This window comes from Schistocerca cancellata, chromosome 6 (genome assembly GCF_023864275.1).
Source record: "Schistocerca cancellata isolate TAMUIC-IGC-003103 chromosome 6, iqSchCanc2.1, whole genome shotgun sequence".
Lineage (NCBI taxonomy): Eukaryota > Metazoa > Arthropoda > Insecta > Orthoptera > Acrididae > Schistocerca > Schistocerca cancellata.
Genome location: NC_064631.1, coordinates 219,419,061 through 219,491,149, shown reverse-complemented (window position 1 = coordinate 219,491,149; position 72,089 = coordinate 219,419,061).

Here is a 72,089-nt window from a genome sequence, read left to right as displayed (position 1 = left end):
GTGCAGTTCCTATTTATTTCATTCCTAAGTGACATGTATTTCTGAATTCCAGAATTTCTCTGGACATATTTGTACTTCCTTGTTTCATCCAACAAATGAAATATTTCTTTTGTTACCCATGGTTTCCCTGCAGTAACCTTATTTTTCCAGTTTCTGTGACTGCCCTTTTCAGAGAAGTCCATACATCTTCAACAGAACTGCCTACTGAGCTATTCTTTATCGCAGTATCTATAGCCTCATAAAATTCCGTAGTATTTCTGCATCCCACTTCTTTGTGCATTTGTTCTTCCTGACTAGTCTCTTAAACTTCAGCCTACCTTCGTCATTATTAAATTGTGATACGAGTCTATATCTGCTCCTGCGTACTCCTTGCAATCTAATATCTGATTTCGGAATCTCTGCTTGACAATTATGTAATCTAGTTGATTTCTTTCCGTATCTCCCAGCGTTTTCCAAGTATACCACCTCTTCTTTTGATTCTTGATCAGAGCATTCAGTATTACTAACTGAAATTTAATGCAAAACTCAATAAGTCCTTCTCCTCTCCCATTACTAATACCAAGCCCATATTCTCCCGTAACTCTTTCTTCTACTCCTTCCCTACAACAGCATTCCAACTATAAGATTTTCGTGTCCCTTTACTTACTGAATTAACTGCTCAATATCTTCATATACTTTCTCTCTCTCTTCATCTTCTGCTTGTGACGTCCTGACGACCTGATGAGAACAACTCTATCGCTGAACTGTTCACAGTAAATCGCTCTCTGCCCTACCTCAACGATACAGATAGCCATATATAAGTGCAAATGCAGCAGACTGATATCTATTGAGAGACCAGACACTGGTCGCTGAAGAGGGGCAGCAGCCTTTTAAGTTGTTGCAGGGACCATAGACTGGACGAATGACGGATACGGCCTTGTAATTTCAACATATGGCGGTACTGTGAGCGGCTGAAAGCAGGGGAAAATTACAGCCGCTACTTCTCTCGATGGCATGCTGCACTGTTATATGGTTAAACGGTGGTGGCATCCTCTTGGGTAAAATATTCCGAAGGGAAAGTAGTCTCACATTCGGATCTCCGGGTGGGAACTACTCAAGAGGAGGTTGTCATCAGGCAATACAAAACTGAAATTCTACGGGTAGAAGAGTGGAATGTTAGGTTCCTTAACCGACCTAGTAGGTTAGAGAATTTAACAAAGGAAACAGGTAGATTGAAGTTAGATACAGTATGAGTTAGTGATGTTCGTTGACATTAGGAACAGGACTTGTTGCCAGATAATTACAGTGTTACAAATACCATATCAAATAGGGGTAATTGGGAGTAGGTCTAGTAATGAATTAGATAATAGGAATGCAGATATCCTATTGTGTAGAGCGTAGTGAATTCACTATCGTATCGAAGACAGATGCGAAACTTATAACCAACAAAGCTGTATTAGTTTATAATCCAACTAGCTCTGCAAATGATAAAGACGTTGAAACAAATGTATGATGACACAAAACAAATTATTCAGATACCGAAGGGAGAGGAAAATTTGTGATGGAGACGAGAATTCGATAGTAGGAAAAGGAAGACAAGGAAAAGTAGAAGGTGAATGTGGGCCTAAGATAAGGAATAAAAGAGGAAGATACCTAGTAGAAATTTCACAGAACATAATTTAACCGTTGCTAACAGCTGGTTGAGGAATACTGGAAGAAGCTTGTATACGCGGACGAGGCCTGGAGACTCCGGATGGTTTCATATTGATTATATAATGGTAAGACAAAAATTACGAAACGACATTATACTGTAAGACAGATGTGGGCCCGAATCACAATTTATTGTTTATGAACTGTAGATTAAAAATAAGGGCATTAAATGAGGAATGGGGTCTTAGTAAGTTGAAAGAACCAGTCTTTGAGAGATTCAGAGGGAGCATTAGGCAACGATTGACCTAAACAGGGTAAACGAACATAGCAGAAGACGAAAGGGTAGGTTTGAGAGATAAAATAGTGAAAGAAACAAAAGATCAAATAGATAAAGAGGAAAGGCCTACTAGAAATACTTTGATATCATAAGCGACGTTAAATTTAATTGATAAAAGGAGAAAAAATAAAAGTGAAGCAAATAAAGCAGAGGATAGGGAACACAAACGTCTAAAAAATGATAGTTACAGGAAGAGAAAACGGCTAAGCAGGAATGGATAGAGGACAAATGTCAGGATTTGGAAGCATATGTGGCTAAGGGAAATATAAATACCACCTACACGAAAATTACAGAGGCCTTTGAGGAAAAGAGAATCAGCTGTGAGAATATCACGAGTTCAGATAGAGACCAATCTTAAGCAAAGAAGAGAAAACTGAAAGGTGAGAGGAATGTACAGAGGGACTAGACACGCGAGATAAACTTCACGGCAATATTATAGAAAGGGAAGAGGCTGTAGTTGGAGATGAGATAGGAGATACGATGCTGCGAAATGAATTTGATTCTGTTACCGTTGGAGAAACAGCCATGACAAAAGCATGCCACCTGGTGTGCAAGATGTGTGGGACAGGCGAAGTACCTTTAACTTCAAGGAGAATGTAGTAATACCAATCCCAAAGGAAGCAGGTTCTTACAGATATGAATGTTAATGAGTCATTGTTGCAGAATACTAAGACGAATTATTTACATAAGGATGGCAGAACTGGTAGAAACCGACCTCGAGGAAAATCACTTTACATTCCGGAGAAATGTAGGTACACACGATACAACACTGACCTTTCGCCTTACCGTAGAAGAGAGGTTAAGGAAATGAAAATCTATATTTATCCCGTAGACGTAAAGAAAGCTTTTGATAATGTTGACTGAAATACGCTTGAAACTCTGAAGGTGACAGGGGTAAAATGCAAGGAGTGAATCGTTAGTTACATATTTTACAGAAACGAGTCGAGGAGAATGAAAGAGTAGCAATGGTTGAGAAGGGAGTGAGACAGGGTTCTAGTCAATTCATGATGTTATTCAATTTGTACAGTGAGAAAGCAGTAAAGGAAGTCGAAACAGTTTGGAGAAGGAAGTAAGGTTTGACGAGAAGAAACAAAAACCTGGGGTTTGCCGATGACATTGTGATTGCGCCTGCTGTAGCAGAGGGCTTGGAAGAACAGTTGAACGGAATGGACGGTGTCTTGAAAGAAGGATAGAAATGGGATATTAACGAAAGCAAAACGAAGGTAGTGGAATTTAGTGGAATTGTATCAGGTGATTCTGTGAGAATTAAAATAGGTAACGAGTAGATGAGTTTTGCTGTTTGGGCGTAAAATAAAAGGTAATGCCTTAAGTAGAGAGGACATAAAATGAAGACGGCCTAGGAAGTCTTTTCTGATGATATTTGTCTGTAGTGTAATCTCAAACAGTTCGGAGTAGAAGCATTTGAAATGTGGTGCTACAGAATAATTCTGATGATAATATGGGTAGATCATGTTACTGCTGATGAGGTTCTGAAGAGAACTGGGGAGAAAAGAAATTAATGAAGAAAAGGGATCTCTTGATAGGACACATTCTGAAACATTAAGGGATCACCAGTTTAGTCCTGGATGAAGTATGGGGGCGGGGGGTTGAAATTGTAAATGTAGATCAAGTGATGAATACAGTAAGCAGATTCAAGAGCATGCGGGTGGTAGTAGGTTTTCGTAGATAAAGATTCTTTCACAGGGTACAACAGCGTTGATGACTGCATGAAACCATTCTTCGTACTTCACAACAACAACAAGAGGAAGAACAACAACACACAAACCTCTACGTATCCTATACTTCCACATGCGTTCCTTGAAGAGCCACGTTCCCGAAACATGTTACACTCGTTTTAATTGTTGCAATTTTGTCATATATAGATATGGCTGGAGACCTTGGCTGTTATATAAAAAACTGTTATATAAAAAACTATTGATAGTGAACAGCAAACAACCACAAGTTGGCTTTACGTTACTTTATTAAAAAAGTACCGTTACCGGTTTCGAATTTTTTACAGTTAATCATCAGACTGTTTTTTTCATGCCTCCATCAATACAGATCATACATCGGTTTCCTGTGAGTTGCTTTACAATAAACTATAATTTACAAACTGTCCTAAGGGAACTCACAGGAAACCAACGTATAATATGCATTAAGAAAAGCATGAAAAAACTGTCAGATGATGAATTGTGAAAAATTCGAAACCGGAAACGGTACTTTTTGAATTAATTGACGTAAAAGTAATTTGTGGCTGGTTGCTGTATACCATCAACAATTTATTTTGATTGTATTTAAATCTGTGGTAAAATGTCCTGCGTTAAGCAGAGATTGGGGTTCTATTATGTAAAATTTTCAGCTATGTGGGTAAGCTTCTGCTGCTTTTAATCATCGAGATAATTTCTATTTTTACTACGTCATGTATGGCACAGATTGCAAAACCGTTTGTATTGCACGAAATGCACCTAATACATGCAGTTCCTTTGCATACATAGTAACCCTATGAAGTCTATAATAAGTATTCTAATTTCAGTTGTCTTAGTTAGCTCTGGTTAAACAACCTTTATCATTATTCCATTGTGCCTCGTCAAAATCAATGCCTCTACGATAAATAAAAAATTTCAGTCAGATTTTGTTTGTTAACATACGGGTCAGATGCACCTGAAGAGATAACATGTAACATTTCACGGTATAAAAACGGAACCACTGTCTCCAATGAACTCCCAGATTTAACATTTGAGAAATAGGGCAAGCTTTAAAACTTCAGAAATGAATAGGACAATTTAATGTAGCAAGTATATACATATACCGGGTGTAGAAGTATGAAACCGGAATTTGGTTGTTGTTTGAAACTGATTAACGATATTTTATACAAAATAACGTCTATTGCCATTTATACATTTTTCCGACCTCTCCAGCAGGCTATGAACGCTGCGCCAAGAAAAAAATAGTTCTTATTTTGAAGCGAACCAGTCAGTTTTCATATGAACTGAAGCGTTGTTCAGCGAGAGCATGTCCCATTGATGCAAATAGATGATGATCGGACAACGTCAAGTCTTTAAAATAAGCCGCATGCCTTAGTATTTCCCAAGTGAACGCGTCGATCGTTTGACTGGTCCGTTTTTCTATGTGTGATGAGGAGTTATCACGGAGCAATGTGACTTTGTGTTCCATTTTTCCATATTCCGGTCGTTTTAACGTACACTACTGGCCATTAATATTGCTACATCACCAAGATGACGTGCTACAGACGAGAAATTTAACCGACAGGAAGAAGATGCTGTTTTATGCAAATGATTAGCTTTTCAGAGCATTCACACAAGGTCGGCGCCGGTGGAGACACCTACACAGTGCTGGCATGAGGAAAGTTTCCAACCGATTTCTCATACACAAACAGCAGTTGACCGGCGTTGCCTGGTGAAACGATGTTGTGATGCCTCGTGTAAGGAGAAGAAATGCGTACCATCACGTTTCCGACTTTGATAAAGGTCGGATTGCAGCCTATCGCGATTGCGGTTTATCGTATCGCGACAATGCTGCTCGCGTTGGTCGAGATCCAATGCCTGTTAGCAGAATATGGAATCGGTGGCTTCAGGAGGGTAATACGGAACGCCGTGCTGGATCCCAAGGGCCTCTTTTCCCTAGCAGTCGGTATGACAGGCATCTTACCAGCATGGCTGTAAAGGATCGTGCAGCCACGTCTCGATCCCTGAGTCAACAGATAGGGACGTTTGCAAGACAACAACCATCTCAATGAACAGTTCGATGACGTTTGCAGCAGCATGGACTATCAACTCGGAGACCATGGCTGCGGTTACCCTTGATGCTGCATCACAGACAGGAGTTCCTGCGATGGTGTACTCAACGACGAACCTGGGTGCACGAATGGTAAAACGTCATTTTTTCGGATGAATCCAGGTTCTGTTTACAGCACCATGGTGGTCGCACCCGTGTTTGGTGACATCGCGGTGAACGCACATTGGAAGCGTGTATTCGTCATCGCCATACTGGCGTATCACCCGGCGTGATACGCCAGCACATTCTCCAGATCTCTCACCATTTGAAAATGTCTGGTCAATGGTGTCCGAGCAACTGGGTCGTCACAATGCGCCAGTCACTACTCTTGATGAACTGTGGTATCGTGTTGAAGCTGCATGGGCAGCTGTACCTGTACACGTCATCCAAGCTCTGTTTGAGTCAATGCCCTGGGGGCATGCCATAGGTGGTTGTTCTGGGTACTGATTTCTCAGGAATTGCGTGAAAATGTAATCACATGTCAGTTCTAGTATAATATATTTGTCCAATGAATAACCGTTTATCATCTGCATTTCTTCTCGGTGTAGCAATTTTAATGGCCAGTAGTGTAATTCTCGATTCAAATCGATCATTTTCTGTTGGTAGAGATCAGTGTTAATGGTTTCACCAGATTTTAGAAGCTCATAATAGATGACACCCTCCCTTCTGATCCCACCAAACATAGAGCATTGTCTTCTTTCAAAAGCGGTTTGCTCTCGCAGTGGATATCGATAGTTTGCCTGGATTCACTCATGATTAACGACGCTTAGGATTCTCTAAATATATCCGTTTATCCATCATTCATCATCTGTCACTATTCGATGGAGGAACGACTTTCTTTTGTATCTGGCGAGCAGCATTTCCCAAATGGTCTTTCAGTCTGATTGCTGTTTTCCATTCAATCATGCAGAACCCATTTTCCCACGTTCGCCACCTTTTCCACAGTTTTCAACCAAAGAGAAAAAGCTTTCTGCGACACATTAAATTGTTCCGCGAGTTTCTGTTTAGTTTGAGTATCATCTTCATGCAATAAGGCCTGCAATTCAGTGTCTTCGAACTTTTTCGATGGTTTTCCGCGCTCGTCGTTTCTCACGTCAAAATCACCACTTTTGAATTTTTTAACCACTAGAAACATTGTGTTTTCCCAAGAGCATGTTCGCCGAAATCCTCGACAATATTCGATGCGAATCTGTAGCAGTTTTCTCCAACTGATGACAGAAAACCAGTACTGTCCGTAAACCGTAATTCGTAGGCACAAAACTCGACATGTTTACGGATTTGAAACAGATACCAATGTATGGAACTTGGATTCCTGTGTGCTGATATTCGTCGCCATAAGCAGATGGCGCTGCAGACGTGGTCTCAAAGGCCCTACACTGATGGCTAGCAGCATGTGTAGGGAAATTCCGGTTTCATACCTATACAGCTGGTAGTCCTTATGAATATCAGTTCTGTGGGATTTATAATCTCCTGTTCTAATAGGAGAGTAGATACCGATCACAATGTCTTTTTCCCATCGTTTGGCGTATAGTCTTTCCTGCACGACGGCATGTTGTGTGCAAACAGTGTCGGCCTGCCAGATGAATCTGCTTTGGAGAGCAGCTTACATGTCAGTAACAAGAAACGCTTTTTCAGGCTGCGACATGTAGATTGCCCTGCATGACAGATGTCTTGTTTTGGATTAGTATCGGCCTACTGTATTGAACTGCCTTGAGTGGTAAAGTCAAGGGAAAATAAATGATTTTCATGCCCCTGATATGTAGTTTGCCTTGTATGACAGGCATCTTGTGGCTATAGTATCAGCCTGCTTTATGGGAGTGATGGACAGGGCAAGTGGGATGGGGAAATGGACAGAGAGAGGGGAGCAGCGAAAAATACATGAGGCAGATGGAAAGTGTAGAAGCACTGTTGAGCAGAGGGAAGAAGGGAGGTGGACATGGAAAGAGTGATGGTGAAAAGCATATTCTGAGAGGGAGGGGAAATGAAGTTGTCAGAGGGAGGGAGAGAGAGAGAGAGGGAGAGGGAGGGAGGGAGGGAGAGAATGGAGGAAATGGACAAAGAGAAGATAAAGAGATAGAATGGGGAGGAGGAGATAAACAGAAAGAGGTGGGAGGATTACTTGGACAGACAGAGGGAGGTAGAAGTGAACACAAAGAGGGGCAGGAGGAGGTGTATTCAGCATACTGCTTATGCTTATGCATAATGCTTATCATTATACAGAAAATGGACTAGTACAAATTAACAACAAAGTTTTGAATACGTTTATGAGTGTTTGTATTTAGATCAGTTGATAACAATGGCTGTATTCACAGAAAAAGAAGTAAACAGAAAATATCACATAGTTTTTCTACACTAAACAGGTTTTCCTAAACTAAATACATTGGAAAGAAAAGTTTACAAACAGCACACATAACCTACTTTGAATTACAACAGTGGGACTTGGACTTTTAACAAAAAAACTTTCAGCTAGTGCGTTGGGGTTTACTAAAGGAGAGGAAAACAAACAAAGAGGTGAGAGAGCAAACTCTCTCAGAAGACGTGTTTATAACTGTGAGAAATGCGAAATGGCGATGTGGAGATCACATAACCTGATCAATGGATTCTTTTTGAACACGACAGATAACTGGTAGGATTATGAAACACAATCGCGGTGCTTACGATCTGCGTCTGCTTCCTGATTTCTTGTTTATTGTAACGTAGTTCCTCTCTTTCATTTTTTCTTCCACAAATGCATGTATATCTTTTCATCATTTACAACAATGAGCTGCATACGCTCTTCTTCACAAACGACTCAGGATATTTTCGCCTTGTTATTGTCAGGTAACTGGTCTCGATTTTCCGACGGTTCGACCTCCATGGCGGCTGTTTCATTGTTGGGAGTAGTCCCTACATTTATAGCATCTTACATTTCTTGTTCGACTTTCTCAAGGTCTTCCTCTGGCGTTGTGTTATCAATAACTTCTTTACGCAGATTTGAAGCGCTCAGCCCCACTTTTGCGTTACAGCTAAACGTTGCCTCCATGGCGTCTGCTAAATTCCTTGATGAAAAGAACGGCTTTTCGTGAACTAGATGAATCGAAGGCTCTCAACCCAATGTGCTGAGTTATTTGTCTGCAGCCATGTCGTTATCATATTCTATACATCCTGGTTGGTCCTTTCGGTGAGACCTTGGCTTTAACTATGACTTCGTTTCCCATGTACCAATTTCAGTTCAGACCACATATTATTTAGATCATTTGTAACTTGATTCGAAAGCTCTCTACTGTTAATTGATTGCAGCACACCTGGAGCATCTATAGTGGTATAAAGATGTCAAGCAAATGGGAAGCAACCTCTTCTGCTCTTTTCATTTTGAGGGGTCGCAATAATATAAACTTCTTAAGTAATCTTCGTAACTTAGTATGAACTTGTCAGGCCTACTTTGCATGTATATCAGATCTAACTGGCATTTTGCATTAAATTCTTCATATTGTAGAGGTTTGGAAACCGAACCTTTCTTTGGATTATACAATTTAGTCTGAGAAGGTTTGTATAAGCAAAGATACAAAGTAATGAGTTTTTTTGTGATCTTTTGTACTTAAACTGCACTTCCTTTTACATCCGTGTGCGACATCCATGTCCTATTTTCAACTGAGTAACGTGTGGTATTTCGATCAGTTATTCTGTATGTACATAGTACAAAATAGCGCTGTTGTCTCGTGTTACTGGTGCAGTAAGTTTTTCTTTTCCATCAACTTCAATAACGTCATATTTTATTAGTCGACGATAGACAACGCTGTCTTCTTTCTGCTTTGCTTTGGCTTGTTTAACGCCCTCCATAAAAGAACAGTACCTGTCTCTTCTGAATTTTCCGCTATTATTTGCTTTTCATTGCAACAGCGAATCCAGAAACCTGTTTTTCATATCAAATGTCGATTGCGCATTTGCATCATGAACATTGTTCCAGTGTGAAGTAGCTATGCGTCAGCCTACGGAAGAATTGTACGAACAACTGAAATCGAATGCCATTACAAGTGATCAGCCGAGGTCTGACTACCAAACAATTAATGCCGGTAAGTTCGATTACTGATTTAGGGCACAGCTATTAATTATCTGAGCTCAGAATGGAAGAAGTTAGTCCTGCAAAACCTCACCAATTCTCATTGAAAGGGGTAGGTCAATTAAAACCTCTCGTTAACTGTTTAATTCAGAAAACCCCCATTATAATAAAAGATAACATTTGCTTTTATAAACTTATTCCCGAGTATAGACAATGTTAAAGTACGCACCAATCTTTATGTTGACTGTGCTATGAACTGAATGTCTGGTATTCCCCAGTCTCAAAACCGTGCCGCAAAAGTTCCAGATTTCATTTGGGAAGTTCCGTCACAGAGCGGCCGAATCCAGGCATGTCATTTGAGAAAGTCTCGTGATAATTTACAACTCACAAATGTACGTCATTGTGTTTAAAGTGAATTTGTACCAAAACTTTTGCAACGTGTGTGTTAAGTGGCCTGCTGACAAGTGGGAACAAACGTCCCAGAGAGAGGGAAGCTAAGCTCAAGTCCACTGACAACAATCATCTTAGTCATCATATAAATTAAAAAATTGAAAAGCTTCGTAACGGTAAAGTTCGGAAGACGGTACAAACAATATTATCTTTCATATGAATATTAAGATGCAGTGACATTAGTCTGTAACAGTAAAAGGTCAATTTTTTAGCGACCTGTTAAGTTAGGCCTACTACTTTCAGGAACCTTTCTGTCGGTCTGTCCGACGGTTATAAACATGAATTACGATTACTCCTGGTTAGTGTGTTTAAAGAAAGGTGTTTTAAAATCTTAAAAAATCGTTTAATACAGTTTTTATTGAAGTGTTTTTAATCAGCATTTGAAACAAATATAAAGCTTTTCGGTTTACGTGTATGTTCTAATGACTGTCAGTAGAGTGTTTTATACAGATTACAGTAGAGGAAGCACACGAATGCCAATGGAGTGAGAGAGGAATTAGGGATACTACCTTTAAATATAATGATAATACATAAACTCTAATGACAACAGTGAACTACAAACAGAAAATGACAATCGATGTATAAACTCATAGTAACCGGAATACCAACATGCAAAACAAAAAAATGATGTACTTATTCACCAACCTAATACAATGAGACTACTGACTTGGAAAGGTAACCGGTAGATCAGATATTCATAAGGACACATTTATGTCCATCAGTATTAGACAAGTGTCACTGTACGAGCACTTAGATCGTGGGTATGGTGTCTGAGATCTAAGTGAAAGTCGTTAAAATAAATGAAAAGCAGCTAAAGACCCAGTGTGCACATTTATGATGCTTCTAGTTATTCTTCCTTTCAACAGGTACCAATCTGACTTTGTGATCACTTTCTGCGTTCTGTTTTGTAAATATTATTGAAACATTTCTACTATTCTAGTCTCTGTAAAGTAAAAGAACCCTATTAAAGCCTTAGAAAACTTTAAGGAGATTGTTGCAGCGTTTTTTTATTCTCTAGATTTTTTTATTATTTCGTCTGTGTCGTCCTTTATTGATGCCCCTTTGCTGATGCTTGTCCACTGTGCATACTGACTACTGTTATGCATCCTGTAGTGTTTAATGATTTGATTCACTGCTTCAGCAACCACTCAAAACCTTTAGAGAATTTGGATAGGCCACATATTATTCGACAGTTTTTACCTTTGTCCCTGTTACTGTTCGAATAATGGCATCAATTTTGAAATTTTTAATCTCTGAAATAAAGCTGTTTTCACAAAATTTGCAAAACAATTTTTTGTTGTTAGTGACACCGATATTTTACCTAAATCGTATGACACCTTGCATTTCAGGCTTCTGATCGCTTCTGAGACTTTGTGTTTTCTGTTGGAACTGCTCTCGTAATAACAGCAATATGAATTTCGTATTTTACTAGTTTCTAAAGTTGATGTTTAAACTATGAGAAGTATATTTAAATGATGCCGGCATAACTGCTTATTTTTCAACATGACATACGAGTCCATTACCAAAACAACTGTCAGTGAAGAGCAATGTTCGAGGTTTGTTGGCGCATGCTTCTGACCCAGAAGTGGAAGAAGACGTTGTCAAAATCCTTTCGTATGAAATCATGACATTCCTCATAGTTCTCATTTAAATCCCGTCTGACGGCGGAACATAGCTATCCCGCACTGTCGGTAAAAGTAGCTTTGCCAGAATGTCTGCCTCGCGAGTGATGCGGCGCGTTTGTGCCTGCTGTACTACTGCTTCTAGTCACGGTCCCGGCAGATAAATTAAAACTAATTCCAGCGTCTGAGTAATTGAAACATCTTGCCAGCGCTGCACTAACCGCACCTGTCGTTGCCATTCCACTGTCACACTTGTCTTGTTTTTGCAGTGCCTTACTTTTACCAATTTGTAGTACGCACTCCGCCACACGGGAACGGAGCCCAGAGAACATTAATGTATGCTGACTGCACATTTTGTATTTTTACTTGTTAAGGTAGTTTACTGCTGTGCAGGAATATTTTGTGTTGAATTTTACTTGTCTCTCTCTAGGTGCTCAGTACGCTATATACTGTGGGATACATCCCTTGATACACCAGCATTCTTTCTTTGAAACAATTTTCTTATTCATGGCTGAATACTGAAGCCTCAAAAGACGAAACGTAATACGTGAATCACATCTGTAACTACCGGGTGGCTATAATTAACTAAAGTGCAGCTACTCATGAATTTCCAGTGTGGGTTGGAATTATAGTATGTCAACATAATATGCCAATAGGTTAATGCAGAACAAATTTATGCTGGAAAGAAGTTGGTTCTAATTTTGGCCACCAGCTGCAAATCTGGCGCCGTGCAGCTTCTCGCCAATGTCTCTAGTGCTCATCTTGAACAAATTGTGTAAGCGGCAGTTAATAACAAAATCAACATTAAGCCTTTCTCACCGTTTGACCTTTTTCTATCCAAGGACCCTTTTCTGCATACCTTTGTTACATTCAGCTGGCCAGTTTGGCACCTGGTGACCAAAATTTGACTTTTTTCCCCAGCTTAAATCGGTTCTGCATTAGAATACCTGTAGCCATGCTCTGTAAACGACTGTGACATACAAGACAAAGAATACTTCCCATTGTACCAAGTATTTAATTTTTCCCATGTGGAAACCGGGAAAAACGATAGCTTGAATGCTTCTGTGAATGTAAGTGTGACAGTTATTTAACGTAAATTAGGTACAAACAACGGGATGCACACACTTCGTTCAACATGTAAACGTAACAGATATTCGGATTTAGGTTATGATATGGTTAAGAGGTTGCGCAAACGAATAGCTAAATTCTGCATGACCAGCAGATGTGTCGGAATACCGATGCTGCCGATATACTACTGAATGGCTGTTTTCAGCCCAGCAGTGGTTTGGGGGTTATTGTTGTACACTTTTATTTTAATAGGAGACACATGGGATCAGATCCGGAGAATATGGTGGCCAATCGAGGTCCATGCCAGTGGCCTCTGGGTCTCCGTAGCCAGAATGCGGCCCCAAAGTGCCTCACCAGGACATCAAAACACTCTCTTGCTTCGATGAGGTGAGCTCCGACTTGCATTAACCACACCTTCGCGAAATCAGGGTCACTCTGAATAATGGGGTTGAAATCATCTTCCAAAACCTTCACGTGCCTTTTGGTAGTCTCCGTGCCATCAAGGAATGTCGTACCGGTTATTCCGTGACTGCACTTTGCACACCACTCAGACACCCGTTGAGGGTGAAGACACTTCTCGATCCCGATCCCACGAATGAGCTAAATCTGCTTATTGATGAACCAATTCAAATGAAAGTGGACTTAGTTGCTGAACCAAAGTGCATGGGCATACTAATCCCCATCGTGCTCCGCACCCAGCAGTGCAGTAGGACGACCTAACGGAAACCGTTCAGAAGTTACGACGATTTTATTTCATATACACTCCTGGAAATGGAAAAAATAACACATTGACACCGGTGTGTCAGACCCACAATACTTGCTCCGGACACTGCGAGAGGGCTGTACAAGCAATGATCACACGCACGGCACAGCGGACACACCAGTAACCGCGGTGTTGGCCGTCGAATGGCGCTAGCTGCGCAGCATTTGTGCACCGCCGCCGTCAGTGTCAGCCAGTTTGCCGTGGCATACGGAGCTCCATCGCTGTCTTTAACACTGGTAGCATGCCGCGACAGCGTGGACGTGAACCGTATGTGCAGCTGACGGACTTTGAGCGAGGGCGTATAGTGGGCATGCGGGAGGCCGGGTGGACGTACCGCCGAATTGCTCAACACGTGGGGCGTGAGGTCTCCACAGTACATCGATGTTGTCGCCAGTGGTCGGCGGAAGGTGCACGTGCCCGTCGACCTGGGACCGGACCGCAGCGACGCACGGATGCACGCCAAGACCGTAGGATCCTACGCAGTGCCGTAGGGGACCGCACCGCCACTTCCCAGCAAATTAGGGACACTGTTGCTCCTGGGGTATCGGCGAGGACCATTCGCAACCGTCTCCATGAAGCAGGGCTACGGTCCTGAACACCGTTAGGCCGTCTTCCGCTCACGCCCCAACATCGTGCGGCCCGCCTCCAGTGGTGTCGTGACAGGCGTGAATGGAGGGACGAATGGAGACGTGTCGTCTTCAGCGATGAGAATCGCTTCTGCCTTGGTGCCAATGATGGTCGTATGCGTGTTTGGCGCCGTGCAGGTGAGCGCCACAATCAGGACTGCATACGACCGAGGCACACAGGGCCAACACCCGGCATCATGGTGTGGGGAGCGATCTCCTACACTGGCCGTACACCACTGGTGATCGTCGAGGGGACACTGAATAGTGCACGGTACATCCAAACCGTCATCGAACCCATCGTTCTACCATTCCTAGAGCGGCAAGGGAACTTGCTTTTCCAACAGGACAATGCACGTCCGCATGTATCCCGTGCCACCCAACGTGCTCTAGAAGGTGTAAGTCAACTACCCTGGCCAGCAAGATCTCCGGATCTGTCCCCCATTGAGCATGTTTGGGACTGGATGAAGCGTCGTCTCACGCGGTCTGCACGTCCAGCACGAACGCTGGTCCAACTGAGGCGCCAGGTGGAAATGGCATGGCAAGCCGTTCCACAGGACTACATCCAGCATCTCTACGATCGTCTCCATGGGAGAATAGCAGCCTGCATTGTTGCGAAAGGTGGATATACACTGTACTAGTGCCGACATTGTGCATGCTCTGTTGCCTGTGTCTATGTGCCTGTGGTTCTGTCAGTGTGATCATGTGATGTATCTGACCCCAGGAATGTGTCAATAAAGTTTCCCCTTCCTGGGACAATGAATTCACGGTGTTCTTATTTCAATTTCCAGGAGTGTAGTTCAATAACTGTCACCCTCTACATTACTACTGCATAGGGACCGCGAAGACAGCATCAGGGTACTAAAAAATCTCTCGGGCACCCACCTGGGTCTCAGTCTTCTACATCTACATCTACATACATACTTCGCAAGCCACCGTATGTTGCGTGCGAAGGGCACCCTGTATCACTACTAGTCATTTCCTTTACAATTCCACTTGCCAATGCAGCGAGGGAGAAACGACTATTTATATGACTCCATATGAGCCTTAATTTCTCGTATCTTATCTTCGTGGTCCTTAGGCGCAATGTATGCTGACGGCAGCAGAACCGTCGGGAAGTGAATTTCAAATGCCGGTTCTCTAAATTTTGAGGCGCAGCGACGTTCCTGAGAGCGTCAAATTGATCACCTTATAGCAAAATAATCGGCAAACTATGATGAGTATGATACTGATCGAATCGTCGCGATGTCTCAACACCACCACCAGGCCAGAAGCCCCAGTGCTTTTCATGAGTAGTCCCATCTTGTCCCTATGGGGGAGACATGTAGGCCAGCAATTTTACATCTCGTCCACAAGCCTCTTGGAAGGCTCACGGAGTTGTGCATTCAGGAAAATTGGCATTCATATGAACACACGGGAAGTGGCTAATTATTTTTTGTTGTGTGGTAATGTATAGTTATATGTACTGATATTTTGTCTCTGTGGTAACGTGAAGCTGAACTCGTGATTAAAGTAGAGTGACCACATGTCCTCCAGTTTACCTGTTTGTCCAGAGTCTAGCCGGATTTTCCATTGTGCTCCTCTCTCTCAAAGTTCACCAAAAATGAATTGTATCTGCAGTTATTCCCGTCTCCTGCTCTTTCCTTAAATACTTTATCTACAGATGGCAGCAGGACCGTCCATTTTATCGAATTTTCATTACTGACCATAGACCGATCAATAAGCTGCGTGCAAATACCGATTATTTAAAATTTCCGTTCCGTATTTTCAGTTTCAGATTCACATTGTCTTGGCTTGGCGTCGTGGGTCTAACGTCATGCACTCAGTACTTTTTATTGATAGTCTATGTTGATTTGGAGTATGGCTTTCAGATAGAAGTTAAACCATATCCTGAAACAAGCAGTGCTGCTATATCAATCGTGACATGAATATTCAAAAGATGGCTCCATATATTCGACGACTTTCCCTGTTTCAAATGGATGTCTCTTGAAAAAGTTAACTACTGTGATGTTGAAAAAAGCCTGTTGTGTTTGAAAGAAAAACTTAAGGCTTTTGAAATTGGAGATGTAACAGAATAGTGATGATCCTGAATTTAGTGGCTCACCCTCTAATAAAAATTGGGATAAGTACTTTTGTGAAAGTAAGTCTGCTGATTGTCATTCCAAATTGTTGAAACTTGCTGAATACTTTTTCAATATAGCAGTCCACAATGCTAATGCAGAAAGAGTACTTTTGCTCATTACAACACAGTGTACTGGTGACAGGATTAGGCTAAACCTTGAATCTGTTAAAGGTATGTTCATGGTCCAGAACAATTTTAAAATTTTTTTATGTCGATGCGAAGCAGTTCTACACTTCTACAGAAAATGTGATATTTAGAGCAGTAGCAATAAAAGTCAAAGGCAGTTTATTATGTTTACAAGGTAAATTTTTTTTTAAGTCTGAACATTTGTTTTTGTGTGTCCTTTTTTTCCTAACTTTGTCCTCCTTTTTGAAGCTATTCGTCCTATTTACATACATCTGCATCTGGTCACCCTAGATTAGAGAAACAGATAAGCTCATGTTTAAGTTCGTAGCTAATCTCGTAATTCGTAAAAAGTGATAAGCAATGCAAAAGTTACTCAGAAATGGAACATTAAACTGTGTACTGCAATACTATTGGCTGTTCTGTTAAATTTAAGAAAACTGCCCTCTTAGCAATAATACAAGCAATCTGAGTGTGAGAAAAATATGAAATATAAATAACTACCAAAAATACCCTGCCTGGAAAGTAGGTCACCGTTCAAATGTTCATTGTATCAGATATAAATTTCAAATGACATACCTATTTGTACAGTGAATAAATACTGTGCTGCTACTGTCTTCAAGCTACTGCAGCTGCTGCAGCACTGATAGTTGAAAAATGAAGATTCAAGCGACTAGCAACATGTTTGCAATGCGTGCTTTTAACTATAGAGACATCCACAAAACTTCTGTACTAATAAATATCATTACTGGAGTGATCGTTGTCAATTAAAATTCCTTTACTAAGAACCTCGGGAAAGCAAAATTATGTATGTGAAACTTGAAACAAATAGACGAATGCTGATTAATGGAGAAACAATAAAGTAACTTGTTAACAATACCTTACATCACTAAGACCAAATATTTTAACACTTCAAATATTAAGGATTCGCTTTGTATTAATAGTGGCAAAAGCTGAAAAAGATCTCTTTACTTTCTTAAAAACACATATGCTCTCCATCTTTGGACAAAAATCAGTAAATCGCACATTTTTACGTTTACAAAAAATCTCCACCTTTAAATCGCTGATGCCTCGGTAAATGCGTTATTACAGTGCCTTTCGAAGTCCTCTGAATGAATTTACAATATATCTTTCAATAAATGAAAAATAATATAAGAAAATTATTGCTGGCAGAAAGCACAGCCTTAAGACATCTTACTCCATCACAAGATACACACATCAAGAAAAGTTTTCCACCACCTGGATTTCCAGAACTCCTGCAGATAGATGTTGGCTGAATATTGTGTCACAGACACAGTCCATTTAACTGTTCAGAGATACCACAAAACCCGTCCAAAGATGTAGACTACCTCTTTGGTTTTATCTTCTGTAATGACATGGGCACAATGTGCAAATTTTAGATGTACTATGTCTTTATTGTTCTTTGGCTGTTAATGGTCTCCTTTCTTCAGTTTCAGAGTAAATGGCCCCAATTTCTTCAACATCTTATTCAATACAATCAATAAATTGTTTATAGCAATTTGGTCCTCTATATACTACAGAATCTTTATAATGTCAATTAATACAATTGATATAATAACAGAATCTACTTGGTTCATTTTTTCGATATTTTGCTTTATACAAATTTTCTGTATTTTGTTGAGAATTGGCCATCTTCAATAGTAACCTTTCAAAATCAGTACAAATAACAAATGGAACTTGTTGTGTATGTTGCTTATTTTTAAAACAAACATAAGTTCCACTTTTTATGGTTTGTTATTTAAACAATTTGGTATGTGATTATCCAATTTTTCTTTAATACTGAAATGAAGTAAACACAAATCACAAATACTTCAAAAGAAGTCTGGATAAATTTTTACATAATAGTAGTATGAATTATTTTCTTTCTTGAAATAAATGAGATTTATATGTTTCCTTTACATGTGTCCCTTACTTACATTTTGTAATTTTTAATGGATTTATTTGATATTTTTCATCAAACGAATAGAAGATAGTAGATACATTAGTTTTATTTTCAGTTTTTGGAGTATTATCAACCACCACTGGATATTTAGAGTTTTAGGATTACTGATCGAGATCAAGACCAACATCTTTATATTTTGTAGCTCTTGCTCAATTCTTGTCTACAGGATATAATGCAGGTTTTATAGACCATAAAATACATTTCTGATCTTTACATTAATACATGCTTTTTACTTTTTATATTATCTGATAATTCAGTGTAAGATTATCCTCTCAATGGGACATATCTGATAATTCCTAGTTGTAAGCCAATAATTCTGATTAGTGACCATTTTGATCCATGAGCTTGAAAATTATCCATTCATGATAGAATATTTTGTTTACCATTTTTAAATCTTCTGATTAACTCTCATTCATATGTGATTCTATAGTTTTCTATTTGGAAATAAATTCCTTAATATTTATATGTGTCTGAATTTGGTATTCACAAAAAAGTTTCAAAGTTACTTTCAATCCACAATATATTTTTAGATTACCTTTTACAATTTTAATAATTTTCGATTTTTTGGGGTTAAGAAATGAGTAGGTTCCATTGAGTTTGTTATTTTCCTACTTCATTGTTTGTAATCTGTTTGCAAATGCATTATCAGGTAGATAATCATGAACTGTTTTTCTGCATATGTTTTGTTTCTCAAAGATGTTAGAAAATGGAAAACTTTTTTCAATAGCTTATCATCATTATTTTTGAAAACATCATCATCACAAGGTAATTGTGCTCAAGACTTCGATCTTGAGTCAGCTGGTGAATATTGGTGTATATGGTCTCAACTTACTTCTTTTACAATAAACACAAAGTTGAACAACTGTGAAAATCTCCATTTGGCTTCCCTATTTATATAAAAATTCAGTATATTTGTAAAACATGTGATTTCAAAATGTAACACTTCTAAGATATATAATTTAATAGATATTTAAAAATTAAGTATGAGATGATCCTTATTTCTTATTTATCATATATTCTACACTACCAGTTTTACATTTATTGGTATGTTTATCTTTATGTGAAGAATTTTTGTAAAACAAGTTATATCTTTAATTTCTTGACAACCATTACATTTTTTTAAATTTCTGTCAGTTTCTAGTTTCTCTTTATTTTCCATCGATAATAATATTTTCAAATGTTCTTTACTTGCAATACACTACAAAAATGCCTTTTAAAATAATATTTAGAAATATTTTTTCACATACTCAAGGATTCCTTTTACTGTTGTAATTTTTTACATGATATTCATTTACACATCATATGCACATCCATTTAATAACCATCTTTTATATATTTATGTGAAGTAAAATTATCAGTTGGCTTTGCAGTGTTACTGTACTTGCACAGGTTAGATTTGACCTTTATGTATAAAAAATTATTAAAATGTTTCAAAATAGTATACAAAAATATTTAGACTAATCAAAATGCACCTGTGTCTAAATTCTTTCTACACAATGGACATATAATTTTAAACATTCAACAATACATTCTTTACGAAAAATGTGATTACTGTTCATTTTAACATTAATGATATCCATTGCTTAAGCATATAGAATAATCATTATCTTCAGATTGTTCTATCATTTCATATGGTGTAAATTTTTTTGTCAGAGTGATAGATTCTGATATATTAAAATACACAACAAAAAAAGTTTTGCATCATCCTGATTCTGAGAAATCCTGATGATAGACATTGACTGTGAATATTGTATCACAGACACAATCCATTTGACTGTTCAGAACCGGCCGGCGTGGCTGAGCGGTTGTAGGCATTTCAGTCTGGAACCGCGCAACCGCTACGGTCGCAGGTTCGAATCCTGCCTTGGGCAGGTATGTGTGTATTGTCCTTAGGTTAGTTAGGTTGAAGTAGTTCTAAGTTCTAGGGGATTGATGACCTCAGATGTTAAGTCCCATAGTGCTTAGAGCCAATTTTTTTGACCGCTCAGAGATGTCACCAAATCTGTCCAAACAGGTAAACAACTGTGCATGAGCAGCGCCTATTAGACGGAGGGGGTCCGGCAGCTGATCAGTTCCAGTCATTCCACCAGGGAGAAGGTACATGGATCGTGTTGTCTGCAGTTTAACCATGCCTAGATGGTCAGTACCGCGGTTCTATCGGGTCCGCATTTCTACTTTGTGCCAGGAAGGATTCTCAACAAGGTAAGTGTCCAGGTGTCTTAGAGTGAACCAAAGCGATGTGTTTCGGACATTGAGGAGATACAGAGAGACGGGAACTGTCGATGACAAGCATCGCTCAGGCATGCCAAGGGTAATTATTGTAGTGGATGACCACTACCTACAGATTATGACTCGGAGGAACACTGACAGCAACGCGACCATGTTGAATAATGCTTTTTGTGCAGCTGCAGGACGTCGTGTTACTACTAAGAACGTCTGCAATAGACTGTGTGATGCAGAACTTCACTCCTGATGTCCATGTCGAGGTCCATCTTTGCAATCACGACACCATGCAATGCAGTACAGAAGAGCCCCACAACATGCTGAATGGACCACGCAGGATTGGAATCAAATTCTCTTCACCGTTGAGTGCTGCACATACTTTCAACCAGACCATCGTCGGAGACGTATTTGGAGGCAACCCTGTCAGGCTGAACGCCTTAGACACACTGACCAGCTAGTGCAGGAAGTTGTAGATTCCCTGCAGTTATGTGGCGTTATGTGGGATCGATGTAGGTCGGTGGTGGTCATGGAAGGGGCTGTAACGGCTGTACTATGTATGAATGCCAGCCTTCGACCGATAGTGCAACCATAGCGACAGCATATTGGCGAGGCATTCTTCATAGACGACAATTCGCGCCCCCATCGTGCACATATTGTGCCGGATAGCGATATCACTTGGCTAGAGTAGGCAGCATGTTCTCCAGACATGAACCCTATCGACATCACTGGGATAGATTTAAAAGGGCTGTTTATGGACGAAGTGACCCACCAATCACTCTGAGGGATCTATGCCGAATCGCCATTGAGGAGTGGGACGATTTGGACCATCAGTGGCTTGATGAACTTATGTATAGTATGCCATAACAAATACAGTCATGCATCCATACAAGAGCACGTGCTACTGGGTATTAGAGGTACCAGTGTGTACAGCAATCTGTACCACCACCTCTGATGGTCTCGCTGTATGGTGGTACAACATGCAATGTGTGGTTTTTACAAGCAATAAAAAAGGCGGAAATGATGTTTATGTTGATCTATATTCCAATTTTCTATACAGCATCAAATGGCTCTGAGCACTATGGGACTTAACAGCTGTGGTCATCAGTCCCTTAGAACTTAGAAGTACTTAAACCTAACTAATCTAAGGACATCACACACATCCATGCCCGTGGCAGGATTCGAACCTGCGACCATAGTGTATACAGCATCCATAAGTCTTGGAACTGAGGTGATGCAAAACATTTTTGGTGTGTGTATATTCCCAGTTAACTTTTTCTTTAAATTCTATTATAAATCTACTGTCAATTTTTGTCTAGCTGATATTTCATTCCAATATAATTTACTTTGAAATGTTCGTGTAAACTTTTCAGAAAACTTCGGATAACTTGATATTTTATCCCAGTCAACTTTATTGTGATATTCAGCCTTAAATATTTCGGGTAAGTTTCCTTTCTTTACATGATATAATAATCCAATCTAAATTGTGATGAAATTCTCAAATAAAATTTTTAGTCAGTTTGCGTTTTGGTATTGTCTTCCAATTTTCTTCATCTTGAGGTTCTCTGATAAGACTACAGATAATTTTTTATAGTTTGCTATAATATACCATTCTCATTTATCTTGAAACTCTATCGTTAAATGTGAGGATAATGCATATTGTCCTGACATGTTTTTACCGAAATCAACGAAATGTATCGTTATTTTTAATATGATCAACAATTTTTTTATATGTTTCAGTTGTTGATTTATAGAATTTATATGATTCCTCAAAATGTAAATTATCAAAATTGTAATTAAATAATGTAGTAAGTTGTTGTTTTTTCTTAGTTTTAAATAACCTTCAATTCCTAGTTATTTTCCTTTAGATTTAGATCCTTTTGCAGTACAATTTTTCACTTCAGTATTATAGATATTATTAAGATCAGGCCCCAGCGGTGCATTAGTCTAAAGGCCATGATGAATAAGTTGTTTTCTCAGTTTTGAATAACCTTTAAACCGTAGTTCCTTTGCTCAGGTTTCCAATTCATTAACTTTTAGATAGTTTAGATGCATTGTTCATTAGAAGCAAAATTTATTAGATTTTTAAAGAATAAAAATTCAAAAATTTCATTCTCATTTTAATAATTTAGTCCATAATTTGAAGAGAAATATGTATTTATTGCAAGTTAAGTTTTCTGTATGGAATTGGTCTAGTTTTTAAAGTATTCATAAACAACAGAAATTTATTCTCAGTTGAAATTCATCATCATCATTTATTGTACATAACAGGCCATTAAGGCCCATGACAGAAAGCAAAAGAAATATTGGAAACCAGAATAACACACGTTATAAAAAGATCAATAACCCAATCGGTGACACAGGAAGGAGCGTGGCCTGATCACAGTTACAGGTATTTCCAGCAGATGTAGTTCCATTTTCCTCTGTCCATTGAATCTTCTAGGGATGCTGTTGGTTCTAGCTTCTGCAACGTCTCCATTATCGTATTTACATCTACTTCTATATATAGATACTCTGCAAATCACATTTAAGTGCCTGGGAGAGGGTTCATCGAACTACCTTCACAATTCTCTATTATTCCAATCTCGTACAGCACGTGGGATGAATGACCTATATCTTTCCACACGAGCTCTGTTTTCCCTTATTTCATCTTCGTGATCGTTTCTCCCTATGTAAGACGATGTCAACAAAATATTTTCGCATTCGGAGGAGAAAGTTGGTGATTAGAATTTCGTGAGAAGATTCCGTCACAACGAAAAACGCCTTTCTTTTAATGATGTCCATCCGAAATTCTGTATCATTTCTGTGACACTCGCTCCCATATTTCGCGATAATACAAAACGTGCTGCCTTTCTTTGAACTTTTTCGATGTACTCGTTCAGTCCTATCTGGTAAGGATCCCACACAGCACAGCAGTATTCTAAAAGAGGACAGACAAGCGTAGTGTAGGCAGTCTCCTTAGCAGGTCTATCTTTCCATCTAGTCCTTAAACGACCTCTTGTACGGCTTCCATTCGACTGAGAATTGAACACTCTGTTGGGGATAGATTCTTCAGCTCTTAAGACATGTCACAATCAGTGGAGTCGGCGTCCTCTGATGGTCCTACCAACGTCAGCGTTCCCAAAACGTTGGTACAAGTCTCCTTTTTCCTCATTTCCCATCTTCCATTTTCTCTGTTGAATGTAAGCCCATAGATCTTTCGAGCACTTTTCTTTCAAATGTGCAAATGCGCTCTTGAAGTGCTTGTGGAGTCGTCCATGTCTCACAGCCATATAACAGAACCGGTTTTACCAATGCCATGTAAAGTCTGATATTGCTGTTTTGTTAGACAAACCATGACTTGAATAAGTTATTGAGACTAAAGAAGGCACGATTAGAATTAATTATTCTGTGTCGAATCAGTTTCTTAACCTTGCTTTTATTAGATGGAATCGATCCCAGGTACTTAAATTCTCTACTCGTCAAAATTGTGTACATCTATATTGATAGTGGTAGGGAATTTCAGTCGGCGTGAGATGATCATATATTTGGTTTTCTCATTGTTGCCAACTAATCCCACGTTGTTTGCCTCTTTAATAAACCTAGTGGTGTCAGACACTATCTGCTTAAGTGAGTCTCCAATAACAACCACATCATCGGCAAAGGCTAACATTGTGTCAGTTCCAATGATATTCATCTCTCTGTCATTACCAATTTCAAGTCATACCTTTTCCAATGCAATGCTGAATGGCACTGGGTACAAAAGATCTCCTTGTCTCAAACTGTGTTGAACTGTGAAAGGCTCTGACATTTTGTTTCCAAACCATACTTGGAAGTTTGTATCTGTATAAAATGCTTCAGTCACTTTGATGTATTATCTTGTGATGCCCAGCTCCTGCATTAGTCTGCATAATACCATCCAATTAAGGCTGTCATAGGCCTGTCGGAAACTATAAATACGAGGTGTAATTCTGTATCAAATTCAAAACACTTTTCCATTAGCTGTTGTAGCATAAAAATGTGCTCTATGATTGAGCGGCTTGCCATAAATCCACATTGATATGGTCCTATGATCTCTTGTAGGGCAGGTATCTGGCGACTAAGTAACATGGAGGTTAAGACTCTATAACCTACATTAAGTAGCTAGATTCCTCGATAATTGTCTACCTTTGTGGCATCTCCTTTTATAAAAATTGAACATATAATTTCTCCCTTCCATGCAATGGGGTTGCTCCCTTCCATGCAATGGGGATCTCCTCTCATGACAAGATTATGCAATAAGCTGTCTTAGCGTCTACAATAAAACTTCCCCTCCGTTTCTAATCAGCTCTGCACCAATACAACTCCCACCTGAAGTATTATTGTTTTTGAGTGAGTCTACAGTTGCTCTTGTCTCTTCCATTGAAGGTTCAGGTAATTCCTCTTCCTCTGTATTTAACTCCGATTCTTATTCTATCGTTCCTTCTGGAGTTTCTACATTTAGCAGTTTTCTGAAATGCTTTCCAAACTGATTTGTTTGCTCCACAGGAGGTACTACATTCCCTTCTTTATCTGTTAGGATTAAAGTTTGCTGTTTATAAATGCCTTGAGAAAAACCTGCCAACTTGAAAAAGGAGTGCGGTGTTTTCTTCGATTCCTCAGTTGCTACCAATAGGTTCTTCCCATATTCTCAGTCATCTCACTTCTGAGTATGTTTCTTGTGTATTTTCTGATGGGTGATTTAATCACTCTAATCTCCTCTCCATTCTATCTTTAACAAACAATTGGCATTCATCATCAAACCATGGTTTGTTTTTGGGTTTAGGTTGTTGTCCTAGTTCCTCATTTGCACTCTGGGTAACCGCTTCCTTCAATTGCGTCCATATTCCTTCTACATCATTTGGGACCTCTGTTGGGAAAAGCGAGCCAGTGACTCTATCTTTGTATCACTGTCTTACTTGCTCATTTGAAAGTTTGTCCTTGTCATCACGAACACTTCCTTCTTTTCTCTTTTGTCATTTTGTAGAGAGTTTTAGACAGACATTCAAAACTACTAAAAAGTGGTCTGAATTCATATCAGCACCACAGTACATTTGTACTTTTTTAATACATCCACAATTCTTTCCATCCACCAATGCATGATCGATCAGGTTTCCCGTCTTACCATTTGGTGATATTCATGTGGCTTTATGTATCTCTTTCCGTGGGAAGCAGACGCTACTAATGATCGTTTTTCTAAGTTCATCAAAATTTATCAACATAACACCGTTATCATTGGTCACTTCGTGTAGGCTATTTGGCCCAATTGTGGGACGATATTCATTTTCTTTTCCAAGTTGTGCATTGAGATCACCCAGGACTAAACAAATAGAATGTCGCGGTAGTCCGCCAATTGTGTCCTCCAAATCTGCATAAAAGTAGTTCTTTATCTCATCATCTGTGTCCTCTGACGGTGCATGACAGTTAACAATGCAAATCTTGTATGATGGTGCCATCAGAATCATCGCATAAATGCGATCATTTAGTGGGATCCATTTACTAACCACTGAGAACACCCTGTTGTGAACAGCAAATCTCACTCCAGAGGTCCAATCTGGTCATTCCTCATCGTTGTTGAATAATGTGTAGTGATCTCTGACCACCATGATTTCTGGGGGGGTTCTTGTTTCTTGTATAGCTGCTTCATGGCACATATAGTTGCCTAGTACTGTGTCCAGTTGTTTCATTCCTCCTGTCATGATTGATCTATTCCAATTCGGAAACCAAGCGTTCCATTATTCATTCCACTGTCAATATTTTGACCAGTCCGGTACTTTCTTTTGCCTTTTTCTTTGCTCTCATAATTTAAGGCTGGTAGGTTATCGGCCTTCAGAGCCCAGGCTCAGTGACAGGGTAGCCATCCACAGTTCTGAGCCACCTAGTTTGTGAACAGAGTAGCTTTTTGATCAGAGTAGCTTTCTCCTAGGTGAGCTGTCTTCACCATGGCTCAAAGAGTCCCGCCTGTCCTTGGTGCTCTATGCCATTATCCATCAATGGATCTTTCGCCTTTAGGGGTGGTTTCTCAACCCAAGGACAGAGCCTACCTTAATGCCCTAATCTCTATCCACTCATCCGCCCTCCAAGGAGGCTGTTGGCATGGAAGTGGGGGACTCCTTATCCTGGGAGTCATTCGGTCGCCAGAGCCTTGTCAGTTTACAGTAGGGTGCAACATATGCAGGTGAGGATGGCATTTGGATGAGAATTTCTCACCCCTGACACCCTTTCTTAGTTGAAATTGTGTAAATAATTCACATTTGCGCCAGTTAATTGGTTTATGAATATAGATGTATCTGCTCTTGGATAACACATGGCAAGAAAAAATGAAAGTGCTGATTTTCTAATTTGTACAGTTTGATACATCTATATATCAAAATTTTTATTAGCTAATATTACTTTCATTTACGCAACTGTTACGTGAAATATCAAATCCTAACCATTTAACATATACTTTATCTCCTTTATTTCTTAATACTTTCTCAGCAAGAAATACATCTGGGTATTTTGTTTTCTTAAGTCCTTGTTCATAAATATTTCCATCAATAGCTTTTAATTTGCTTGTTTTTGTATTAGAATGAACAACAGATTTCAAACATTTATATTCACCAATTGGCAGTATATTCTTTTTCAAAACATCCTTTTAATTGATTTTGTTTCACTTTATCCCCATTTTTAAATATAGCATTCTCATTAGGTACAACAACAGTCTATTTATAATTCTTTTCATTGTCTTGTATTGGTTTGATTTTTATAGTTAAGAGTTTTGAGTTGTTATATTATTCAGATAGATTTTTAACGAATTTATTTCACTTACAACTTCTTTACCATTATCTGTTTGTAAATTTCTTGGAATTCTTAAGTTAAATATTTTTTCAAAAGCATCAGTTACATTCTTTCATGTTTCATCTTTAACTGGAATGCTCCAAGCAAATTTTGAAGAAACATTAATAATGTTTAGTAAATATTTATATCCTTTATTTATTTTCAGTATTTCTTTCAAATTACCTTAACCTATTCCGACAAAATCTGCTTGCCATAAATCATAAATACCGAGTGTAACTACAATTCTTCTTTTGAAATTTTTTCTGCATGGTTTATGTAACTCATTAATAATTTCTTCACAAATATTAACAGTCTTCAACCCATTACCTACAAATTTTCTTAACGAATTGACATTTTTTTTATTTTACATACTGTACAGAGATATTTTATTCTTTGTCTTCGATTTTTATTTGTGGCTTTGTGAGGATTATGTGGTTCAGCAAATTTTTACAATTTGAACAATATATGTGATTTTTTAAAGCAAAATGGTCCATTTATATAGGCACAAAAATATGTGGAGAATAATTCATTCAATTTTGTATTACTGTTCCATTACTTCATTGTCATTTTATTTTAAAAGAATTTCATCAAAAAAAATCTTTTTAAATCTTCTGGTACAGTTTTAACAGAATCTTTCAATCTTACAATTAGAAAATTTTTATTTATTCACTATTATTATTGATTAGATGCTAGGAGTTATTTGATAACATTGATCAAAAAAATTTATTGAAATATCAAATTCATTAAGTGATAAATCTTTAATTATATTTTTACCAGTAACAGCAACACTTTTAAGAAGAAAACCATACTCAAAATTATTAATTTTTTGTTCATCTCCAGTCATAAATGCAAATTTTATTATTTATTTATCATATACTTTATAAATAAGTTTACTTATTTCGGATATGCATGGTATTAAAATTGCCTTTGAGGCATAATCTGAAAAAAACTTTTTGAATTTCCTTTTTTGTATAGTAATTTGTTAGATCAGCTTTAAAATTAGTTGTATTCACATGATTATTGAATTGTGTTAGAATATTGTGTATTTAAATTGTAATACATTCTTTTCATAAGTATTGTTTGGTAGCTGCAGCATAACCACTAACTGGATTTTTTACATTTACTAATCTTCTCTCTTTGCAATGAATGTATCATTCAGTTACTTTGAAAGTGACACATAATTCTTTATCAAACTGTTTAATTAAATTTTATATCCTTGAATATCTTTACATTTTGATTCACCCATTAATGTTTGGTTCTAATAGTTCATATATACGATTTCTAAAATTTTCCTCTGTCTTTAGGGTATGAAGTATTTCCAAAAATGATTCTTTGTTAGATTCAAAACATCATAACTTCATAATTGCATGATAACAGTTTTAAAACAAATAGACATAAATGACCACATGTAATTTCATTACAATTTTGTATTTTCTCATCATAATAGTATGGATAATTTTTCCCAAACAGTTTAGTTGTTTTGGTATATTACCACCAAATGAATCAAAAATAAATTTTTATATTTTTCGGTTTATAATAACAAATCCTAAGTGTATCAGGGTGATCAGATGTACCTAAATCAATTATTACAAATTCGTATTGTCAAGGATGACTTGATAATTCATAATCATGAAAACACCACAAAAATATTTCATTTTTCATTTTTAACTAATTCTTCTATTTCAAAATTTCTAAATTCATTAGGATGTAAATCAATTATTTTTTTGGAATTTTTTTAACCCAGTGCCTGTTGTCTTCACTATTGCTAAATTATGTCTTTTCTGTTCTTGTAATTCATTATCACCGTTTTTTTCTCTAATAATGCATTTGTCATAGCAGCAACTCCTTGAGCCACTGAGCCAGAAACACCTTTGTTCCATTTTGTTATATATACAATAATATTTTTCACAACTCGGATACCTCTAAATTTCCACCATACATGAAGGTATTATCTGTTCCCAAAAACAGATACTATTGATGACCATGCAGCTTCTCTATAATGAAATGATAATTAAATCCACTCCCTAGCTGCAAACAGGCATTGATATACACCATTGGGGACATGTTGAAAATGTCAAACCAGGACTCAAACCCAGGATCTCCTTGTTACATGACAGACGCTCTATCCATCTGAGCCCCTGAGGGCACAGAGGACAGTGCCCCTGCAGGAACTGCAGATTAATCTACCAAGTCCCATATGATTTGGGGCATAGTGTGTGTGTTTGTACAAGATGGTCAATGGTTGTGTAGCCGTATTTTAGTTATATATGATGGTAGTATCTGTTCCTGAAAGAACAGATACCATTGATGACTGTGCAGATTTTCTAGAATGAAATGATAATTAAATCGACACCCTAGCTGCAAACAGGCGTTAATATACATCATTGGGGACTCGTTCAAAATGTTTGCCTTGACTGGGACTCGAGCACGTGATCTCCTGCTTACATGTACAATGCTCTATCCATCTGAGACACCGAGGGCACAGAGGATAGTGCGCCTGTAGGGACGTATCCCTTGCACGCTCCCCCTGAGACCCACATTCCCAATGTGCCCACACCACTATATTTGTTGTGCGCCTAATAGATGTTTGTCCATCACACTCATTACTCATGGCAGATTACTCTACCAAGTCCCGTACGAGTTGGGGCACAGCGTGTGCATTCGCACATGAAAGTCAATGGCCAGGTAGCCATATTTTAACTATATGTGAAGGTAGTATCTGTACACGAAAGAATCATGTGTAAATTTAGACGGCAATGGCAACCACTGTGTTAAAGGCACATAATGTGTACACACACGACATGTGATCTGTAACTGAAGAAGTGTGAGAATCTCTAGTTTTTCAAAAGATTCCGGAACTTCCGGTGATGATGACGATGATGATGATGATGATTATGTTTGTTTGTGGGCACTCAACATCGCGGTCATCAGTGGCGTGACAAATTACCAGTCTCTCCATTTGCAGTCTCGCCATTTTCTGAATGATTATGAAATGATTAGGACAACACAAACACCAGTGAATACATTTGTTAAAGTTGGGATTCACAGTCATAATTTTTTTTTTGAAGGACATCATTTTTACGCCAGTGACTGTTATAAGTTTTTATTACAATATTGAAATTTTGCCGTTAGGCCATTATCTGGTGCTGATACTATGGCTTTAAGCCATGTCAACGTAATGTAAGCCGGCACATTTTTGTGTTGTTGTCAATCCTGTTAAATACATTCGTGTCGTTGTTTGTATATGTGTGCTCGCACTGAGTAGTTTGTATACGTGTGCTCGCACTGTGTAACAACGACACGAATGTATTTAACAGGATTGACAACGACACACATATGTGTCAGCTTACATTACGTTGACGTGGCTTAAAGCCATAATATCAGAACTTCATAATGGCCTAAAGTCGAAATTGCAGTAGTGTAATAAAAACTAATAACAGTCACTTGTGTAAAGATGATGGCCTTCAACAAACACCAGTCCCCAGGTAGAGAAAATCTCCAATGGGTCGGGGCTGGGACTTCCAAGGGGGAGGTGACCACGAGAAAAGAATTGAATAACCAACGAAAGTGTAAAATGGTGAAAGATGTTCGAATTTCTGACAGAAGCGTGGGTAAGCTATAGGTGAATACGCGTAATATACAATGTGTACAAGAACGAAGAGGGAACAAGAAGACTGGAAGATCAAGAACTTAGTGTCCTGATTAAAAAGGGTCTAAGGTAAGGATGTAGTCTTTCGTCCCTACTGTTCAATCTATAAATCGAAGAAGCAGTGACGGAAATAAAACAAAGTTTCAAGAGTGGTATTAGAATTCAGAGTGAAACGAGTTTGTGATAAATTTCGTTGATGACATTACTATCCTAAGTGAAAGTGAAGAAGTATTACACGATCTACTGAATGGAATGATGAATCTAATGAGTAAAAAGTACGGACTGACAGTAAATCGAAGAAAGACGACAGTAACGGGAAGTAGCAGAAATGAGAACAGTGACAATTTGTGATCACGAAGTAGACGAAGTTAAGGCTATCTAGACAGTAAAATAATCCGTAATGGAAGGGACATGAATACAAAAAACTGACTACCACTGGCAGAAAGGGAATTCCTGCCCAAGAGAAGTCTACTAATATCAAACATAGGCCTTGAATTGAGGAATAAATTCCTCATAATGTGAGTTTAGAGCACAGCAAGGTATAGTAATGAAACAAAGACTGCGAGAAAAAACAGAGCAGAAGGAATCGAAGAATTTGATATGTGGTTCCAGAAAATAACTGTGAAAATTAGGTGGACTGGTAAAGTAAGGAATGAGGAGGTTCACTGCAGAATCGGCGAGGAAAGGAATATATGGAAAACACTGACAAGAAGAAGGGACAGGATGATAGGACATTTATCATGACAACAGGAAATAACTCCCCTGGTACTAGAGGCAGTTGCAGAGAGTAAAAACTGAAGAGTCAGGCAGAGATTGGAATACATGGAGCAAATAATTGAAGCCGTAGGTTGCAAGTGATACTGTGAGGTGAGGAAATTATCACAGGAAAATGGCTCTGAGCACTATGGGACTCAACATCTTGGGTCATAAGTCCCCTAGAACTTAGAACTACTTAAACCTAACTAACCTAAGGACATCACACACGCCCATGCCCGAGGCAGGATTCGAACCTGCGACCGTAGCAGTCCCGCGGTTCCGGACTGCAGCGCCAGAACCGCACGGCCACCGCGGCCGGCTTTTCACAGGAGATGAATTCGTGGCGGGCCGATCCAGTCCAGTAAGAAGACTGACGACTCGAGGAAAAAAAAGTTCAGCAAAAGATATGCTAGGTGGAAGCCAGGAAGGAATCACGGAAGAGAGGTGTGTTATGACAACTGGCAACTGGGATACAAGGGTGACTTTGACTAATGAGTGGTGTTCATATTCATTTGTGTTGGCATCAGTCTATGATCGAGAGTAGAATTCGCAGAACAAAAAAGTGGCCGTTTTGCGCCTATAATGGCATAGCAATGTCACAAATAACTGACTTGAAATGAAAAGGCACAACAACGCTGCTATGTGCTCTGATTCTGTTATATCTGTACTTCATTTGATAAAGCACATCGAGGCTATGGTTTGATCTAACTGTTTCATAATGATAAGCTTTACTACATCTGTTACCATTCCATGTACTTTGGCAACTGATTGTACGTGAGTGTAGATTATGTTGTTAACATACGTCGTCTATAGGGTGAGTGCTGAGATGTAGGTTGTAGTTCGGTATTGTTACTCATATCTGGTGATCCAGTGTTGTTGTTGCAGAGTTACTTTAATGCTCTCTTTGTAAAGTTAGTTTCATTGCGGTGAGGCAATGTCCCATATGAATGATTTTTATTCATGTATCTTGGGTTAAGTTTTCTATTAATTGTTCTTTGGTATGCATGTGAAATTTCAATTTTTTTGTTTTCTTTCTAAGATTTTATATCACTATGTCAGAAGTTAACTAATTTGGAAAACTAAAACCAAGTGGCGGTCTTTTTGTTTAAAAATGTCCTCTGACATTGTAGGTGCTTTTCAGTAAATCAAAGTACTTGGTTGAGGGCCCACTCTTGCACAACTCCCACGTAAACCCCATTCCCACTGAATTCCTTCACGAAAACAGCCCTGGCTCTTTAGCGTATTATTTTAGTTAACATGTGTTTTGTATAGTTATAGAATGATAATAGAAACAATTTAGATGTGAAAATAATTAATTTGGGGCTCCATTGTGCCTTGCACCACGTGGAGAGATACTGGAATCAAGCCGTTGCCAAGTCGAAGGTCGTTTGTGAGTTGTGTGTGTGTGTGTGTGTGTGTGTGTGTGTGTGTGTGTGTGTGATATTTTTTTTGTCACAGTAAATCATGAATAAGAGCCAGTCTAAACTCATTAAGCACAGTAACCAAAAAGTAATCTGATTATAACACTTAGACCACCACAATGTTCACAAGATAATTCACGATATCTATTTCCATGTTTCTCCATTTTAAACGACCTTTTGAGTAGTACAGCTACCACGATTATGGGCCACTTTCTGAAGTATATACACTCCTGGAAATGGAAAAAAGAACACATTGACACCGGTGTGTCAGACCCACCATACTTGCTCCAGACACTGCGAGAGGGCTGTACAAGCAATGATCACACGCACGGCACAGCGGACACACCAGGAACCGCGGTGTTGGCCGTCGAATGGCGCTAGCTGCGCAGCATTTGTGCACCGCCACCGTCAGTGTCAGCCAGTTTGCCGTGGCATACGGAGCTCCATCGCAGTCTTTAACACTGGTAGCATGCCGCGACAGCGTGGACGTGAACCGTATGTGCAGTTGACGGAGTTTGAGCGAGGGCGTATAGTGGGCGTGCGGGAGGCCGGGTGGACGTACCGCCGAATTGCTCAACACGTGGGGCGTGAGGTCTCCACAGTACATCGATGTTGTCGCCAGTGGTCGGCGGAAGGTGCACGTGCCCGTCGACCTGGGACCGGACCGCAGCGACGCACGGATGCACGCCAAGACCGTAGGATCCTACGCAGTGCCGTAGGGGACCGCACCGCCACTTCCCAGCAAATTAGGGACACTGTTGCTCCTGGGGTATCGGCGAGGACCATTCGCAACCGTCTCCATGAAGCTGGGCTACGGTCCCGCACACCGTTAGGCCGTCTTCCGCTCACGCCCCAACATCGTGCAGCCCGCCTCCAGTGGTGTCGCGACAGGCGTGAATGGAGGGACGAATGGAGACGTGTCGTCTTCAGCGATGAGAGTCGCTTCTGCCCTGGTGCCAATGATGGTCGTATGCGTGTTTGGCGCCGTGCAGGTGAGCGCCACAATCAGGACTGCATACGACCGAGGCACACAGGGCCAACACCCGGCATCATGGTGTGGGGAGCGATCTCCTACACTGGCCGTACACCGCTGGTGATCGTCGAGGGGACACTGAATAGTGCACGGTACATCCAAACCGTCATCGAACCCATCGTTCTACCATTCCTAGACCGGCAAGGGAACTTGCTGTTCCAACAGGACAATGCACGTCCGCATGTATCCCGTACCACCCAACGTGCTCTAGAAGGTGTAAGTCAACTACCCTGGCCAGCAAGATCTCCGGATCTGTCCCTCATTGAGCATGTTTGGGAGTGGATGAAGCGTCGTCTCACGCGGTCTGCACGTCCAGCACGAACGCTGGTCCAACTGAGGCGCCAGGTGGAAATGGCATGGCAAGCCGTTCCACAGGACTACATCCAGCATCTCTACGATCGTCTCCATGGGAGAATAGCAGCCTGCATTGCTGCGAAAGGTGGATATACAGTGTACTAGCGCCGACATTGTGCATGCTCTGTTGCTTGTGTCTATGTGCCTGTGGTTCTGTCAGTGTGATCATGTGATGTATCTGACCCCAGGAATGTGTCAATAAAGTTTCCCCTTCCTGGGACAATGAATTCACGGTGTTCTTATTTCAATTTCCAGGAGTGTATGTACCGCATAAGTACCGACTATATACAGGGTGGTCCATTGATCGTGACCGGGCCAAATATCTCACGAAATTAGCGTGTAACGAAAAACTTACAAAGAACGAAACTTGTCTAGCTTAAAGGGGGAAACCAGATGGCGCTATGGTTGGCCCGCTAGATGTCGTAGCCACAGGACAAACGGATATCAACTGCGTTTTTTAACATGGGAACCCCTATTTTTTATTACATATTCGTGTAGTGCGTAAAGTAATATGAATGTTTTAGCTGGATCATTTTTTTCGCTTTGCGATAGATGGCGCTGTAATAATCACAAACATATGGCTCACAATTTTAGACCAACAGTTGGTAACAGGTAGGTTTTTTAAATTAAAATACAGAACGCAGGTACGTTTGTATATTTTATTTAGTTTGTTTCAATGTGATATATGTACCTTTGTGAAATAATTTCTGAGAACGCATGCTGTTACAGCGCGATTACCTGTAAATACCAATGCATTTGGCAATACGTGTAACGACATTCCTCGCCTTCCGTGATGTTTGCACATGCATTGACAATCAGATCCGGTGAACGTGAGGGCCATGGTATGGTGCTTCGACGACCAATCCACCTGTCATGAAATATGCTATTCATTACCGCTTCAACAGCACGCGAGCTATGTGCTGGACATCCATCATGTTGGAAGTACATCGCCATTCTGTCATGCAGTGAAACATCTTGTAGTAACATCGGTAGAACATTACGTAGGAAATCAGCATACATTGCACCATTTAGATTGCCATCGATAAAATGGGGGCCAATAATCCTTCCTCCCATAATGCCGCACCATACATTAACCCACCAAGGTCGCTAATGTTCCACTTTTCGCTGCCATCGTGCATTTTCCGTTGCCCAATAGTGCATATTATGCCGGTTTACGTTACCGATGTTGGTGAATGACGCTTCGTCGCTAAATAGAACGCGTGCAAAAAATCTGCCATCGTCCCGTAATTTCTCTTCTGCCCAGTGGCAGAACTTTACACGACGTCCAAAGTCGTCGCCAGGCAATTCCTGGTGCATAGAAATATGCAATCGATGTTGATGTAGCATTCTCAACACCGACGTTTTCGAGATTCCCGATTCTCACACAGTTTATCTGATACTGATGTGCGGATTAGCCGCGACAGCAGCTAAAACACCTACTAAGGCATCATCATTTGTTGCAGGTCGTGGTTGAGGTTTCACATGTGTCTGAACTCTTCCTGTTTCCTTAAATAACGTAACTATCCGGCGAACGGTCCGGACACTTGGATGATGTCGTCCAGGACACCAAGCAGCATACATAGCTCACGCCCCTTGGGCATTTTGATCACAATAGCCATACATCAACACGATATCGACCTTTTCCGCAATTGGTAAACGGTCCATTTTAGCACGGATAATGTAACACGAAGCGAATACCGTCCGCACTGGCGGAATGTTGCGTGATAGCAGGTACTTATACGTTTGTGACTGTTACAGCGCCATCTATCACAAAGCGAAAAATATATTTCTTTACATACTACACGAATATGTATTAAAAATGGGGGTTCCTATTAAAAAAAAAAAAAGAAAAAAAAACGCAGTTGTTATCCGTTTGACCCATGTCAGCGCCATCTGGTTTCCCCCTTCAAGCTCGACGAGTTTCGCTCTTTGCTGTTTTCTCGCTTGATTCTTATTTCGTGAGATATTTGGCCCGGTCTCTATCGGTGGACCACCCTGTATATGTACCCTAACGTGTTTAGTACAGTATCTAAGATACACGCAGGGATTACCAACGTGCAGGGAAAGGAAGGTGGTGAGATGCTTTGTCACCAGCAACCCAATAGATTCGTCTGCAAAAATAATTCCTCAACACTAAATTTTACTACTTTCTTACTCTTTTCTCTCTCGCTCTCTTCCCCCCTCTCACACTCTCGGGTGAGTGGGTGAAAGAGAGAGAGAGAGAGAGAGAGAGAGAGAGAGAGAGAGAAGTAAAATGTAGTGTCGAGGCACTATTTTTGCAGACGAACGTATTAGGTTGGTGGTGACAAAGCATGTCACCAACCTCCTTTCCCTGCACGTTGGTATCCCCTGCGTGTATCTTAGATACTGCACTAAACACGTTACGGTACATATATATAATCCGTATATAAGTGGTACGTAAATACTTCAGAAAGTGACCCATGATCGACGTAGCTGTACTACTGAAAAGGTAGTTTAAAATGAAGAAACATGGAAACAGGTGTCGTGAATTATCTTGTGAATATTGTGGTGTTCCAAGTGTTATAATCAGATTACTTTTCGGTTCAAATGGCTCTGAGCACTATGGGACTTAACTTCTAAGGTCATCAGTCCCTTAGAACTCAGAACTAATTAAACCTAACTAACCTAAGGACATCACACACATCTATAACCGAGGCACGATTCGAACCTGCGACCGTAGCGGTCGCGCGTTTCCAGACTATAGCACCTAGAACTGCTCGGCCACCCCGGCTGGCCTTACTTTTTGGTTACTGTGCTTAATGAGTTTAGAATGGCTCTCAGTCATGATTTAGTGTGACAAAAAAATTTTTCCTGAGCTTGGTTTGGATTAATAAATGAAGTCCCACGAACTGAGACATTGTTCTAGCGTCGTAGTAGCATTCCCAAAAGCAACTGCAAACGTCACTGTTTTTGATACCATGCTAGAAGCCGTGTTCTCCATGGAAGAAATTCAGTGGGGACATCGAGAGAGCCTTAGAATTGGTCATGTAGGAAAAAATCGTGTGTCGTTTGCTGGAATCTACAACTTTCGCAAACAACAATTCGCGCGGATAGTATGTCCGACGACGTAATGCATCGCGGTAGAAAACTGTTTTCGTTTTTAACGTATGAATTTTTGCGAGAGGAACTGCTACATTGGTTCTTTCCTTTCTATTACCCTTTGAAAATGGAATGACACCCGAAAACAAAACAAAAAATAACTGTCGAAGATGGAAATCCTTGTCAGTTAACTAATTTTGTCGACTGTGGTATCCGAACGAAGGAACCCTATCACTGAAATTGCTTTTTCGTGACATATGTAAATCGTATATTATCTTAACCTGTTGCTCTAGTTTTCCTTTAGTTTCTATAAGTATTTTGATATTGGCACTATTTAAGTTCTACAAAGTTTCCTTGCATAATTTGAATATTCGCCAAATAGACCATAGGGAATGTAAGAAGCAATGAGAGAGGGAGATGGGAAAAGGGCAGCGAGGGAACTATGGCACCTATGTGCAAGGCAGCCATCTCACAGTGAGCGATGCAAATTCCTCAGCAGTTCCCCGTCTATTAGTACACAGTCGACAAATAATAAGTGAAGTCATTTCCACGCTATTTCCATTCACTTGCGCCCTTACCTTTTGCATTAATTAATCCCCCATTTGCAGCATTGTCATCAGGGACTGAACTACAGCGTGTTTTGGGAATATCTTAATGTTTACAGATTAACAGTTTTGCTTGTCTGCAGCAAAATTAAGACATCACAATCTGTACTGAAGCTCGTGCAAATGTGAAATCCTCTTGTCAACATGTGCCTCGTATGAGGACTGGCGTCTGCATTCATACCAAGGCCACTGCAGGCCTACAGTAAGATTAACAGCTGGCGATGCTTATCTTAGAAGGGGCGTGGGGTCACTGCAGACGCCATGTGGGTTGCAGAGGAAGCTCGGGCGAATTATGCGTAGTGTCGTCAAACAAGGCTAGCAATAATTTCTCCTCAGACATGTGGCGTCTGGTTTATGTTGTTCACGGTAAGAACGTATGACACAATCTCCCTTTCCCGGACTCCAAACGCATGCAGGGGGTCTTGCTAACAGGCTGCAAGTCTGGAACATAATTCAGACTGTTCTACCGCGGTTTCATATTTCTGAAACAGTGACTTATTAAATTACAAGTTATTATGGTGTATCTAGCGCTTCAGTTTTACGCACAAAAGGCATTCTACAGCATACGCATTGTAGAGATTTACCACTACTGTGTAACTACGTAGAAAACATTTCCAATCTCTTTAGGAACACTTTGCAGTATTATTGTGTTTATGTCCTTTGAACAGAGGGTCACAAATACAAACCGGCCCTCCCTCGGGTTTATTACCCGAGGGGCACTATTTAGTGAAGCACTAGCAAATGAAGTGATTACCAGGTTTCTGCTAGAATAAAAACAGGATTTCTTTGCAATTCATACCTTTCCGCTAGCAGTAAGCCTATCCGTGGCACTTTTTCTATGGCACTCTACGTCATATGCGACCTTTTAAAAATTGTTTACCTATTCAGCAGCGGAAGATACTGATTAGTTTGTATGCCAATTAGGCGTTTCTGTATTTTATGTTTCATCCTCTACTAAGTATGAGTCATCCATATAGGAAAACAGTACGTTTTGAGGGGCAGCACTAGTTTCTCAGTGGGAAACGGTAGCTTTGTCATAGCTTGGGAATAAATTTAGCTCTCATGATAAACATGGACTAACAACTTTATAGGATGTTCGAAAAGCGAGAAAATTACGAGCTCCTAGAAATGAGGGACGTTGGTAGCTTGAATAGCAATAAATGGTGTTTAACGCCGCTTTAGATAACTGTTAGTATACCCAGTTAACCTAATAACGATGTCACTGGCCCACACTGAGAACAAAGCCAAGTGTTAAACACAAGTTGAGAAGAAAGGTTTTGATTGAACGTTCCGTCGACTATTGCGCCATTAAAGCAGACCCAAGCTTAGACGAGAATTGTGAGGAAATTGACTGTATTCTTTGCTAAGAAAACTTCCTGACAATGGACTTAAACGTTTTAAGGATACAAACGATAAGCTAAATCACAATGGCGTAACGGGACTTTGAGACAGTTTCACCATAGAGCGAATTCAGTGCCTTATCTGCTGCGCCACTTCACTTTATTTCCGAAATTTTTTCGGTGAAGAAGATAATACTACATTTTCTTCTTTGTAAAATTAACAGCTATGTGACAGCTGCATTGAAACCACCAGAATCAACGGATAGAGGAGTGAGCACTGGACCTTAAATACCTGCATAAATAGCTCGGTTATATTGGTCTCATTTCCTGTAGCAAGTTATTTGAGATATATGTAGCAAACTAGCATTTCACACGATTACAGAAAGATAAATAGTTACAGTTGTAAGGAAGAATCACATGAGGGACGTAACTTTATTTTCTTGTTAGTAAGTCACAAAATTCTGTAAGTAGAAAACTCAGTGGATACAGTATTTTTGACTTCCAGAAAGCAATAGATGTAACTCGTATTGTTGCTTCGTAAATAAAATACTCATTTACTGATCATCAGACCTTGTTTATTATTATGTCTGTGACTTTTCAGTAAAGTCAGTACGCTGTCGTCAGTTGTGAGATGAATCGACATGCCTGTATCAATGTTACAAAACCGAAATATACAAATGCCTCCCCCAGTCAGTTCACTGACGACATAGTTTTAGACAGAAAATTCTCATAAAAATTTGTTGCACGGTTCGTGAATACTAATGCATGATGAACGCTTCATGGAGTGCAATACGCTCCGCCGCGCGGAATTAGCCGAACGGTCTAGGGCGCCGCAGTCATGGACTGTGCTGCTGGTCCCGGCGGAGGTTCGAGTCCTGCCTCGGGCATGGGTGTGTGTGTTTGTCCTTAGGATAATTTAGGTTAAGTAGTGTGTAAGCTTAGGGACTGATGACCTCAGCAGTTAAGTCCCATAAGATTTCACACACATTTGAACATTTTTTAACAATACGCTCCACTAAGAGAACAAATCCAGAATCACTGACAACAACATCGCAGAAAATATGGCTGCAAGCAGTCATAACCGTCAGATATTGCGGGGGGGGGGGGGCTGGGGGGTAATATACAGGACGGTTATAATTAAATATTCGCCACTCGAAAGGGCGCCCATGACAAACAGGTGATCGTAGGACAATGAAACTTTGTGGAAACATTTATAAGGACACGTGGAATAGAAGTAACGAATAAACCACTGAAAGAAAATAAATTTTAATTTCCACATGAGAGGGTAACATTTGTTAAGTACGTACCATGTTCGCATTCCAGGTTACACTCGTGAAACTGAAATGCAACCGAAAAAACGACCTCTGGAGATAACTGTTAGTTGTCCCACTCCCTCACTTCGCAAGCAAAAACAGAGCGAAGAGGAGGCAGAGGAACCTGAAGGCAAAATGCTAATAGAAACTAATGAACAGAAAAATAATACACATACGGTACCAGAAAATGAAGGGGGTGTAATCAGCATTAATTTTCAAGAAACAACAGGTGCAGTAGCCGATTGCAAAGATGAGCAGCTATCTGATAATAAACAAATTCACGGAGAGGTTGCAAATAAGAAAGTTCACCAGGAAATCAGTCTGCTTGGGACAGTAACTAATAAACTGATTGAAGGCTTATTCCATGTTCAGCCTTCCGAAAAATCTGTTACAGCTTAACTGAGCCCTGAACCACAGGAAACTAAATTAGTTCATCAAAACAACTACATAGTGACAGCACAATGACGCAATCTTATTCTGTCACTACTATAAACATAAATAAAATTACGACCGGTTTGAAATTATCGGCCCTTAAGGAATTTTTGTACGAATCCACGACTGATATTGCCCTGTTACAAGAAGTCCTATTTTCGGATTTAGTAATTCCCGTTTTGTCAATTGCATAAATGTGTCTCCCGAAACAAGTGTTGGAACAGCTGTTTTGGTGAGGGAAGAGATTACAGTAAGCGAGGTGGAACGACTGGAATCCGGAAGGGGAATAGGACTAAAAATCTATGATGTGACTATCATCAGCTTCTACGCCCCTTCCGGAAGTTCTCACCGAGCTGACAGGGCACGTTTCTTCAAAGATGACCTGATATACTTGTTAAGGAAAACTCCAAGACAGATATTACTTGGTGATGATTTTAGTTGGGTTCTAAATCGAAAAGATCACTTACCTAATTTTAATTTCTTAAATGAACTAAAATAACTAGTTACTGGTTTAGAATTAAAGGATATATGGGAAATCAAATACCCCTCCATTGTTGAGTTCACTTATGTCACGGCAACATCACGTAGCGGGATTGATTGACTATATATTTCTAAAAATCTTGAAACTTCCGTGACAAAAGTAGAAACCATTCCTGCGTACTTTTCAGACCATTCAAGTGTCTTAGCCTGCATAAATCTAACAAGACAGCCGGTTCGCCGGTTCAAGAATTAGTGGAATTTCAACACTTCCTTGTTAGTAAACCATGATTTAGAAGACCTGATTAAAGAAACATGGCCAATATGCCTGCGTGCTCATAGCAGATATGTCACTGCTATTGACTGGTGGGTTAAAATGGCAAAGCCAAAGTTGAGGAAGGTTCTTATTCAATACAGTGCACAGAGCACAAGGGAAATGAATTGCACTATAGAATATTACTATTCCGTTTTGAGAGATCTATATGATCAAGTCTCAGCAGGTTCCTCACTTCGGACAGCAGACATCAAAAAAGTCAAACCAAGTTACTTAATATCAAGAGAAGTCAAATGGAAGGGATGAAAATAAATTAGAAAGCAAATTCGGTGTCAGAAGATGAAACTACTTCCCTATATCATTTAGTGAAGCATACGAAGAACGGGAGAAGGACTTTTATTGATGAAATTCGAACAAAACACGGTACGATTCTCAGAACCCAGCAGGGTATCATGGACGAGATTTATCGCTGTTATTGCGAGCTATATTCTGTACATCAAAGTAGTGATGCTTCCTTGGAAGAATTCCTTGACATCCTAGCCCCACAGCTCACGGAAGATGACAACGAAAATTTTCTCGAGGTTGTCACCAAAAAAATCCCCAGGACCGGATGGTCTGCCAGCAGAGTTTTACATCCGTTACTGGCCAATAGTAGGTGCGAAAATCACGGACATTGTAAATGTGGTTTTTCAAGGTAAAATAATTCCGGCTGAATTAAAGGAGAGTAAAAATGTTCTGGTGCCAAAAAATGATGGAAACAGAGATTCAAATAATTTTCGTCCAATTTCACTGCTGAATTCTGATTATAAATTAACAGCTAGAATAGTAAACAAGAGAATTTCATGCCTTACAGATAAAATTATTATTCAACATCAGAACTGCGCGCAAGGCAGAACCATTTTTCAAAATCTAGCAAAATTCATGGATATCATTACAATAACTTATGTAAGAAAGATAAAGTGTGCTTTATTGTTTTCAGATTTTTATAAAGCGTTCGATGTAGTAAATCATGAATATCTTCTACAGACATTGAAGAAAACAGGTTTCAACGATAGGGTCATACAGTTGATTAAGAACATAGAAACTGGAATAAATGCTAAAATAGCGGTGAATTGTCAACAGTCCAGGCCGATGCAAATACAACGAGGTGTTCCTCAAGGAAGTCCTTTGCCCATGTCGCTCTTCGCCATTTCGATGGAACCTTTCCTCCGACATGTCCATGCTAGATTAAAAGGCTTAACATTATCAGGAAATAAAACAGTTAAAAGAGCCTATGCTGACGATATAGGGGTCAATATAAGGAATAATGACACGGTAACCACGCTAGCAACAGTGATTGATTCGTACTGTAGAGCATGGGGAGCCAATGCAAACGAAAAAAAGTAAGATCTTAAATCTCAGAAGTGTTGATAATATCAACGCCGAGTGGGCAAAATTAGTCCGACAACATAAAACACTTGGGATCACCCTGACAGCATTCCCTATGAAAATGACGGCTTTAAATTGGAAAGTTGCAGCAGATAAAGTGCAAGGAGCCATTGTAGAGAATTTAACTCGATATATGAACCAAGTTCAAAGAACACAGTATATCAACTCATGCATCCTTGCTAAAGCTTATTATACTGCCCAGCTGTTTCCAATACCGAGAATGATAGCGAGGAGAATAATGTCCAAAATCACCAACTTTTTGTGGAGAGGTGAAGTGTTCAGAATACCTGCTAAAGTAGCCACTTTATATCCTAAAAATGGTGGACTAGGATTAACTGATATAACGGATAAAGCCACTGCACTTTTTATCAAAAGGCAAGTTAATTTAATAAGAGACTCACGAGAAAGCATAACCAGCCAACTTTTCGAGATCATTAAACCTCGAAGCTTTCTTCCCCCGATTGACGTGCAGAATATCAACAGTCTCTTACAGCATGTGAGGATTTTCTGTGTTGAGTTTAGTTATGTCAGTGTCGAACTCGGGCAGTCACGACACTTAACATCGAGAGCCATAATGCGGGAATGAAAGAAGAGCGAAGGAAGGAACAAAATAGAACGACAGTTTCCAAACATTGAGTGGACTGAGATTTGGAAAAACAAGAGTTCTAATGTGCTCACGTCTAATATAAAAACGTCATGGTACAATAAAGTTAACAACATAGTTAGCACCAAAGAAAGACTGCACGCAGTCGGACTCTGTGAAACAAATTTATGTCAACAATGCCATCTAGCTGACACAATAATTCATAGATATACCTGCAGTGATCACATGAATAGTTGGAAGTGGATCCGGGAGCAAATAGTTCTGATTACAAGAACATCGCCTGAGTACATATCGCTGTCATTGATACACAGGCCTGAAGCACGCTATTTCCCAGAAGCAAAAAATGACGCTGTGTACTGGTTGCTGGGAAATTTTGTTAATTACATCCTTAACAAATTAGGATCCGATAGCATCATAGAGTTCAAGGTACACATGCTGTGTGAATTCCACAAAATTAGAAGGTATTCGAATCTCAAGAAAAAGTTCAGTAATATGTTAAAAGTTTTATTTGAAAGAATGGGCATTGGTTAATATAAAAAGAAGACTGTGTTGACAGTGATGTATGGTAGTTACCTTAAGGATAGTGTTTAAAATTTTACACCATATTTTTGGTGTGTGCTTTTTCTACTTCAGAGAGTAGTTTTTGAAATTTATAAGCTAATGTACAGAACATGTGTGACACTGAGATTGTGTGTCTAATAGTGTCAAAACACAAAACATTAAAGTTGCATTATTGACTTATATTAGAAATCTGGAAATAGACAGTTTTTATGGAAAGATCCTTATCGATCGATTAAAACCGTGCAGATTTTATTTCTTTATGTTGAAGTTTGAGTGTCTTTAAAAAAAACTTTTCTTGATGTTTAAGTTAATTCTTTCTGGTAATTTAGTGAGTAACACAATCTTCTGTTGTCTTTCTTTAACATCAGCATAATTGAAATGATCAAACTGTTTTTGTTTAAATAACTTCATGTATAACATGCGTCCATGGTTAGTACATGAACTTAGTATGTATTTGGAATGTGTAACATTGTTTTTTTTTAAATAAATGTTTTTATATAAAAAGAAGCGCTCTAAGGCGCTGCAGTCGTGGACTGTGCGGCTGGTCCTGGCGGAGTTTCGAATCCTCCCTCGGGCCATGGGTGTGTGTGTATGTGTTTGTCCTTAGCATAGTTTAGGTTAAGTAATGTGTAAGCTTAGGGACTGATGACCTCAGCAGTTAAGTCCCATAAGATTTCACACACATTTGAACATTTTTTAACAATACGCTCCACTAAGAGAACAAATCCAGAATCACTGACAACAACATCGCAGAAAATATGGCTGCAAGCAGTTATAACCATCAGATATTGGGGGGGGGGGGGGGAGGGGGGTAATATACAGGACGGTTATAATTAAATATTCGCCACTCGAAAGGGCTCCCATGACAAACAGGTGATCGTAGGAGAATGAAACTTTGTGGAAACGTTTGTAAGGACACATGGAATAGAAGTAACGAATAAACCACTGAAAGAAAATAAATTTTAATTTCCACATGAGAGGGTAACAGTTGTTAAGTGCGTACCATGTTCGCATTCCAGATTACAAACGTTGCTCAGTGTGACGAGCATTTGCGTCCGCGACAGCCCGGAACTGCACTAGAGATTGCCCACAACATGGGTGGACCATGGAATGTTAACTGCCGTGACACAGATCACATACTGCTTGAAGATTGCACATTGTGTCCAGCATTGTCAGCCTTTTGGCAGTTGTAACTTCTCCAACAATTTGTGGCGTAATTAGCAGTCGGCCTCTCCCAGGATGAATTTTCAAATCGCCAGTTAATACGAACTTCGCATCATAATATTCAAACCCGCTGCAGAAAGAGGACCTCTCTGTACTCCTTTAACGTGCCGATGCGAAGATCAGAAGCACTATTGTTGTTGTTTCTAGAAAACAGCGATACCGGTAAAGTCCTGCTCACCTCGTCGAGGCCCGTGGTGACTGCCTGCAACCGTAATGCACACTGATACTTTTCTTTCAATACTGCGTCGCAGTACCAGTACCGGCGACTTCAAATCCTGCTACGCACAGGTCGACAGCCGTTCCTATAAATTTAGATACGAGTACGGTAAATAGTTTCCGTTTGCATTAGCTCAAGTAGCGAAATTTTAATTATGACTATCCTGTACTATTTGTGTAGTTCGAAGGCCACGCAAAGTGCTTAGTACACCTTCGCCCTATTATGAACTGGAATAACACTCATGCGAACATAAGTACCACACCAGCCACAAAGACCACTGCTTCACTTGTCTTCTGACGACCGAGAGTAAATGCAGGCTGAACATTAGGGGAAAGACTGAGCTATGTATAAAGAGAGTAGGTTTAAAACATTTTATGGTTGACATCACCAGTTATTTTATTTCATTAAGTCTTGTAATGTAAGGAAAGAATCATTTACTATGACATTAGCGGACAAGATTGATGATATCAGAGACAAATAAATCCTTTGGAAAAATCTGCCTCATGACATGAAACGTTACCCGGAGCTCAAGGCAGTAATATATCGACAGAACATGACTGAACACGTTTCAGTAATTGAAATATAAGACCATGAGTACTCAAAGACGACGATCGCTTTTCGCCGCTGATGTACCTCTTCATTACCTCGGACTCGAGTTGACAAACGTACCCGGCTCAATGATGTTTTTGTCGTCCATGAATTTGCAAGACTCTTATATGCATATGTACAGATGGTGGTAGTACACAAAGTGTAAAAGGGCATTTCGTTGGCGGAGCTGTCTTTTGTATTCAGGTGGTTCACGTGGAAAGGTTTCTCATGTGGTTATGGCCGTACGACTGGAAATAACACACTTTGTACGCGGCATGGTAATTGGAGCAAATTGCATGGGGCATTCCATTTCGGATATGGTTAGAGCATTCAAGATTTCGACATCCACAATGTCAAGAGTGTGTCGAAAATACAAAATTTCAGGAATTAGCTCTCACCACGGACAACGCAATGGCTGAAGGCCTTCACTTAACAATTATAAATGTTATCCGACCAGGTACATTAGCAGTACGACCAGCAGCAAATATAATTGCTGGACATTTATTATTAACCTTATTAGGAAATACCAGTGGTTCAAATGGCTCTGAGCACTGTGGGACTTAACATTTGAGGTCATCAGTCCCCTAGAACTTAGAACTACTTAAACCTAATTAACCTAAGGACATCACACACATCCATGCCCGAGGCAGGATTCGAAACTGCGACCGTAGCGGTCGCGCGGTTCCAGACTGAAGCGCCTAGAACCGCTCAGCGACCAGCGGCCGGTCTAGGAAATACAGGACCAGCTATAGCAATAAATTTAATTTCATTACTAATTATTGGTGTGGTGTGTCACATTGTCCTGCTGGAATTGTCCAAGTCCGTCGGAATGCTTAATGGACACAAATGGAAGCGGATAGTCGGACAGGATGCTTACGTACGTGTTACCTATCAGACCCGTATTTGGACGCATCGAGGGTCCCGTATCACTCCACTACACCGGTACTTGTGCAGAGTCGTCAATCCTAAAAGACAAGCAACACTGCGTGAAATAAATGCGGAAATCAGTGTGGAATGCACGACGAAAGTATCCGTCAGGACAGCGCGGTGATATCTGGCGTCAATGGGCTACGGGGCAGACGACCGGCGTGAGCCCCTTTGCTAACAACACGACTCCGCGTATAGCGCCCTTTCTGGGCTCGTGACCATATCGGTTGGACCCAAGACGACTGGAAAACCGTGGCCTGAGTAGATGAGTTCAATTTTCTGTTGGTAATAGGTGATGGTAGGATCCGAGCGTCGCGCAGACCCCCCCGAACACATGGACCCAAGTTGTCCATAATGGTGTGGACTATGTTTACATGGATTGGACTTGGTCGCCTGGTCGAACTGAACCAAATATTTACTGGAAATGGTTATGTTTGGCTACTTGGAGACCATTCCCAGCCTTTCATGAACTTCATATTCCAAAAGAACGATGGAATTTTTGTAGATGACAATGCGCCATGTCATCAAGCCCCAACGTTCGTAATTGTTTGACGAACATCTTTTTGACAATTCCAGCGAATGATCTGGTTACCAAGATCGCATCCCATCGAACATTTATGGAACATAATCGAGAGGTCAGTTCGTGCACGTAATCCTGCACCGGCAACACTTCAGCAATTATGGACGGCAGCGTGGATCAGTATTTCTGCAGGGACTTCCAACGACTTGTTGAGTGCATGCCACGTCTAGTTGCTGCACTACGCCGGGAAGAAGGAGGTTCGACACGATTTTAGGAGGTATCCGATGACATCCGTCACCTCATCCTAAGGACAATATCCTCGATATCACAGACATGTTGTTAAAGTTATTTCATTGTTTGGTTCAACGTATGCATGTGAAAGGAATTTTGCTCTTATGAACTTGAGGGAGCCACGCCAACGTTAGGAGTAACTGATTTTAATTTACGTAAAACTTCGTGTTTCTATGACGAACCATAGTTAAAGTTACATTAATTATTCTAAAACCGAAATTTGTATAAATTTACACTGAAGACCCAAAGAAACTGGTACATCTGCCTAATATCGTGTAGAGCCCCCGCGAGCACGCAGAAGTGCCGCAACACGACGTGCCATGGACTCGACAAATGTCTGAAATAGTGCTCGAGGAAAATGACACCATGAATCCTGCAGGGCTGTTTATATAGCCGTGAGACTACGAGGGGGTGGAGATCTCTTCTGAGCAGCACGTTGCATATCTGCGGAAGTGTTTAAACTAAGAAGAGTGTTCCTGGAGTGACTCTGCAGCAATTCTGGACGTGTGGTGTGTCGCATTGTCCTGTTGGAATTGCCCAAGTCCGTCGGAATGCAGAATGGACACAAATGGAAGCAGGTAGTCAGACAGGATGCTTACGTACTTGTCACCTGTCAGACCCGTATTTGGACGCATCGAGGGTCCCGTATCACTCCAACTACAAACGCCCCACACCAGTACAGAGCCTCCACCAACTTGCACAGTCCCCTGCTGACATGCAGGGTCCCATGGAATCATGAAGTTGTCTCTATATACACGTCCATCCGCTCGATACAATTTTAAACGGGACTCGTTCGACCAGGCAACATGTTTCTAGTCATCAATAGTCCAATGACGGTGTCGACGGGCCCAGGCGAATCGTAAACCTATGTGTCGTGCGGTCATCAACGGTAGATGAGTGGGACTTCAGCTACGAAAGCCCATATCGATGATGTATCGTTGAATGTTTCGCACGCCGTCGCTTGATAGTGGCTGTTCATTGACATATGTAGAAATTTGCAGAAGGGTTGCACTTCTGTCACGTTGGTCGCGTTCTTGCAGGATCTTTTTCCGGCCGCAGCGATGTCGGAGATTTGATGTTTTATCGGATTCCTGATATTCATGCTACACTCGTTAAACGATCGCTACCTCGGAGATGCTGTACCGATTATAGCACTATGTTCAGAGTCACTTAAATTTTGATATCCTGCCATTTTAGGAGCAGTAACCGATCTAACAACTGCGACAGACACTTGTTGTCTTACACAGGCGTTGCCGACAGCAGCGTTGTGTTTTGCCCCTTTACATATCTCTATATTTGAGTACGCATGCCTACACCGGTTCCTTTGGCACTTTAGTGTATAAACATCACAGGTCAATGGTAAATGCCTATATTTAAAACTTTTTACAGTTCTGCTCACAGAAGTAGAACTACTTATTGAATTGAGTAGTAAAGTTATTGCTTTGGCGTGACAAAATCCTCCTTAGCTAAGCATGCTGCAGTATTCACCGCCGCCTCTCAAGTAATTCGCCCCGTGTTCCAAGCGCGTCTTCCTAAGTTTCCGCGCGTGCAGCCTTCGGTACATCGCCGTCTCACACATCTGCTCAGAACAGCGCTGCGGTCGCGCAAGCTGGAGCGCTGACAAGCCTCGTGAGCGCGCTCCAGGACCACAAACCTTGTCCAGGCCTAGTTTTTATTTCCTGTGCCGTATAGGATTACATGGTATTAGTGCAGCTTTGTTCGAAAGAGTAATTTTACAAGTTTACGTTCATATCCTATGGAGAGTATCCCATCCCGGCGAGAAAAGTGACACAAGTTGGAAAACGGCATCTTTAGCTTATATCGCTAGAACACGTGTGATGTGCCCCTTAGTGCACAAAAAATATAATGGAATTTACAGCCAACATTACTCACTTGAAATTTAAAGGAAGCTTGTACTGTTCCAACATGTTTTATAACATTAATTCTTGAAGTCTAATTTGATCAAGTATTGTATTTTTAAGTTGTTTCACAGTTTTTGCCGGGGTGCGATGTGCTTCGGAACTTCTAGAGGGCAAGCAGATAAGGAGAACTCTTGCTGCACATGGTGACAATCCTTTCTGCCGAGTGGACGTTATAGACCCACATTACATGCAAGTTTTTCGCCGTTTCCCGATAAGGCACTGGGTCACCCTCGAGAAGAAGAGGGATTATTCGTGGGATTAAAGACTAATTAATTGATAAAGAGAGCTTATCATTACTTGACACTTATTCAAGTTTAGTTTAAGTCGCAGAGCATCATTCAGGAGTATGATAGAAGCTGATAATTGTATCTATGGTATGTAAGAAAGTTGCAGGTCGTCAGCATAATAATGATATTTACATGAAGACAGAACCAACACCGCGCGGGATTAGCCGAGCGGTCTCAGGCGCTGCAGTCATTTACTGTGCGGCTGGTCCCGGCGGAGGTTCGAGTCCTCCCTCGGGCACGGGTGTGTGTGTTTGTCCTTAGGATAATTTAGGTTAACTAGTGTGTAAGCTTAGGGACTTGTGACCTTAGCACTTAAGTCCCATAAGATTTCACACACATTTGAACATTTTTTTTTGAACGGAACCGACGAGACGTCATCGGCATACAAAAACAGCGAACTTAGAGCTGGCACATCGAATATAATTCCCTTCCAATACAACATCCCAGTTCCACAAATAACGTGCAGTTATCTTTTATATGAAAGAGAGAATGGGGAAACAAAGGGAACGGAGGGGCGGGAATTCATGACTTCCAGCTGAACGGGGCATTGTGGTAATGCAACGACGAAAGTTCAAAATTTGTACCGGACTGGGACTTGAACCCTGATTTATCGTTTCTCATGAGCCGTTGGCTTGAGCTCTACAGCATCCGGATATCGTCTCTGACCGACTAAATTTCCGACTTACCTCACGATGCAGTGCAATATACGAGTATATACAATACTATTATCTGTTTCACAAACAACTTTTCAACGACTTCTGCAAGTTACATGATAATTTCAGCTGTTATATCTTTATGCGGAGTACGTCAAAGATGACAGAGTAAAACGCTTCGTCGAAGTCCAATGAAATTAATACTGTGGTCTTACGTTCGTTTGTGTCATATTTCACGTCGTCATTTATCTTAATTCGTGCTGTATTTGTGCTATGGTGTTTAAGAAAACTGGACTTATGTTTGTCACGACAGGCAAATCTGCGTAAATATTTAGTCAGCTGATCATGAAGAATTTATATACGGGCATTACATGTAACGACTAAACTGCTGATTGAGTGATGACTGAAAGGTGACCGTAAGGTGGTTGAGAGTACACTCTTTAATTTATAGGTCGAACTACTGAGAGGGATGTATCTCATTCACAAAGAAAACATTGAATATACCTGTCGATATTTGTAACTTATTCGCAAAAAATCATGATCACAGTAACTCTGATACTACTGGTTTCTCAACATATCTTCATTTTTACTGTTGTTTTATTTATATAACGTATTTTAGGTGAAATGTGTCTGTGTTGGATATGTAGTCTAGGGCTCCCATTAGTTCAATGCATTCAGTTCAATAGCCGAGAGATGAAAAGAAGGTTTCTGATGTTGCCAAGCTGACACACAAGTGAAGGAGATTCCTCCATAGAACCGCGGGCTTTCTATAGCTGTACACAAGACAAAGAGCATGCCCGAATTTGGAACAGCGAAGATGTTGTTTTACCCTATTTCGCAGCTTTCTATACTCTGAATTCATTACTTACCTACAATTGCATGTACTACATCCACATCTACATCTACATCCATACTCCGCAAGCCACCTGACGGTGACTAAGGTAGACATCACACACCGTTTGGGATAGCAAATACGTGAAATAATACAAAGAGTTCAATGCGACACACGCAAAACCCTACATTGCAAGTATGTTGAAAGCAGGTTAGTGACGTAATCCCCCCCCACAAAGCCTATTACATTACCATCATCAGTGTGTAATCCATACTGCAATAAAGGCTAGTCTAATTTTGTGAGAACACAAAATAGAGAACTGAAATGGTATATTGGGATCATTCACAAATATTTATATTGTATTTGTAGCGTTTGGTATTAAACAACACGGAATAGCAAAAATATAGTGTTTAAAACTTTTTCTGTATAGAATTAGGATTCAATTTTAAATACCACATAAATACAGGTCGAATCGTAAATGACGAAACATATTCCGAGGATCGAATAATACTATGTACAACAAGTCCAAAATCACTGTTATTTTTTTCTTCTTGTAGTAAAATAAAAGGAAAAAGTTAACCTTTTAAACAGAAACCGCAGAACATTAATATCTGGACACGTCATTTACCCACATTTGCAAAAGACGACACACCAAAGTCCTGATTTGACGGCGCATTTGTGAAGTGTTGAGTGTTTGTCGCATTTCGTCATTATAAATGTCACAATGGGGAATTACATTTCTTGAGAATTCAAGATATATGTTAGCTACTGGTAATGTTTGTAACTTTAGTTTGTTATTTTACCTGTACTTTAAAACTAACGTCAGTTACCAAAACTCGTAAGCATCAGTTGTAGCACGTTGTAATAAAATTGTGCGATATACACACAAAATTTCCCGAAAAACACCATAAAACATTTCTAATCGGCACTTCGGAGATGTAAAAACGACTGTTCATGTGCGCATGATGGACAAATAAGATTAAAACACATCTTGGAGAAATGTAACATCCTATAATTATGGTAAACAAAGATTATCTGTCTATTTACCACTGCAGAAAAAAATGCGCCTCCCCCCCCCAAACATATATATTTAAGTACATTACATATCTATAAATAAACTATTCTATGAGGCAGATAAAGCTTCCAAGTTGCATTTATTATGTATTCAGTGTGTGTGATCAATGGATAAATGCTCAAGTATTGTTGAGACGGCATACTTTATTTCCATTCATCCCATCCTAAGTTTAATTAGTCCTGGTACTATATTTATCAATGTTACTAATACTTTTAAATCATGACTAGGTGTTGACAACAAGCATTTAGGTATCACTAACTGTAGTCATTTAATGCTGATGTTACAAACCTTCAGGTAGTACAGTATTTCTGGGCAGAGGACGTCCTTTCACGGATGCTGCAAGGAGTTGCGCTCAGTGGCCACGCGGAATGCGACGAAGGCTTTTGCGTCGTCATTGCGGTTGCGGTGACGGTTTGCTACCGAGTGTCCAATGATTTGCTGTGGCGGACGGGCAACAGTTTTACTCAACTTGACACAACGTTTCCCGATCCTTGATGATTAGATTTTCGGAAATAACGCACAATATAATTACCATTATGGCTGGAAGTAGCAAGATAATCGCTTATTGAGGAGTAGCTATGAAGAATAATTACGCATCCACAAAGTGAGAATGAGACAGCGACCCTGACAGAGTAAACTGTACACACTGGACGTCTGTTGAAAGCAAGCCACCAGCCATGATCTAATCTCAAAGCCGTTCTGACTTATCTCTCTCTCTCAGACACGCACATACATTTACACACACACACACACACACACACACAACACACAAACTCTCTTCTCCCACCCCCTTCACCCCCCACTATCCTTTTTTGCGTCCTAACGAGGTGGCGGAATGGTTAGAAACATGGGCTAAAATTAGACGAAATGACGGTTCACATTCGCGATTTGCGATTATTCAGCGTAAGTTTTTGTGTAGTTTCACAACATCGCTTAAGGTGAAAATTAGGACAGTTCTTTTGAAAAGGACGGGACCGAACTCCTTCCTGAATTGGATCATCCTCTCGCTTTACGAATTGCTCATTCACTCATTCATAAAGTACAAGTACATCCGAATCATCTCTAGTCCGTCTTCTAACCTTCTAAGACCAGTTTAATCGAAAAAAAGAACTGTGCGTATATTATCATGCACCACCGTAACATCGTGCACCAACATAATAATTTTAATAGTCTTGTGTTTTGCTTAAATGAGAAACCTGCAGAAGTATTGTGCCTGTCTGAGGACGATTTAAATACAGGAATAAGAATGGCTAAATTTTAAGCATTATAAATCATTATTATTGAAGAAAGAGTATGGAAATAGGAGGAGTCATACGTGTGAAAATCATAAATTTAAAACTCTAGACGCAGTTACTTTAATTAGTTTTAGACAGAACAAAATATTAATTGCAGAGAAACCTGCTGTATAGACAACATCTTGCATTCACCATCTGGTGTCAATCAACAATCGCCTCACAGTCCATTTACTCTCTTATATAAGTATTCATAAAATTAAAACGAGGGGCAATATTAGCTTCCACAAACCACAACGTCACATCCTTGTTGCAAGAGCAAAGTACTTAGAATTAAAAATATTGACTACCTCTCTTCAGAGTGAAAGGTGCTGTAAGATAATTAAAGCTTTAAAAACAGATTGAAATCAATTGTAGTTGAAAACTCCTAGTCGATAGCTGAGTTTCTGAAGAGATAAAACCTGTATTTGACTACGTTATATTTATTACATTTTATCGGATATTAAGATAGCAGCAGAAGTTTTCCCGTGGGCAGGAGCGGTCATGTGTAACAGCAGAGCTGGAACGTAATGTGGGACGAGGAAGTGGCAACAATGTAAAAGTCAGCGCTGTAGGCAGCAGCGGGACAAAGTGTCACATGTGTCGCTGGGCCATGGTTGGAGCACCGTCCGGTCCTTTCTACGTGCCGGCATGGCTGGACTAGAAATTGGCTGGCGAGCAGTGGCATCTGGGAAAACTATTGGTTCTTGGCTGCTGGCAGCAGGTGATAGCACCTCGTTTGTGTGGAGGATGGGGTGGCTGCTGACGTCACGACGACTGGAAGATAACGCAGATGTAGACGTTATGCAGAGACAAATGTTGATGGTGTTAGGAGAGCAACCAGCCACAAATTTACTTTCAGTTCCTTTATTCAAAGGCTACCGTTACCTGTTTCGAATCGTTGTGATTCATCCTCAGACGGTTTACATTAGTTTTGAAATTAGATACAAAGAACATATTGATGCTCTCAGACTTGGTAACTTGAACAAATCAGCATTTGCAGCTCATATTGCTGAAGAAAACCATACAGTGGGAAACACTGTGGACAACTTAAAAATTTTGCATCTAGCAGAAAAAGGAGCCACTATAAATATATTAGAAGAATTAGAAATACACACACACAAAAACAGCACCCCAGATTATATCCTTAACGAACAAACAGAGTTAGCTAACACCCCTTTCCTGAAAAATTTCCGAAAATTGTTTTCCAGCCTCCCAAGCAAATAATATTAGTACACCTATCTGCGGATCAAATAGAGAATTTATATGTTACTATAATTCTCATGATGCTAAATACAGGGTGATTCAAAAAGAATACCACAACTTTAAAAATGTGTATTTAATGAAAGAAACATAATATAACCTTCTGTTATACATCATTACAAAGAGTATTTAAAAAGGTTTTTTTTCACTCAAAAACAAGTTCAGAGATGTTCAATATGGCCCCCTCCAGACACTCGAGCAATATCAACCCAATACTCCAACTCGTTCCACACTCTCTGTAGCATATCAGGCGTAACAGTTTGGATAGCTGCTGTTATTTCTCGTTTCAAATCATCAATGGTGGCTGGGAGAGGTGGCCGAAACACCATATCCTTAACATACCCCCATAAGAAAAAATCGCAGGGGGTAAGATCAGGGCTTCTTGGAGGCCAGTGATGAAGTGCTCTGTCACGGGCTGCCTGGCGGCCGATCCATTTCAGACGATAAGGTTTCATAACTAACCTTTTTCGTAGGACTCTCCATACAGTTGATTGTGGAATTTGCAGCTCTCTGCGAGTCGATTTTCCTGGGCTGCGAACAAATGCTTGCTGGATGCGTGCTACATTTTCATCACTCTTTCTCGGCCGTCCAGAACTTTTCCCTTTGCACAAACACCCATTCTCTGTAAACTGTTTATACCAACGTTTAATACACCACCTATCAGGAGGTTTAACACCATACTTCGTTCGAAATGCACGCTGAACAACTGTCGTCGATTCACTTCTGCTGTACTCAATAACACAAATAGCTTTCTGTTGAGGGGTCGCCAATCTTAACATCAACTGACGCTGACGCCTAGTCAACAGCGCCTCAAGCGAACAAATGTACAACTAAATGAAACTTTATAGCTCCCTTAATTCGCCGACAGATAGTGCTTAGCTCTGCCTTTTTTCGTTGCAGAGTTTTAAATTCCTAATGTTGTGGTATTCTTTTTGAATCACCCTGTATAATTAAATAATATACTATTTTACCTATACAGTTCTATATATATATATATATATATATATATATATATATATATATATATATATATATATATATATATATATACAGGGTGAGTCACCTAACATTACCGCTTGATATATTTCGTAAACCACGTCAAATACTGACGAATCGATTCCACAGACCGAACGTGAGGAGAGGGGCTAGTGTAATTGGTTAATACAAACCATAAAAAAAATGCACGGAAGTATGTTTTTTAACACAAACCTACGTTTTTTTAAATGTAACCCCGTTAGTTTTGTTAGCACATCTGAACACACAAACAAATACGTAATCAGTGCCGTTTGTTGCATTGTAAAATGTTAATTACATCCGGAGATATTGTAACCGAAAGTTGACGCTTGAGTACCACTCCTCCGCTGTTCGATCGTGTGTATCGGAGAGCACCGAATTACGTAGGGATACAAAGGGAACGGTGATGGACCTTAGGTACAGAAGAGACTGGAACAGCACATTACGTCCACTTGCTAACACCTTTTTATTGGTCTGTTTCACTGGCGCACATGTACATTACCATGAGGGGTGAGGTACACGTACACACGTGGTTTCCGTTTTCAATTACGGACTGGAATAGAGTGTGTCCCGACATGTCAGGCCAATAGATGTTCAACGTGGTGGCCATCATTTGCTGCACACAATTGCAATTTCTGGCGTAATGAATGTCGTACACGCCGCAGTACATCTGGTGTAATGTCGCCGCAGGCTGCCACAATACGTTGTTTCATATCCTCTGGGGTTGTAGGCACATCACGGTACACATTCTTCTTTAACGTACCCCACAGAAAGAAGTCCAGAGGTATAAGATCAGGAGAACGAGTTCGCCAATTTATGCGTCCTCCACGTCTTATGAAACACCCGTCGAACATCCTGTCAAGGGTCAGCCTAGTGTTAATTGCGGAATGTGCAGGTGCACCATCATGCTGATACCACATACGTCGACGCGTTTCCAGTGGGACATTTTCGAGCAACGTTGGCAGATCATTCTGTGGAAACGCGATGTATGTTGCAGCTGTTTGGGCCCCTGCAATGAAGTGAGGAGCAATGAGGTGGTCGCCAATGGTTCCGCACCGTACATTTACAGTTCACGGTCGCTGTCGCTCTACCTGTCTGAGCCAGCGAGGATTGTCCACGGACCAGTAATGCATGTTCCGTAGATTAACTGCTCCGTGGTTTGTGAAACCCGCTTCATCGGTAAACAGGTATAACTGCAACGCATTCTCTGTTAATGCCCATTGACAGAATTGCACTCGATGATTAAAGTCATCACCATGTTATTGCTGATGTAGCGACACATGAAACGGGTGAAAGCGGTGACGATGCAGTATGCGCATGACACTACTTTGACTCAGTCCACCGGCTCTCGCAATGTCCGGTGTACTCATGTGTGGGTTCATGGCAACAGCAGCTAACACACCAACTGCACCCGCTTCTCCTGTGACGGGCCTGTTACGGACCCGTTTGCGTGCTACGACCATACCTGTTGCATACAGTTGGCGGTAGATGTTTTGCAAAGTGCGGCACGTTGGATGCTCTCTGTCCGGGTACCGTTCTGCATACACCCTGCAGGCTTCAGCTTCATTCGTCGACACTCGCCATAGATGAGTATCATCTCCGCCTTTTCAGAGTTCGAATACACCATGGTCACAGTTCCTACAACACTACACTATCACAGGCGTCTGGTAACACGGTATACTGTAGTTGGTCTGCATGCGGAGACGAATGCAGAATAACAATAGCAGCAAGCGCTACATGCGGACACTGCGACAGCTAGACTAAACCACAACAGTGCAAAATAGCCACACTCGTAAACACGGTCGTCATCGTAAACATGTCCCTGCAGATGCTGCTCGCCGACCGTGGCCCGTGTTTGTTACCACACGCAACTGAACGTCGGAGGTTTCAAGCGTCAACTTTAGGTTACAATATCTCCGGATGTAATTAACATTTTACAATGCAACAAACGGCACTGATTACGTATTTGTTTGTATGTTCAGATGTGCTAACAAAACTAACGTGGTTCCATTTAAAAGAACGTAGGTTTGTGTTAAAAAACATACTTCCGTGTATTTTTGTATGGTTTGTATTAAACAATTACACTAGCCCCTCTCCTCACGTTCGGTCTGTGGAATCGGTTCGTCAGTATTTGATGTGGTTTACGAAATATATCCAGCGGTAACGTTAGGTGACTCACCCTATATATATGTATAACTTTATAATTATTTTAGCAATATCAACTCAAAAAAAAAAAAAACAATGTCTCTGTACTAGAGTAAAAGGCATTACAGTTGTGTAAATGAATATATGATCCTTTCCAAACATAGGATATTATCGTCAAATGTTACAATATATCATAGCATCTGTGACAAATCTTAAGTGTTCAGTGAGAACAATTTACGTGTGCAACAATAAGAATGCAGTGGGAATGCATTTACATCTGCTGGACGATTTTTATGAAAACAAACACTCGAAACCGACGTTTCACGTAAGTCACATGCAACGAAAGTCTGTAACGCAACCATCTGTGTGTGGCGTGTTTATAATTATGTATTATTTATATTTTAGGACAATTAATCTGTAAAAAAAACACCACATGTCATAAAGAAAGCGTGTAAACCGTCTGAGGATGAATCACAACGATTCGAAACCGGTAACGGTAGCCTTTGAATAAAGGAACTGAAAGTAATTTTGTGGCTGGTTGCTGTCCTGACACCATCAACATTTGTCCTCAAACAACAGCCACGGTCTCCATCATGTCATCATATGACAAAATTGCATTATGCAGAGAGTTGATGAGGAGGCACAACAGCAAACCGGTACTTGAGAATGCATTGTGATGGACTGCTGCTCGCGAATTGCAGCAGAACAAGTGGAATAACCAGACTGACGTACAGATTTACAGTCAGTGTGCGTGGGATAACCACGAGAGTGCTCCGGGTGTCACATGAAAATCGCACACCAGACCATAACTCCAACTCCATAACTCCATGTGTGTCTCGGCTGCAGACATGTTGGGTGTATGTGCTCACCTGGCCTCCTCCTAACTTACACACACCACCTTTCACCAGAAAACACAACAGTTCTCTACTCCGTCCTGCAATGAGCTCTCTCTTGACACCGCTCAAGTCGCAATCGGTGGAATGCACGTTACAGGGTGCCTGTCTCGGAGCTGTACTTGAAGTAACCGGTTTGTAGCAGTTCGTTGTGTCCCTTATGTGCGAACTGCAGTTCAAGTTGCTTCTGCAGACGCTTTATGAAGAGCCCCAGTAGTACGCCGAACATGACATTATCCCCTCTCGGTAGTACCATGTGGTCATTCCGAGTTCGGTCTTCTTGCGACCGTACCTCATTCTGACCACTGCTGCTAATAATAATATGCAGCGGCTACATACCTGACAAGTCTTTCTACAACAGCGCGGAAAAAAACAGCCAGCTTCCTGTAGCCCTATTACACTACCTCGTTCAAATTCAGTCAGCTGATGACGACGGTTTCTCCGTCGTCTTCAAGGCCATTGAGTAACAAAAAAGTCACTGCTTCAAATCTCAAAGGTAACTAATGTTCACGACCGTTGCAGCCCGTGTTTAAAGCAAACCAGATAATCGGCATCCTCACAGTGGCGCTACTGTCGCTACTCTTATGCAACCGGCTCGAATATTTAACACAAGCCGTCTTTCACAAGCAGAAACCCGCCTACCTACTTTTGCTTATCGCACGCAACTCCTTCGTGATGTTGGGATTTTTTAGCGTCGTGTGTTGGACAATGCTGTTAGTTGGACGAGATGGTGCAACAAGGTTATGAGACCAGTAGTGGAGGCAAGTTGGTGGAGCCCTGGTCTGAGCTTATAGCGACTCGTCATCAGAACGGAATATCGCTTCCTATTCAGGGCGAATGGAAGGTGCTTGTTGTTTGAATTTAGGGAAGTTTATACTGACAAGATACAAGCAGAATCGTCCATGGTGTGTGCTGAGGCACAGCAGTGTACTGGAAGAGGGTTGCGCCAGTTGTCTTTGGTGGGGAACTTTGATTCTGAAGACGCCTGTGCGTAGCTCTACCTCAGCGTAAATCGTACAAGTTATTATACTGCCATAACGTAGAGGTCGTGCAATGTCTGGTATGTTATCTGTAACAAGTGTCAGAAGGAGAAGACTCAGTACGAATTAAACCATAAAGGTTCATTATTCTCCTGTTAATTGTGCTGAATCGTTTTATGATGCTGATTTTTAATTGCTATTTTCGGTTGAATTATTAGTCTTAATTATTTTGTCCTTTGGCCAGCACGGAGTAGCTGTCTTAATTATCTGTTAAATATTTATCTTGTAATGTGGTTGTATTGTTATTAGTTTGGGACTTGTGTGTTTCGATCCTCGTTGGGTAAAATTTTAAATATTTTGTCCTGAGCTAGGATTCCTATTTTCTTTTTTTCTTTTTGTCTCTTCTTTCAGCTCATGTAGGCGGCAGCGGTAAGACATTTGATTGTTTCGGCGTATTCTTTGCATTCTAAAACTAAAAGTGTTTAGAAGAGCAGATATTATACTATTATATTATGTGGTGCTGAATATTAAGTAAATGGATTGTTTTGGATTGAGCGCTGTTCATTTTAATTCTTTGTCACTTTACTCATGCATTCTGATTTGTTGTATTCTGTTGTTAATAAATGAATTTAAAGCATATTCAGTATTTACCCCTCCCCCCTTCCCCCCTCACCAGCTTTCCAGTCACACCGTTTCTTGCGGTATAAAGTTAACCGGCCAGCATTTAAATAGAAAACGTACGGATATCTTATTCTTAAACCCAGTGACATGTTCCACATTTCTGCGAATTGTCGCAGTTTTTAGACACCGAACATGTAAATAATTAATGTTATGGATTCCTGCCTTGTTTCCTTCAAAGTTCGCCAATTTTTATTCTGGATTTTGATAGTATCATGATTATTAGAAATTGCGAGTAGCTTAGGAGTCTCACACCCTGCACAAATTTCATATTGTATGATAAAAACATTGAAATTAAATTTTAGCTCGATATGCTCGTTTTTCATTCCTAAAGAAACGTAATCAATGATTACTAGTGAGCCTGTGTTTGACACGTAACCTGAAGGCCGGTATACTTATGTGTGGCAGGGTGGGAGAGTTGAGGGGGGGGGGGGGGAGGCGAGTGCAGGTGAGGTGTGTAAAGAGTCTTGTCCTTCACCTTTTTGTATATAATCTCAGGAGTAATTAAACAGTGTGTATAGAAGTTGAGTCGGAATCGATATTACCGCCAGGTTTAATAAAGTTACCTAATTGATTTAATTGTGCTTTCTGATACAATGCCACCTGGGAGGGACAAAAGATAATCATCAGCTAGTAAATGAGGGAAACGATAAAGGAGAGAAATTGAAAAATTATAACGAATTCCTATACATGTCACAACTGAAACACTGCTTGGTAACAACTCATCCGCGAGTAGCCAAAACTGAATAGGTTGGAGGGGAGAGATGGAACTCAGCTAACGACAGGGTTCGGAGGTTGTTGATGGTGTACTGCATGCATGCCACCTTGCTCGCCGGTGTACGAGGTGAGTGGAACCCACATTTCTTGTTCATTGTTGCACTGAACAAAACCCTAAGTAGCAATATGTCAGTCTAGCCTTACTACTTCAGTTGATTACCTAACAGCAATTTTACTTGAACTGGGCACTGTCGATAGCTAAAGATCATGCTAAAGTAATCCAAAGATTGACGTCATGACTGCAGACTACAGACATTTTCAAGAATATAATTCTCACAAGAGACCTCAAAACAAATTGCGTGGCTATGGAGTACCGTCTCAGTTGTGCGACTGGATTCGTGATTTCCTGTCAGAAAAGTTACAGTACGTAGTAATCGACGGAAAGTGGTCAAGTAATACAGAAGTGATGTCTGGCGTTCCCCAAGGAAATGTTATAGGCCCTCTGATGGAACATGAGCAGCCCTTTTCGCACCATTATGCTGTCATTTACCATCTATTAAAATCATCAGAGGATCAAAACCAACTGAAAAATGACTTAACAGGATGTCTGTGTGGTGCGAAGAGTGGCAGTTGACTCTAAATAAGGAAAAAATGTGAGATCATCCACACAAGTACTAAAAGAAATCCTTGAATTTTGGTTGCACGTAAATCTAAAGTCATTGAATTCAACTAATTACCTGGTAACTACAATTACGAACAGCATACATTCCAATGATCGCGTGGGAAATGTTCTGTGGGAGACATACAAAGAGTGAGTTTTATTAGGAGAATACTTAGAAGACGCAACAGGTCTGGTGAAGAGACCACCTGCATTACGTTTGTCCTTCCTCTTCTGGAGTATTGCTACACGAAATGGGATTCTTGCCAAATAGGACTGACGAAGGATATCGATAAGGTTCAAAGGAAGTCGATTATCATGAAATAGGGAAGACAGTGTCACGTATATGATACACGAGGTGGGGTGACACTAATTAAAAGTCGTTCTTAGGTGCTGCAGGATCTTATCAGCAAATTTCAATCACCAGCTTTGTCCTCTGAATGCTACATAACGAGAATTGATCTGCTTAGTAAAATAAGATAATTCTGAGCTTGTATGGTAAAATTTAAGTGCTCAGTTTTCCCAGGCATTCTTAGGGAGTGGAACGGTAGAGAAATAGTGTGGAGGTGGTTCGATGAAACCTGCACAACATATTTAAGTATGAATTGCAGAGTGGTGGCGTAGACATACATGTAGATGACACTGTGACATGCTCCAAATGACCTCCCGTAGCTTCGAACGAAATTTTATTCACATCGACCTCATCTGTTCAAATTTTTACTGTGGCTTCCACAACTCTATAGTGACCCTGTTTTCAGTTATCTTGCTTTTACATCGTTAATGGTCACATATGACTGAAATTTAATCAGGACGTTACCCTTTCCTTCAGTACTTCGTCTAATTAGTTTCCTCGTCCTTCTTTTAACCATATAATGTATAAATATAGATCTACAGTTTTAGGGGTTGTTAATTCAATATCTAGATCAATTTCGATATTTTGGAAGGCACCCTACGATGTGTGGCGGTGGTTACTGTTTATTCTTGTTTCCCCTCTGGTTTCTTGTAGTGATGCCATAAAATCTGATGAACGTAGATTAATGCTGAAGTAGATTTTTGACACATTGAAGGAAAGAAAATGTCACTTTTGTCCATAGGATCTGTGGTCCTGAACAGCTCTATAGACTCCGTTCAGTTTACAGCTCACACATAGTTATCAGAACCACTAAAAATATGTACATTTCATCAACGTCTGTCAGCAACAATTTTTTTCTTCTTTTCTGGGTATCTTGCGTTCCATTCCTCGTCATATGCCTGTGCCTTTTTATTGGTACAGTTCACAAGAATTTTTCACATACTGTCTGCAAAGAACAAGTTGAAAGTATCACTTACTGGTTCAGTTTCACTACATCAGTGGTTCCCAACATAGCGCAATCGTCCCCTGAGGGGTAAAATTAAACAATAAACTAACTGTATCGCTATTAACTTCTAATTTCTACCAGTATAGAAATAAAGAGTCCAACAACTAAGCGATTTAAAACATAGGGCTAAGTATATTTCACACGGTATAATTTGGTTGATTTTAAAAGGTGGTAGTAAGTGACACTAGGGAGTGGAGGGTACAGAGGAAGCATGTTTTGTAAGAAGTGTCTACCCTCGATTTGGATAGTTAGTTTCCTTTCTCAGAAAGAGTTGTAGGTAGTATCTGTGATGCATTGAGAACTCGTGTTAGGAGTAAGTTATTAGTACCAGTTGTCTCGTTCGCTCATAAATTCGTGGTTTAATAAAGCAAATGTAATTTATCTTTCTTTATTTTTTTAAAAAAGAATATTCAAAGGAAGTTCTTTTTCTTCTAAAGTTTAGTTAGGCGGTAATGTTGATGACGATAGGCAGAAGAAGGAGAGGTACTAGCTAATATCTGATAACACTCAAAGGTAATGGTCTCAAAAAGTTCGGGAATCGTTGCACTAGATGCTCCTGCAAGACATGGAAGCAGTTCAGTAACATTCTTGAACTATTCGACACGTAGCTTTTGGTGGATTTCTGGAACAAGATTCACCATTTTTACTTACATGATTTTTATAAGTTTGTATATTATCAATGTTATCTTCGTCAACACTGTTTTTTGATTCATTTGCTATTTCTTCTTCTACCTTTAACACATTCCCATTGTCTGATGATTCTGATTCATTGTTACTGTTTAATTCTTCACAGTCACTATAATTGTGTATCATGGAAACTGTTTCACTAAGACGTTCCGGGCTATTTAGATGCTATCTCGCTATCTCTCACGTTAAATAATTAACTAAACGAATACAAACAAAAATACTTGGGAGTTCCATATGGCGAAGCGTTTGCAAAAAAAAAAAAAAAAAAAAAAAAAAGAATCTGGTTAGGCATGAACCATTTACTGGAGCATATCTCCCAACAGCAGATGGCACAGGTGAAAGAGTGCAGAACGATAATGCTACGCTAACCTTTTTTTATGTTCAATTCTTACGTTATTTGCAGTGTAAGTAACGTTACTTTCAATGCAAATAAAACGAGATAATGCTCAATGTAGCGTACTAATGAGTATTTTGATGGAAGAAAAGGCAAAGAATAATTTGAGATTGCAAAGAAATTTACAGGAAGGGATAGTAATACAGACAGGAGAACTTCGTATATAAAATTAGACACTGTTATTGATTTACAGTTGAGGGTTCGCACACGTTGAAATAATATTCACTGCAGAAACTGGTGTCGCAGTAATTTTCTCAGTAAACTGCACACGATAAAAATACCGAATTCTTACAGTTATATGTTTGTTTTGAAGTTTCTACACAAAACATTGGTTTACATTCATAAAAGCGTCTCTCTCATCGCACAGCTAGGAAGCAATCCCGTGTAACGCATCCTATCACCAAATACTGGCGAGGATAGCTGGTGATATACAGTGGAATCTATTTTGATGCAGTGTCTTCGGAATGTGATTCCTTTTCCTCTCCAAGAGGTAAAAGCAGTTTCGAAGCTTATTGATCAAATTATTGATGGAATTAGACACTGCAGGGTTGCACTAGCGGAGTGCGTTTAGGTGATAACTACTTTACTACTACCCGATGGCGATCCAAATACATTTTCAAAAATCTCCTCATTCATTATGTTCTTCTTCTTGGTGTGACTGAGCGGTTGTAGGTGCTTCAGTCTGGAACCGCACAACCGCTACGGTGGCAGGTTTGAAGCCTGCCTCGGGCATGGATGTGTGTGATGTCCTTAGGTTAGTTAAGTTTAAGTAGTCCTAAGTTCTAGGGGACTGATGACGTCAGATGTTAAGTCCCATAGTGCTCAGAGCCATTTGAACCATTCTTTCTTCTTCTTCTTCTTCTTCTTTTTTCCTTCCCAAGAGTCAGTTAACAGAAGAAATCTATTCTCATAGACACAGGGTTTCATCAGCTCAAATAGAATACATTAACTATCATCTCGGTTTGTTTGCAATGTAGGTAGCGTAAAAACTGAAAATATATAAAAGGCTATCTGCACCGGTATTCGATTCCACAACCATCGGACTACCCTTCTGTTGTCTTTCCCCTTTATCAATCACTGTCTGGGGACCACGTCAACATTAATGGTTCAAAACACGCTCTACCCGCCCCAAAGACGCTATTTCTACTTTCTAAATTCTTGGCCATGTGGAATTTCCGCTTCTTTCAATTGCATTTCTGGCCAAGCCCTGCACGTGTCATAGTTTTTGACGAAATCGGTGATCACGAGTAGGCACTGTCCCTTTGCTAGTTGTGTAACCAAGAACCCAGACAAGAGGCATGAGGGAACGAGCTTATTGGAGAATAAAAGAAAAGGTATGATTAAGTAGCACCACCGATTTTTCGTCTGAATAAAATTTAGCTGTTGGGTTTAGACTGAGCCAGCTTGGTAGTTTGATGGTTGGATTGTGTCTGTAGCTTGTCTGACAGCTGCTTGTGTAGCGACGTGGAGCAGGTGGATAACGCAAGGCGGCTCCACAGAGCAGACACGTAGACAGCGGCCGAGCGGCGCGCGGCGGGCGTCGCCGTGTGTTCCGCCGCGGCGGGCAGGCCGAGGCGTCGGCGCACCGGCGGGGCAGCGGACCGGCTCGGCCGCTCATGCATTATTCCGGCCTCGGAGGCGGCGGGGGTGGCGGCGGCCGCCGCTGCCAGACAACAATGCTCGGTGCGCGCCGCGCTCGGCCGCCCACGCGGGGCACTTCCCCGGCGCGGCCAGACTGCCTGTCGCCTCCGCTGCACCGGCGAATGCCGTTCCGTGCCGCCGAGCGGCGCTGCAGGTTTCCCGGAACGGGAATCGCGTATGCAGGCCGCCGCCGCCGAGAAATAGGATCGTCAGCGGCGCGACAGCCCGCCACCCGTCAGCGGCGGCTGCCAGCGCGCCACGCCCGCAGCCGAGGTTGTTCCTCTCGCTGGCCGGCTCTGCATGCGCTCCGTGATCCGCGCTCGTGTCTCGCCATTAGGCGCTCCCCTGCGCACTGCTCAGGAAACCACTCCCGTCTCCTATACAGCAGCTCAAATAACACACCGCCGCTGCTTCTGTTTCTCCTAGATGCAAGAAGGCTGTTTGTCGGAAGGAACACATAGAAAATGTCGTGGGGAAGGCTAACCAAAGACTGCGTCTTATTGGCAGGACACTTAGAAATGTAATAGATCTACTGAAGAGACTGACTACACTACACTTGTCCGTCGTCTTTTGGGATACTGCTGCGTGGTGTGGGATCCTTAGCAGGTAGGACTGACGGAGTACATTGAAAAAGTTCAAAGTAGGGCAGCACGTTTTGTATTATCGCGGAATATGGGAGAGACTGTCATTGAAATGATACAGGATTTGGGATGGACATCATTAAAACAAAGGCGTTTTTCGTTGAGGAGGAATCTTGTCATGAAATTCCAATCACAAAGTTTCTCCTCCAAATGCGAAAATATTTTGTTGACCTACATAGCGAGAAACGGTCACCATGATAAAATAAGAGAAATCAGAGCTCGTGCGGAACGATAGAGAAGTTCGTTCTTTCCACGCGTTATACGAGATTGGAATAATAGAGAACTCTGACGGTGGGTCGGTGAACCCTCTGCCAGGTACTTACATGCGATTTGCAGAGTATCCATGTGGATGTAGGTGTAGCAGAAAAACGTTTACCGAATCACAGCGAATTCTGTCTGCAGCGTTGTGTGTGCTGATTTCAAATTGGCTGATTAAAACTCTGTGCGCTTAGGTAGCTGAGTCGTTACCACATTTATCCGCGAAGCTCAGTGTGTGAGTATACTACAAAAATAAAAAAAAGGCTCTGAGCGCTATGGGACTTAACTTCTGAGGTCATCAGTCCCCTAGAACTTAGAAATAATGAAACCTGACTAACCTAGGGACATCACACACATCCATGCCCGAGGCAGGATTCGAACCTGCGACCGTAGCGGTCGCGCGGTTCCGGACTGTAGCACCAAGAACCGCTCGGCTACTCCGGCCGGCGCCAAAGCAATTACTTTACTACTCAATTCAATAAGTAGTTCTACTTCTGTGGCAGAACTGTAAAAAGTTTTAAATATAGACATTTACCATTGACCTGTGATGTTTATACACTGAAGCGCCAAAGGAACTGATATAGGCATGCTACACTGAGGTGGCGAAAGTCATGAGATACCGCCTAATATAGTTAAATGAATTCGCAATTGCGAATAAGGACAACCGTCAGCTCTAGAATGGAATGACGACAATGAAAATTTGTGCCGGATTTGGACTCGAACCCTGATACCCACTTATCGGGAGCGATTGCCTTATCATGTGCCTATCCGTGCCCGACTCACGGCCCGACCCAAACTTCCACATGTCGTCAATCATGCGTCTATGACCTGTACTCTTACATCCATTATTTTGTATCCCGCCTGGAAGGCGGCGAATGGGTCTGCTCCTGTGATCTGCAAAATAGGCCGAATGAAGGAAGAGAGTAGGAGCAGAAGAGGTAAAGCACTTCGGTACTGCATGTAAAGTAAAAGTGCGTTTAATAGAGAATACTAGTCAATGACATATACGTAACTTTTGGTAAAGATGAGCACGTAGGTGCGAAGCCGTTGTCCATGTATCAAAGCTAACAGCTACTAGTAGTTGGACAAACTATCACTGAAGTAACAAAGGCAAAGTCTATAATGGCTAGCCCCCCTACAAGTAGAAGCTAACAAGGGAACCTCCCCATCGCACCCCCCTCAGATTTAATTCTAAGTTGGCACAGTGGATAGACCTTGAAAAACTGAACACAGGTCAATCGAGAAAACAGGAAGAAGTTGTGTGGAACTATGAAAAAATAAACAAAATATACAAACTTAGTAGTCCATGCGGAACATAAGCAAAATCAAGGAGATGGTGAGCTCAGGAGCGCCGTGGTCCTGTGGTTAGCGTGAGCAGATGTAGTGCGAGAGGTCCTTGGTTCAAGTCTCCCCTTGAGTGGAAATTTTAATTTTTTGTTTTCAGTTTATGTCACAAACTCTTACGTTTTCATCACTTTTTGGGAGTGATTGTCACATCCACAAGAAAACCTTAATCGGGAAAGGTAGAAGAATCTTTTTACCCATTCGCCAAGTGTACAAGTTAGGTGGGTCCACTACATATTCCTGTCATGTGACGCACATGCCGTAGCCAGTGTCGTATAGAATATATCAGACGTGTTTTCCTGTGGAGGAATCGGTTGACCTATGACCTTGCAATCAAATGTTTTCGGTCCCCATTGAAGAGGCACGTCCTTTCGTCGACTAATCGCACGGTTTTGCGATGCGGTCGCAAAACACAGACACTAAACTTATTAAAGTGAACAGAGACGTCAATGAACGAACGGACAGATCATAACTTTACGAAAATAAAAAAAGTACACTTATCACTCGAGGGAAGACTTGAACCAAGGACCTCTCGTTCCGCAGCTGCTCACGCTAACCACGAGACCACGGCGCACCTATGCTCACACTCTCCTTGATGTTGCCTATCTTGCACATGGACTACTCAGTTTGTATATTTTGCTTATTTTTTCATAGTTCCACACAACTTCTTCCTGTTTTCTCGATTGATCTGTGTTCAGTTTTTCAAGGCCTATCCACTGTGCCAACTTATAACTAAATCTGAGGGGGGTGCGATTGGGAGGTTCCCTTGTAAGTTGCCTGGTCGTGTGCTCTTGATCAACTGGGGAGAAAGCAGAGCGGCGCTCGCTGAGCCCCACAGCGTCGGCTACAGGGCGCTGTGGTCGGCGTAGTTTGTCCGCTCTCGTAGTGCCAACCTACGAGCGTGCACCTACGCTGTGGCATCGGAACTATAGACGCCACACATTATGTATGATTCCGTTCCCGTCAGACGCTGTACTTGAAAGTCACTTTCCGGTATCGGCAGATAAATATGATATTGCAGTGCCTGTATTATTCTGATTACGATGCAAAGTTCCTTTGGACGTGCATTTGCACTTGGGAATTTGAAGAAGCATCAGCTGTAGAACGGTATCGCAGACGCATGGGTGACGAAGTTTTTATCTGGCTGTGAGTCGAGCATGCATAGCCAAATGGTAAGGCGACTGCGTCCAGTCGCGGTCCGGCACAAATTTCCACTGTCGTCATTCTAGTCTGCAACTGGTGGGTGTCTTTATTTGCAGCTACAAAGTCAGTTAATGTATTTCATGCACGCATGCATGTCCAAAAGAACTTTGGATCGTAATCAGAATAACATGGGCACTGCAATATCGTACTCCTAACATCGTGTCGGACTTCATTTTGCCCGGCGTATTCCAGAGCTTCACCATGACATGGACTCAACAAGTCGTTGGAAGTCCCCTGCAGAAATACTGAGCCTTGCTACCTCTTCAGCCGTCCATAATTGCGAAACTGTTGCCGTGGCAGAATTTTATACATAAAATAACCTTTCGATTATGTTCCATAAATGTTCGCTGCGATTAGTGTCGGGCTATCTGGATAACGAAATCATTCGCTCTAGTTGTCCAGAATGTATTTCGAATCAGTCGCGGACGACTGTGGACCAATGACACAGCCCACTGCTATCCTTACGAATCTCATCATTGTTTGGAAACGTGAAGTCTATGAATGGCTTAAGTAGCCGAAAATCACAATTTCCAGTCAATGACCGCTTCAGTTGGACGTAAGAACCCAGTCCGTTCCACTAAACACAGTCAACACCATTATGGATCCACCACCAGCATGCACTGTGCGTTGCTGACAACTTGGGTCCATGACTTACTGGGATCTGCCTCTTACCAACTAAAATCGAGATTCATCTAATCAGGCTGCAGTTTTCCAGTCGTCTAAGGCCCAACCGACATGTTCACGAGTCCAGGAGAGGCGCTGCAGGTGATGTCGATCTGTTAGCAAAGGCACTCGCATCGATCATGTGCTGCGATAGCCCATTAGCACAAAATTTCACCACACTGTCCAAATGGATACTTTCGTCGCATGCACCACATTGATTTCTGAGATGATTTCCCGCAGTGTTGCTTGTCTGTTAGCAGTGGCATCACTTCGCAAATGCCGTCGGTTATTAAGTGAAGGCCGTCGGCTGATATGTTGTCCATGGTGAGAGGTAATGGTTGAAATTTGGTACTCTCGGTACACTCTTGACACTATGGTTCTGACTGCACGCGGACCGGAACTTTTCGGTTCAACTAGCCAATTCATTTGTGTTATGATAATTCGCTCCGCGTTTGTTCACTTAAGAATTTGAGTGTGAGAAGATTGGTATGGTATAGTGGCACGCAAATACTGATTTAGTGTACATATTTAAATATGTTTGCTGGGAGTCGTTCTTCTGCCAGTAAATCGTATTGTTCATGATCTGCTCACAATAACTGTTCGTCCTAGTACCCGTCGTTATCCACTTGCCGAAATTATCAATCAGTGGAGTATTTGTCTTCTAATGATTGGATTTATGAGAGACAGCAGTATCGTAGTAGAGTAGCACACACTCAACGGTTGTTTTATAAGTGGTTCTGATTTTGAGCCACCATCCGCCACACAGTTTTAAACTGCCTGGGGGTTTCATCAAGTACATTGATTCGAGTGTAAACTGCAGATGAATATAAGACGCCTCGATAATTTTAATGGTGGAAGAAAGTGATAA